This window comes from Caretta caretta, chromosome 12 (assembly GCF_965140235.1).
Source record: "Caretta caretta isolate rCarCar2 chromosome 12, rCarCar1.hap1, whole genome shotgun sequence".
Taxonomy (NCBI): domain Eukaryota; kingdom Metazoa; phylum Chordata; order Testudines; family Cheloniidae; genus Caretta; species Caretta caretta.
In genome coordinates this window covers 4081234-4133273 of record NC_134217.1, presented here as the reverse complement: position 1 = coordinate 4133273, position 52040 = coordinate 4081234, and the positions used below count along the sequence as shown (strand labels likewise).

Genomic DNA, 52040 nt, shown 5'->3' with positions numbered 1-52040 from the left:
AGGAGTTAGAATCCTCAACAAGAGGATATAATGGGGTTTCTGTGGAGCGGGAGGCATGTATTTTGTATATGAGTGCTTTACAACAGGCAAGCAAGAGGAGAATGATAATACACAACACGGCACCTGTGACCAGGAGACGAACAACGCCTCCCCCCAGGTCGGGCAGCCATCCCCAGAGTGAGTCAAAAATAGTGGGCTCTCTTTCTGGGCTTTCCACTGGTTAAGAGCTTGTTCGGCTGACATGATGTGCTTGTTAATATCCTGTGCATTTTCTGGGACATACGTACAGCATTCTTCCCCAATCTGGGCACACACCCCACCCTGCGCAGCCAAAAGGTAATCTAGGGCCTGACGGTTTTGCAGGGACAACAACCAGAGCTGGTAAAGCTCTGAATTAAGGCTTTTTTCTATGGCTAAGGTATCATTGGCAAACTTAGTGAGGAATACAGAAAGCTGACGATAGAGGTTGGCCAATCTACCTACCCTGTAGCCTGGGATAAGAATCATACCGAATCTATCTTCCTCGCTAATGGGTTCGGGGGTGGCATACAGGGACCGCTGACGCCGGGGACGGCCCGATGGGAGTTGGGTCATGACCCGAAGGGGAGGGATAAGGTATCCCACATAACAGGTTCCTTGCCAGTGGTGGGGTAGCCATTTATAGGCTGAGTTACCACAGACATAAAAGGACTGTCCATTGCTCCCTTGCCATTGTGCCCCGCTTTGTCAGCTGCGGCTTCTAAGGGGGTGTAATATTGAAGCCCTTCACCTGTATCTTGGCCAGCACTATTACGTAAAGGAATAGAGGTATTTGCGGCTGGGGACAAATGTATGTATATACACATATATGTATGTATATACCCCGTGCTTATGTCTTTTTAAACAATAATTTGAGTCCAAGATCATCGAAGGGTGAGGTGGTGATGGGCTGGACGGTCCACTGTTCTGCCGGTGGAAGAGCAGGCACCGCCTTCAGGCGAGAGTGATGGATCCAGTTTTTGTGTCCCTTGACCTTTGCCGCCGTGTGGGAAACCAGCAGGACGGTGTGGGGTCCCTTCCACTTCTCTTGGAGAGGCTCATCCTTCCAGGTACAAACAAGCACGGAGTCACCTGGCTGCAAGGAGAGGACAGGGGCATCCAATGGAAGAGGCTGGAAGTCTTTGGTATACCTGTGGAGAGAAGAGAGAACAGCAGACAGAAAGCACATGTACTGAGACAAAAAACCAAACCCCATTTCCCACTCCCCTGCCAGAACCTGTCTCTGCCATTCATAGGCCATGCCCTTCCAAACATAATTTTAAAGGGACTAAGCCCTAATCTACCTTTCGGGAGCGCACAGACACGGAGCAGGACAAGGGGCAGAGCATCGGGCCATCGCAGGGAGGCTTCTTGGCACACTTTTGAGAGGTGTCGCTTAAGGGTTTGATTGGTACGCTCCACTACACCACTGGCTTGCGGTCTCCAGAGCGTATGGAGTTCCCAGGGGATCTGTAAGGCATCTGAGATGTTTTGAACAATCTTTGATGTGAAGAGCGTCCTATTGTCAGATTCCATCCACTGGGGGAGTCCAAAGCAGGGAATAATTTCCCTAACGAACTTGAGGGCCACTGTTTTGGCAGTGCAATTAAGGCTTGGGAAGGCTTCAGGCCATCTGCTGAATTGGTCCACCAAGACAAGGAGACATCTGAACACTTGAGTTCGGGGAAACTCAGTAAAATCTATTTGCCACACCAGTCTGGGGCCTGGAGTGGGTTCCAGGGTAGCTGGTGTTACTGGATGTCCTGGCCGGGGGTTATTCTTTTGGCAGACTAAACAGTCAGCCTGTATCTGGGTAGCCAGGGGTTGGAGTCCAGAAGTCAAGAAGTATTTTCCCATTAGCTGGATAAGGGCCTCTCTGCCGGTGTGAGTGGTTTGGTGTAACTGCTGCAGTACTGGCCGAATCAGGCCCTTCGGTAGGAGGATCTTCCCTTCTGGGGAATGAAGCCATCCCTCTTTTTCCTGAAGACCGAGTTTGTCAGCTAGCTTCCTCTCTTCCCTAGAGTACTGAGGGGTCGGAAGCTCCCCCACTGATGGGATGAGGGTATGCATGTGGGCATCCTCAGCTCCCGGTGGAGTTAAGGTGGCGGCATGCTTGGCTTCTCTGTCCGCCCTGGCATTGCCCCGGCCACGTCTTGATTTTCCCTTTGATGGGCTCTACAGTGCACCACCGCTACTTCCGAGGGGAGTTGTACGGCTTCTAGGAGCCGGAGAATTTGGGGCCCATACTTGACTGGGGAGCCTTGGGCCGTTAGCATTCCCCTTTGCTTCCACAGGCCAGCATGAGCATGTAGCATCCCAAAAGCATACTCTGAATCGGTAAAAATATTGACCCGCTTTCCCTTTGACAGTTTGAGTGCACGGGGCAGGGCTACTAGCTCAGCCAGCTGGGCAGAGGTCCCGGTGGGCAACCTCTCGGCCTCTACGGTATCATGGAGGGTCACAACAGCATAACCCGCCCTCCTTTGCCCCTCCATGACAATGCTGCTACCATCAGTGTACCACTCATAATCCGCATTTGGGAGCGGCTGATCCTTTAAGTCCTGGTGGCTGGAGTATTGGGCATCTATGATCTCTAAACAGTCGTGTTCCTGTTCCTCTGTTTCTGGCAAGAGGGTGGCTGGGTTAAGGGAGGGGCAAGGGTGACCTCGGGGTTCTCTAACAGCTTAGCCTGACACCAAGCAATCTGAGCCTGGGTGAGCCAGAGCCCACCCTTGGTGTCTAGCAGGGCTCGGACCATATGGGGAGTATATATTTGCATAACCCCTCCCAATGTTAGCTTCTCGGCTTCCTCAAGTACTAGGGCAGTAGCTGCACCCGCCCGTAAACATGCCAGCCAACCCTTTGCAACCTGATCCAGTTGTTTGGAAAAATAAGCCACCGGACGTTTCCAGGTCCCCAGAACTGGGTTAGCACTCCCAGGGCCACCCCTTTTCGTTCATGTATATACAATTGAAATGGCTTAGAGAGATCCGGCAGATCCATGGCTTTCGTGTCTCTGCCTTGCCTCCTCCCTTGCCTTAGCTGTAACCTGATTCCGCTCTACCCCAGACAACAGGGTTCTCAGGAGGATATTACAGTCGTCCTAATCCAGCTGTGACTACTGAGGCACCCCTCAAAGACTGAAATAAACCGGCTTGGGTTCGTGGAGAATTCCCCAGCCTGTGTTTTAAAAGCTGCTAAGTCTATTGGATTGAATGGCACATGGGTGTAAACTTGCATGGTGGTGGCCTGGCGTCCGTCTGCCTCTGGGCGAGCCACAACAGTCTCGGTAATCAAAGGATAGAGTCCCACTGAGGGGGCAATCTCTGTAACCCGAGGCATCCTACCCTTATAAGGTGGGGGTGTGGGGGCCAAAGGGGACACCGAATCTGCTATTACAACATTGGGGGGGTTCTGGGGGCTAACATTAGCCACTACTGGTCCTGTTGGAGTCAAATTACAGCTCTGCAGAATGTCTGTTCTATCTCTTAAAGCCATAAACGCTTGCGCATACAGATGTTCATTCCATTTACCCGTTCGCTGACAAAACAGAACCAATTGGAGGATTGTGTTATAATTGATGGACCCTCCTGGGGGCCACCATTCCTGGTCCTCTCGCCGATAGTGAGGCCAGTCTACTGTACAAAATCTTTTCCATTTGCTCTTTGTCATTGGATCCGAGCCAAACACGTTCCAGCTTGCGTGCACTGCGGCCTGCCTGCAGTACTGCGCCCGTCCCGCATTCCCGGACGACTCTGGGTGCCCCAGGCCTTCGCAGCACCCGGCTGATACCTTTGCCTACTTCACTGCACAAGCTTAGGCAACCAGTTCCCGGCTGCCCCCTACAATACCGTAGCCAAGCAGCTGAAGCAGCCAGTTGTGTTTTTCCTCAGCAGCGCTGCCCGAGCCTTGCCTCATTCGGGTCTATTTGTCACTGGTTTTTGCTGAACGCTTCTGCCTCATCTCTACGTTTCCCAGGCCGAAGCTGGCCGCGGCCGGCGAGCCCTGTGCGAACCTGCCTGTTTGCGTGCTAGCTTCCCCGGGGCCGGGCAGGGTCACAGAAAGCTCCGGGAGCAGGGGGGCTGCAGTTTGTCCGGGCCTAGAGCAAGAGGGCTTCATCGGCCCCCCTGCTCTTCCACCCTCCCGATTACCCAGCGTGGTGCCCAGGATTGAACTCGCAGCCCTGGGCTTCGCAGGCCGACGCTGGAGCCACTGAGCTACCCTCCCCCCAGCTCTCCCTCGTTACGCCAGCAGGGGGCGCCGGCCCGCCCCGCCCCGCCCCCAGGGGCCTCAGGGCCCGCGCTCCCCTCTGGCCCCGCCCCGCCCCCAGGGGCCTCAGGGCCCGCGCTCCCCTCTGGCCCCGCCCCGTGCGAAGCGACGATGGCAGCCCCCCCTCCCCCACGAGAGGCCATTTCGTGGCCGTTGCATCAGCCGCCCCCCCGCCCCTTCCCCGTGACGTCACCACGCACCGCCCCAGGGCCCGCGGGTGGCTGTCAGCGGCAGAGACCAATCAGTGGCCGGCGCCCGCGCCCGCGCCCGGCGGGGCGGGGCGGGGCGGAGGGCGCAGCGGGTTCGGTTGCGCGGTGAGGCGCGGAGTGCGGTGGCGGCGCTGCCGGGCGGAGGTAAGGGCGGGCAGGCCCGGGGGCGCTGGCAGCGGAGGGGGGACCGGACCGAGCCGTGCCGTGCCGGCAGGGAGCGGGAGCGGGATCCCCCCCCCCCATTACCGCGGTGCCCCCGCTTCCCGAGCCGCTCGCTCCAGGCCCGCGGCCGCGGGGGATGCTGGGAGTCTGGCGCGGGCTGGGGGCCGGGGCGCGCGGGCTGGGGGCCGGGGCGCGCGGGCGAGGGGCGGGGCCCGGGTCGGAGGGGCGGGGCCGTGGGACCTGCCGGCGCCCCGGGAGCGGGCACGTGGCGGGGCTCTGGCAGTCCCGGGGCCTTCTGGGCGAAGGTCTGGGGGCAGTCTTTGGGCTCTAGTGTTTTCAGCGAGATCTCCCGAATGTCAGGCCCCCTGGGCCGCATTTTAAATGTACTTTAAGAATGTGAAAAGAACAGGAGGACTTGGGGCACCTTTGAGGCTAACACGTTGGTTTGAGCGTAAGCTTTCGAGGGCTACAGCCCACTTCATCGGATGCATGCCGTGGGCAACGTAATGGCCATACTGGGTCTGACCCATGGTCTGTCTAGCTCGGTATCCACCGTTGCCAATGCCAGGTGCATTGGGGTTGTTCCCTATCTGTAAATGTTTGGAGTCTTGTTGCATCATCTTAGCCCTGCTTAAAATGGCATAGCCTGTTTTCCATCCGCATATGCTGCGAGGGGTATTGGTTTGAACTGGGGACTGGAAGTCAGGATTCCTGGGTTCAGTTCTTTGCTCTGCGTATGACCTTTGGCCAGTTCGCTAAAGGGGTGGTTCTTGCCAAAATCCTCGCTCTGGGAGAAGTGAAAACGCCTTACAGCTAAAATGTCACCAGGCGTTTTAATACACTTTAAAAACGATGTTGTGGTTTTTTACATTTAGATTTTTTTCCCCTTGCTTCCAACCCCAGCTTCTTCTCCCTTGCTCAGAGAGAGGCAGCTGCTCTAATGACTTGGGTGGTGGACAGGCAGAGTCTCTGCTCGGGACACTTCTTTCTCTCTAAATTCCTCTGGAGGGTTCCAGAATGGACTCCAAGACTCAGATCCTCTAAGATATTTAGACACTTAGTTCCCATTGATTTCAATGGGAGCTAGGTGCTTAAATGCTTTTGTGAATCTGGGCCTGGGTGACTGGGAACTGAAATACATGTGGGCTGCTGAAGGAGTGTTGCACTGACACTGCACTGCTGGTTCCTCTGCTACTCCTGTGGCTCTGGAGAAGCAGACAGAAAGAAACCATTCAGACCCCTTTCTTACTTCTGCCTGCTGTCCCCCTGGCAGCTGGAGAAGACCTTGCTTACCAGTTCTCCCATACACACTTTCAGGGACTGCAGCATGTCCCCAGTCCTCTTTTCCGTCTTGAGAGGAAGCGGGAAGCAGCCAGTGTTCTCTGGGGAGAAGGGCTGGTAATTAATTTGCTGTAGGATAGTGATGATTGGTGCTGGATCCTTAAGTCTCGATTTCCTTGCATCCTGATGTTTAGGGTTTTTTTAAACTATATCAATCTGTTCCCTTTTTTTTCCTGCTAAGTGAATTATTGAATTGCCAGCCCTAACTCGTGGTTTGTAGAGCATGCAATGATCACTTAAAACCCATTTTCTGTCTATTGTATTTGCAAGGCAATGTGTTCCTTGTTGGATGGCATTCATGAGCCACAGCATAGAGTCATCAGTACTGTAGGCCTTTGTATCTGTGGCTCAGGGCCCCTCCCCAGAGGAGCCATGCTCAATCTGACTTAATGGTTTGGTATCCACACACAAGTGTTGAGGGGATACTTTGCCTTAAAGCTGTAGAATCTGTGATCCTTTAGCCAAATACCATTTATGGCAGAGTGAGACACTCTCATTACTCCTGGAAACAAGTGAGACTAGAAATTAACATCTGAAAATCCTAACTTTCATGAGACCCAGACAAAAGAATTAGGTGAATTACATCCCAGTTGCCCCTTCCCCGGGATCCTTATTCATTACTGTCCCATTAAACTAAGCAGAATGTGTCCTTCACCCATCTGCTTTCTCTTTTTAATTTTGCCAGCTTTGCGTGGTGATCTCAGGATGGAAACTACACTGTCAGCTAGGCAGATCCGGCAAAAGTTCCTTGATTTCTTCAAGGAGCGCCAGCACACCTACGTCCACTCTTCTGCGACTATCCCCTTGGATGATCCTACTCTGCTCTTTGCCAATGCTGGCATGAATCAGGTAGGACTCTCCCCTAGGACTGTGTGATTTTGGTACCTGTCCTGTGCTTTCTACAGGAGCAAAGAACTAAGGAGTGCTTGGCCGTGTATATTGTGGCTAGTATTTATCGTTCTGAAATTCATTCTGGTGAGATATAACGGGCTTGAATTGCTCCAGCAGTTCCCCGTCAGACCCCTGGCTGTGGGCTCCCAGTGCTGTGTTGTGATGATGTTAGAGAAGATGTCCGTGTACGCTGGAGGGCCCAGAGCAGGGCAGCCCTGGCTGGGAATGGAGTCTGGCCATGTCACCTGGGGGATGTGCTGACTTAGCACAGCTTTTCTCAACAATGATTCTGCTAAACCGTGGTTGGTGTTTAAAGCCTCCCTCCCTCCCCATATGGAATCCTTGGTGGAGGTGCAGACTGCTCCCTGCTCCTTGGGGGAACCCTGCTCAGACACGGGGGGCTTTCCAGAGACCTCTCCGTTCTGTGTACCAGGCATCATTTCCCTCATTCCCATACTGTCATTCCGCCACTGGGGCCTGGTCCAAGTACCCAGGCAGCCAGTGACAGGACTACAGTGGGGTTTGGATTAGGCCCTTAGCACCAAGCAAACAAATCCTGTTTTTAAAAAAACTTTGGTAGTCTTTTATTTGAATTGGGGCAGAGGGCATAATTGCCTTCCTCCTGGGCACAGACAGGTGGATGCCGCACCCCTGGGAGTACACCAGTACTGCTCCTGGTTTGGTAGGAGTGATGGAAAGGTTCCCTAGTCTGGTGGAGTGGCAACCTCAGCATTTCTAAATACATGCATTGGGCATGTTCTTATTGGCCCACACATACTGACCCACAGAGTGCTCGCTGCCTAGGTGAGTTCTTAAGTTTAAATCATCTTGTTTCTATTTCCTCCCAGTTCAAACCCATCTTCCTCAATACCCTTGACCCCTCCCACCCCATGGCTAAACTGACCAGAGCCGTCAATACCCAGAAGTGCATCCGAGCTGGGGGCAAACACAATGACCTGGATGATGTGGGGAAAGACGTCTATCACCACACCTTCTTTGAGATGCTGGGGTCCTGGTCATTTGGAGATTACTTCAAGGTAAGCGGGGATCTGTAATCTAAGCGGAGCTTTCATGAAGTTTAAGGCCAGAGGGGACCATCAGATCATCTAGTCTGACCTCCAGGCCACTAAACTTCAACCAAATACCTCTACATTGAGCCTGATGACCTCGGTTAAACCAGTCTTTGGGAGGCTAACACAAGGACTGTTGTGTATGGCAGGCAGAGAATGGGAGTAACTGAGATGCCACTAATGCCCAAGTTTCCTGTGATGGCAGGGAATGATTAGGTTGGTTATGCCTGTTAGAGGGCTTTCCCTTCACCCTCTCCTCTGGTTCTTGTCACGCAGACAGAAAGCAAAAGTCTGAAGAGCAGGCAATGTGATGTTTATTGGGGTTAGTTCCAAGCAAGCATATCCAGAGCTCTACACGCCAGCAGTGTCTATTTCCCAGTGGTCTGTTCCCAGCTCTGACACTGCAGAGCATTTATCCCACATCCCCCTTCCCAGCTCTGATGCCGCAGAGCATTTACCCCATGTCCCCCTTCCCAGTTCTAACACCACAGAGCCTTGTCTGTGTCCCTGTTCCCCATGCCCTCCTTCTTAGCAGGTCCAAATATACCTGCAACGGATGCCCACAGTCCCACCCCTTACAACTTAGGGTCATGTTCCGTTTTGGGTTGGGGGTCTTCGTCCCACCTCTTTTGTACCCCATGGGAGGGGTAAGGAGTGAGGTTGTGCTCTGGTCAGGGATGGGCATTTCTTTGGTTTTTTAGTGTTTTATACCTTCCACCCAGTCCCCCCTTGCCCTTCCTGACTGGTTGCTTGACTTTGCCTTGAGATAGGGGTTGAGGCAGACTTAAAATGTGCTCATATATTACACTCCCACCATGCCCTGTAACACTTTAACTGATCTTATCTGTTCTCCTTGTACTGACAAAACCATCTGACTAGGCAGAAGAAACATACACAGTCTTTGTCCTTTGTTTACACATATTAGTATGAGATATGAGTATCAAAGGTCAAACCCAAAATTCTATCTCAGGCTGACAAATAAGCCTATATACTAACAATGCCCAGATGATCCTGGCAGGTGATCTATGCCCCATGCTGCAGAGGAATGTGAAAAGCCCCAAAGGTCGCAGGCAATCTGACCTTTGGGAAGATTCCTTCCAGACCCCAAATCTGGCGATCAGTTAGACCCTGAGCATGGTAGTAAGATTCATAAGTTAGTCGCCTAAGACAGAAAATTCTGTATACCATCTCACAACAGTGGGACCATCGATAGAAACTAAGAATGTATCTGTGCATCGGATAATAAAGCACTTGGGACCCTTCTGGATGGAAAAAGGCCATAGCTGCCTCCCTGCCTCCCAGGGATGTTGTGAGGATTAATTAGCTAATGTTTGTAAAGCCTTCAAATGTGAAAAGCTCTCTGTAGAATTGTGTTCTTGTTTGTCTAATCTCAGTGCAGTGTAAGAAGTACAATCTGAACATCTTGTTAGCACTACAGCAGTGTGACCAACATTCATTCTTATAACAATAGGGGATCAATAAATAAATACAAATAAACCAGTACTTTTAAATTGGATTAAAGTCTCCTGGTCCAGGGGGCTACGAAAGGCAAAGCAATTCCTTGTGTCAGGCTTTTAGCGTCTAAGCAGGCTATCATCCAGAATGGTCATTTTCCAGTGCACTTTCTGCAGCCCTTCATTTGTAAGTGGCTCAGATTGCAGGCTTTAGGACTTTGGAGGCAGGGTTCCAGCAGATGTTCTGGATGCAAGCCGGAGATAGTGAGGAGGACTTGCTGAGGAGATAGGAGCATAAAATGAGGAAGCGTGATGTCCTTGCAAGTGGCTTAGTTCAAGAGTTAATACTGTGCCACTGAACTTCATGAAGCTGATCAAAGTGCAGCAAGGTAATTAAAATAACAGTAGAACCAAAAATCAATGAGGAAAGAGAGAATCACAGTGGAACCTGCTAAGTGTTAATTTTTTATTCTTTGGCTGCTTGTATGAAGCCATCCAGGGAACCCTAAGTTTATTGATGTATGGGGATTTCCTGCCCCCTGCAAATATAGGCCTGCCTGTTTCAGCTGTCGTTGGCTAAAGCACTCTGGTTCTTGGCCTTATTTGCTATCTAAAAGTCTAAGACTTCCGCTCATTTCAGGTTCTGAGGGGCAGGTGTTTTGAGCCGCCAGCTCTGCCAAGGGGTACCTGCAGTGGGCCTAGAGAGAGGGGCAATCCATTGTGTAGGTTCCAGGCCTCAATTCTTTTGCATGCAGTGGAGTCAGTGAGAGGATGTTTCATGTGTTCTGTGTTCCCTGTGCTTCCTATTCAGTTTACTTTAGACTTGGTGATGTGCAGAGCCTATTCTGAGGCATTACAGTTTGTGCCTTCAACTCCTGCCTGTTCTGGGTTGGGCTGTGTTGTATGGGTATGAAGATCTGTTTGCTTTTCCTCACTAACCTTGTCTGTCTTGGTGCAGGAACTGGCTTGTAAACTGGCTCTGGAGCTTCTCACCAACGAGTTCGGCATCCCCATTGAAAGACTCTATGTCACTTACTTTGGTGGCAACAAGGCAGCTGGATTAGAGCCAGACCTTGAGTGCAAACAGATCTGGCAGGATTTGGGGTAAGGGCATTTAAAAATATAACTTTTCTTATGAAAACCGTGCTGGTGATAGGTGCAGGCCTGACAGCCTTGGAGCCTGGAGTCCCTTGATTGCCCGTGCCATGGTTGAGGTGGAATAAGCTTCATGTTGTCTCACCAGTGAGCCAAACCACACCCTAAAGGGATAGCTTGATGGGGTGAGAAATAATTCACTCCCCACAGCCCAGTCAGTCTTTGACCTCTCTGCTGAGAAGCTCCTTGTGAGTCATAAGTGCAGTGAGCACATGACACTTATGTTCTGTGGTCTGCACTGGCTGCCTGTTGGTTTCCAGATGGAGTTAAAGATGTAGGCTTTGATCTGTAAAGCCCTAAATGGCCTGGGATGGGTCTGCCTGACAGAGCACTCCTGCGCTATCCTGCTGCAGCAGTGCTCAGCAAAAACATTCAAAGTGGAACTGTTTTGGCTTGCTTGAATGGGAGCTGCTGATGTCGTGTTCTCCACAAGGAGCCTGTGACTTTGGGATTGCTTTCTTCTTGGCTTGAAATAGTCTGGATCTGCTGATTTCCAGGGCATACTGCAAAGTCTGTCTTTTCAAATGGGTGTTTGGAGTGGGAGAGGGGCTGGGGAAATTTGAGGGGAAGGGAAGTTTCCATTTAGTGATTATTTAATTTAATTTACTGCCATTTACAAGACCTGGGATCTGCTGCTGCGTTGTTCTGTAGTCACAGATTGGATTTCCAGTGGCACCTGACCCTGGGAGATTACATAGACTGAAATAAGTAAAACATTGACCCAGCCTAACCAGGCAACCCTTGCCAGCTAGGAAATGGGATCTTTGAGATGCACCTGTGAAGGCTGAATCCCTTCAGCACAGGATTACTGGACAGACTCAGGACGTGCAAATTCTCTTCCATCAGCAAGAGTGGGCCATTGCTGTGAAAGAATTAACCTTATACCACTGAAATGGAATCAGAAACCGCATGGAAACCCATTTATGACCATGCTGAAGATACACTGCTGGCTGAAATCCTATATGCTTTGCAGTGGGAACAGAGAAAGTAGGTGGTATTTACTTCACACAGCATTTTATTTTAAGGAAATGCAGCATGTCTTATTTGGCAATGGACACACATCAGTGGGTCTTCACCGTGGCAGCATATCACAGATCACATTCTCTGAGTGGAAGAGCCATAAAGCCAAGGGCTTTGAGGTGACACTCGTAATTAAAAGGGAGAGATTGAGATGCATCCTGTTGTATCGTTGTTTAAATAAAGCCTGGGCTTTCTGCACAAAAGAAATCCCCTAATGAAGCCTAACCAAGGCCAGACTTGTCCCTGAGGACAGAAGATTGTAAAAAATGGATCACTTTCAGTTCTAAAAGCACATGGTGGCATTTTAAAAATATTCTATGTACAACAGGCCTCTCACCAGGAGAGATGAGCTTCTTGTGAATGTGTCAGTTTTGAAGTGGGGGAGCGGGGCACTTGTTTGGTCCTGCTAGAATGGGAAGTCCAAATGGTAGGTGTTAGAAAGCAGGATCTCAGCTGGGTCTCTCTCGAAAGCCTGTGGGCTCTTCCAACCCATTCAATGAGTTTTAACAAGTAAAAGGTGGTTTCTTTATTTGCCCCTGAATTGGGAGAGGTCCCTGTCTTGCTCTCACCTCTCTGATTTAATGGGCACTTTCATGGTACAGACTGGCTGAGAGCAAGATCCTGCCTGGCAGCATGAAGGATAACTTCTGGGAAATGGGAGAGACAGGCCCCTGTGGCCCCTGCAGTGAGATTCATTATGACCGGATTGGGGACAGGGATGCCTCACACCTCGTCAATCAAGATGACCCCAATGTCTTGGAGATCTGGAACCTGGTGTTTATACAGTTTAACAGGTGAGCCAAGAGCCTGCCCCCTCCAGGCATTTCTTGTTTAATGGAGAAGGAGAGCTTCACTCTGGTAAAAAGACAGCTCTGTAAAGCCGCAGCACCGGGAGGCTGTAGGCTTGGGAGCCTCCGCCCTCCAGTGTGAACTGTTCTCGCCAGCCCCACAGCTGGCTTCTGAGCTGCCCCTGATGGGTGTTGGGGGAATATGGTTAAATTGTGAAATCTGGGATTTAGGAGGAGGGAGGTTGTAGTTCACCTGTAGTTACCTCCCACTGTTTTTCCCTGTGTAACACCTCTGCCCCGTGACTAGCCTCTAGCACCGCTGATCGGGCTCCTTCTAGTGACCCGCCACTGCCGTTCTTCATCAGACACGGGGGGGGGCCCATTAAGACGCCTCTCTCTTCACCCTCCACACCCCAGCAGCTAAGCTGCACTCCCAGCACCCCATGTCACTCAGTACAAGGTATTTCGTGTGTGTTAACCATCTTCCCTAAGCAGCTATTGGGAGCAAATAATCAAGCCCAGCTGCTGAGCGGAAAGGACTGTCGTCATGCTTGGAGGCTCTGCAAGCTGTAATTCAGTGGGAGTCCTTCAGGCCAAACGCTTGGCTCCACTCCCCACTGAGCTGACTTCTGCGCCATCTCCCATCACAGCCTTGATCAGTGGGGTTGAGGTGGCTGACCTTTCTCTCGTTATAGCTCTGGAAGAAGGGCCGTTCCGTCACTGGCCTGTGACTTTGCAATGCTCCCCCCCTACTCCCATATATATGAGTTAGTCTGTGGCTGCCTCCTGGGCCAGGCTGGGGACACTTATTCAGCCCATTTCTCTGGGGTGAGGGAGGATTTGTTTATGCTGGTTCTAGTTTGCTCTTGAGTGTCTTGTTACTTACCCTCTTATTAAGGCTCCTGGGGGCCCATGTGTCTGCCTGCCTTATAAGACCAGGGGGATCATTTAAAGTCTTGTGGGGATGAGAGAAGAGATGGCAGCCCTGCTGCAGCAACCCATTCAACGACTGTTTGTCTTTTTCCCTGGGGTTGGGCAGAGAGGCTGACGGGACCCTGAAACCTCTTCCCAAGAAGAACATTGATACTGGGTTGGGTCTGGAAAGGTTGGTGTCTGTGCTGCAGAACAAGATGTCCAACTATGACACTGATCTCTTCATCCCCTACTTTGAAGCCATCCAGAAGGTACAGAACCATGACTGGGCCATTGAACCTGATCAAAATTTGTCTGCTTACCCTGTTATGCATAGCCTCATATTGCGCATGGCACTGTACACTCAGGGAAGCTGTCCCAGAGGAGGGGACCATGGTGACTTCCTAGTGGCTGTGAGAACCTAAAAATGTCAACCTAAAAACGCTTGGCTTGCAGATTTGTACCTTGGCAAGGGTAGAAGGCTAGACTATTCTGTAGCTGCTGCTTTAGGAGTGAATCTGGGGAGAGCATGTGGCATCTGATCAGAGCAGCTCACGGGGATGTTTCCCTGTGAGCTGTGCTGACCATGAACCGTTTGGTCATCTTTGAAAGTAGGAGACACCGCCCTCCCCTCTATATAGCGGCCTTCCTTTTGCAAGCTTCCTACCTGCACTAAGAGCTTTTCAGAGCCCTAAAAAGCCTGACTCAAGGAGACTTTGTTTTAAACAAATGGACCTGATCAGTAGGCTTGAGATGGCACAGCTCTGTGTTCAGGGCCAAGCTCCATTTGTCATGCTCTGGGCCAGCAGAGGCTGGGAACTCTGCAGAAGCAGCATGTACCTCCTTTGGGAGTCTTGGTGGAGAGGGTCCTCTCCTCCTCCTCTTGATTACCCACCGCCACCCTGTCCAAGCACTGGGGGAAGTCTCATTGTGCCCTGAAGGGTGCCATGTCCAGCTCTCCTCAACTGGAAAGATGGGTGGGACCCAGTGTGGGGATCTTGGTGGTGAAACTGGGTCCAAAGCCAAACTTCAGCAGCTGGTCACCTGCCTTAAAACCCCCCTGCTCCAAGGCTTTCAGGACTACATAGCTTGACTTGTATAATCCATCTCTGTTATCTAATCAGAAATTAGATGAAGGTTTGTAACCATCAGAGGAGTGAAGTTCTGGAACAGCCTTCCAAGGGAAGCAGTGGGGGCAAAAGACATATCTGGCTTCAAGACTAAGCTTGATAAATTAGCCTAATTTTGGCAATTAATTGATCTTCAACTATTAGCGGTAGATATGCCCAATGGCCTGTGATGGGATGTTAGATGGGATGGGATCTGAGTTACTACAGAGAATTCTTTCCTGGGTAGCCGGCTGGTGAGTCTTGCCCACATGCTCAGGGTTCTGCTGATCGCCATATTTGGGGTCAGGAAGGAATTTTCCTCCAGGGCAGATTGGCAGAGGCCCTGGGGATTTTTCGCCTTCCTCTGCAGCGTGGGGCACGGGTCACTTGCTGGAGGATTCTCTGCACCTCAAAGTCTTTAAACCATGATTTGAGGACTTCAATAGCTCAGACATAGGTTAGAGGTTTGTTACGGTTACAGGAATTGGTGGGTGAGATTCTGTGGCCTGCGTTGTGCAGGTCAGACTAGATGATCATAATGGTCCCTTCTGACCTTAAAGTCTATGATTCTATGTGAGTGGCATATGCTGTCCTGTGGGGTGGTGTCTGAAAGATGCGCAGCAGAAGTGGGTGGATTTATGCTCCTTTTTGGTTCTTTACGATAAAAAAAAAGTTGTTTTTCTGCTTGCTTTTCTCATTTGGAATATCCCATGTGATCATCTTGATTTTGCTGGAAGACTCTGAAATGTGGATTGTGAGCAATCTGAGCCCTTGGGGAGGGGGTTGAATCTTTAAGAAAGACATCCTTTCTCCTGAACGTTTCTTAGACATTGGAATTGATTAGATGTTAACACATGGGTTTCACAGTCTGACTAAAAATCCCTTCCCCTGTCTGTCAGTAGACTTTCCCTTACTGGGGGTTTCTGATATTCTCATCCTACCAGTCTCCCAGTCATCCTCATTTCTACAAATGAGTTGACAGGATCAATATTTCAAATATAAAAAAACAGGCAGAAAAGCTGCATTCTGGGGGCTTGTTTGTGAAAAGCCTTCCCAGGCCATCTCCATCGACCATAAAGGAACAAAGAAAAGGCCACAAACACCTGTTTCTCTTTGAGGGTCGCCTTTAAGGCGGCTTTCCCTGAACACTGGTGTTGTCAGTGAAGGAAGAAGCCAGGCCCTGAAAGCAGCAATAGAGCGTGGTAAATAGAATGGGGACTGCAGTGAAACTGCTTGGGGGAAAGAGTTGTTGGCTGTATTGGTTATGCCTGGCTGGAGTCTGTGACCCAGCATAGCAAAACCAGCCGCAGCTGTCACTCCAAATCTTGTTGGATTCTCCATCTCAGTCACTGCCTTTGCTGACCTGGGCTCTGTCTGAGCCAAGCAGTTTCACTTTGCTTGCTCCCTTCTGATCAGGGAGAGCTGAGCTTGGCTCCTTCCAGAGCCACTCGGCCTCTATTCCAGAGGGTGCGGGGGATAGTGAGGTACCCTTCTCCTATCCAGAGAAGTGTGCTGCCTCCATAACATTCCCAGCCTCCATTGGCCCTGAGCAAGGAGAGCAAGGCCAGCCCTGGACTTGGGTCATCCAGGCCATGCTGCCGAGCAGAGCCATGTATCTAACCATCTTTGTGTGTCCCTCTATAAGCAGACAAGACAGCAAGGTTCTCCATACCCACTGTGTCCTCTCTCTGCATAGGGCACTGGGGCCAGGGCGTACACAGGGAAGGTTGGTGCTGAGGATGTAGACGGTATAGACATGGCATACAGAGTCCTGGCAGACCATGCCCGAACTATCACTGTGGCCCTTGCTGATGGAGGGAGACCTGACAACACTGGCAGAGGGTAAGAGTGCATGTGGCACAACTGTGCATTACTGAACCGGGGAGGAAGCAGGAGTGGTGTTACTGCAGGTTATATGTGTGTCCAGAGGCTGCAGGTCAGTCCTGGCGGTGGTGAAATTCCACCATTTAGAGGCAGGTGAAACTTACAGCCATTGACATCTTGATCTGGGAAACAGAGGTGGTGTGGTGTCCCCCACTACTCTGGGTGCAGTTAGGGTCTTCTCACTCCTTTGGACATCTGGAGATCCCTCATTTGAACCACCTGCACATGCAAGGCACTATTTTCCTTGTAGTTGAGAAGGCTGGAAGGGATCAATAGCAGGGCTTGGAGCCAGGCTTATTGTGGTTTGGGTAAGTGCTGTGCAAATGTTCCACCCAGTGCTGTCCATGCATCTCAGTCCTGAGTGTCAGCTCTGCCCCTGCTATTCCAGCTCTGGGCTTCTCACACACACGCTTCAGCCAGTGTCCCTCAATGCTGATGTGCAGCTGCTCCACAGGGAGGTAGTTCCCAAGCTGTAAGAGTGTAAATCTATGACTAGGGCTGTACTGCAGGCCTGTGTAAAGTAAAGGAGATTGAGCGAGTGCACAGTGTTGGAGAGCAGAGGTAGCAAAATCGAACAACGTGGTAGTAATTGGAGACCCCCACTAACCGTATAAACTGATCAAATGACCCAATGGGACCAAGTTTAAAAAGACAGCTTTTAAAAGTGGCTGCTTCGTAGAACAGCTAGTTCTAGAGCACAAGAAGAGAGGCTGTTCGTAACTCAGCTTTAAGTGAACACACAGACACCAGTTCAAGAAGGGAGAGTAGTTAAGCCACTCTAACAGTGACCATAATATAATTAGTGTTGATATCCAGGGGGTGAGTAGGCTACAGAAAGTGACACAGCATCATTAACCTTTAGAAAGGGAGATTTCAGTAAAATGTGAAGATTAGTCAAAAAGGTCCTGAAGCTAAAAATAAAGGAGGTAAACTCCATAGATGGATCAACCCTAGAAAGGGACCTGGGTGTCAAAGCAATGAGATTTAGGATGTGTCAGGAATGGGGTGGAGAATAACACTGAAAGTATTAAAATGCCTTGATATAAGTGAAAGGTGTGGCCTTGTCTGTTACTGGTCACCCCAGCTTATTGCAGAACTAGAGGTGTGGTCAGAGAAGACTGATGAGAATGATCAATGGCCTGGAAAAACTCTCATGTGATGAATGACTGAAAAACGGGGATTTTTACCTGAGCAAAGAGAGATAAAAGGGGACACGGTAGAAGTATGGAAAATACTGACTTGTAGAGAAGGTAGATCCGGAAGTTCTGGTGTCTGTGTCTCATTAACACAAGAACAAGGGGACATTGAATAAAATTAAAAGGAGGAAAATTCAAAACTAATAGAAGGAAATATTTTTCTGCACAATGTATAATTAGACTATGGAACTCACAAACACAGGAAGACTGTGAGGCCAAGAATTTAGCAAGATTCAAAAAGGCATTGGTCACTTATACAGATATCAAGAATAGCCAGAGCAATCATAATTACTGATCACAACATTTTGGGAAGTGATGTGAAGCCTTATGCTGCTGGGTGTAAGCTAGGCTCTAACAGTTAGAGGTCAGTGTGAGACCTAATCTGCAGGCAGATTATCTCACATCTATAACTGTAGGGTTTTTACAGCTTCCTCTGATGGACCTTGGGTCTGATGCAGCCTGGCATATGTTCGTCTCTCACACAGCTGTGCTGATGCCCCTCAGTCCTGACACGCAGCCCCTCTGCTGTTCTAGTCCTGCTCCCCACACCCTGCACTCTGCCAGCACACCTCATCTCCCACCCACAGGTGTTGAGGGCGTGGATTCCAAAACTAGGTGAGAGTAGCTGAGGAAGAGGCTCTCAGTATTTGCATTGCCCATGTTTAGCTGCTGGCGGATCCCACTGGCAGGAGGGGAGAGGGGCGTAATGTCCGAGTGAGGATCCCCTTTCTGTGCTGTTCCCGCAGGTATGTTCTGAGAAGGATTCTCCGGCGGGCCGTGCGCTACTCCCACGAAAAGCTCAATGCCCCCAAGGGCTTCTTCGCCTCGCTGGTCGACGTTGTGGTGCAGTTGCTGGTAGGTCCCTTTGCTGCACAGTGACTGCATGAGAATCCAAGGTTGTGCATGGTAGGAGACTCCATCTGCTGTCTGATGCTGATCTCTGCTCTTAATGGCTGCTACTCCTGCGTCTGCAGGGCGACGCGTTCCCCGAGCTAAAGAAGGACCCGTTCATGGTGAAGGATATTATCAATGAAGAAGAGGTTCAGTTCCTGAAAACGCTCAGTAGAGGGCGCCGCATCCTGGACCGGAAGATCCAGAGCTTGGGAGACAGTAAAACGATCCCTGGTAAGGTTTGTTTAACTCCTTTCATGCTGAATGAGGCTTCCAGGGATTCCTCCTGCCCCGACACACCAGCTGTGTCCTGTGGAAATCTGCTGCGGAACAGCATTTTCCACCTGGGAGTCAGTCAGGGCTCAGCTGGGCTGCCTGTGAATTGAGCAGGGTGAAAGGTGTCAGATTGATGGTACTGGAGACTGAAGCCCTCTATCACAGCAGGGGCAGCTGCGGAGTGAGCCCCCCATGCACCGTCCTGCCTCGGCTCACCTGTGACCTACAAGATGATCCCATCTCCATGGCCTATTCAGTCCTTGGGCTCTCTGATGAGGCTGCTAACAATTGGTTCTTCTTCGAGAGATGTCCCTATGGGTGGCTCCACTCCAGGTGTTGGTGTGTCCCTGCGCCTTTGATCGGAGGTTTTTACAGCAGTACTCATACCGGTCAAGCACGTGCAGAGGCTGGCCCCCCTCCCCCCCCGGACCTTAATAGTACGCATGCGCAACTGGTCTCCTCAGTTCCCTCTCTACCGTCCCGGCCTGAGATGGAGCTCAGCAGACTTGCTAGAAAACTTTTTCTCCCTTGTTACTTTTACCCTTTTAGTTAGTTTGTTACCCAGAGTGTTCGTTATTAGTGTTACCTGGAGCGTGCGTTTATTTTTTTTCTTAAAAAAATAAAAATAAAATTCTCTTTGTTCCTGTCAGCGCAGCCGCTTCCGACATGCCTGGCTCTCCAGGCTTTAAGTGCTGCTCGAATTGTAAGGGTGCTATCCCCTGTCAGCTGGCCATTCCAGATGCATAAAATGTTTGGGGGAGTCCCACATTCCCCAAAAATGTGCCCACTGCAGCAAACTTTAGTCTAGGGCACGGAAGGACAAGGAGCTGAGGCTAAAGCTTCTCCTGCTTCAAAAATCCTTAGGGTCCGCTTCAGACCCGGGCGCTGATTCTGGCTCCGCTGCACGCCACAGCCCCCCCGCCTCAAAGAAGCTAAAGAAAACTTCCATAAACCATCACCTTCTGTCACCCGCAAAGGGAACTTCGAAGGAGAAGGCTTCTCTGGCCAGGTCTCCTGCCTCCCTCCCAGCGCTTCCCCGGCTGAGCTGTTTTGATGCGCCGGGCTCCTCCGGCGCCATGCGAAACCCGGCTGCGACGGTAGCACACCGCTCCAGTGCCGAGGCTTCAGGCTTCCAATTGCCTGCCTCTCACATGGCACCGCTTCTGTTGCAGCGCTGACGCGGGCTGGTATGCCTGACCCCCCGCAAGTTGTCACCGCTCTCCCGGCACCAGCACCCGCTGAGCTGGCCGGCAGCCAAACGACTTTTAAAGACACCGGTGCAGAGGAACTTTTCATCGCAGCAGATTCCTCTCGCACCGCCCTCGCCACACGGGGGCTCCAGCACCGCAATTTACACAGTCATCAAGTGACCTCCTGCAGTCACCCCTACTGAACACCTGCTTCTCTCCAAATTCTCAGCCAGGGTCCGAACAGCCTTCCTCCAGTGAGGAGGAAGCTGGACTGCAGGAGGATTTTTCACCATACCAAGTCTCTCATTCTCAGACCCCAATTAATAGAGGTCATAGAAACATCAGCTCGTCCTACTCTCAGGATCCTGCCCCATGGTGTGTAGACCCCTGCATGGCATCACCTATGCCCTTCCCACCACAGTGGCAATATTGTGCCCCGTGGGCACCCTATCCCTGAGACCACACTCGCTATGCCACCTCAACCAGGCCCGACACCTGCCCATTAACACAAGCTCACAAACCTGCCACGGATGCCAGACACCAGACAGCACCATCACAAGTGCAGGATCAGGCAAGACCTATCTCTAACCCAGTAGACCCAGTTGTAACGCCTGACGAAGCCCTGCTTCCTCCTCCCCCGTCATCTTCAGATGACTTTTCTAAATTTCAAGACCTTTTCAAGAGAGTGGCCAGGGAATTAAGAATTAATCTGGAGGAGGTTCCTGAACAGCAGCATGAGTTAACGGACATCCTGCAGCCGCTGCCTTCTTCCAGGATTGCATTGCCAATCAACCCAGCCCTTCTGGAACCAGCCAAAGCCATCTGGCAGACTCCTGCTGCAAACCTACCTACCTGTAAATGAGCAGACTGCAAGTATTTCATCCCTTCCAAGGGCTCTGAATTCCTTTTCACTCATCCAGCACCTAATTCGCTGGTGGTAGATGCAGTCAACCAAAAGAACAAACACTAGTATCCCCGCTCCACCCCAGCCGACAAAGACAATAAGCGTTTAGATCTGATCAGATGTAAAGTATACGCATCTTGCATGCTACAATTTCGAATTGCTAATTATACTGCCGTGCTGGCAAAATATGATCACAAAAATTACAACAAATTCATGGACTTCATTGAGGACATTCCAGAAGAAAAGAAACAACAATTCACTGCTTTAGTCTTTGAGGGACAAATCATATCACGTACTGCTCTTCAAGTGGTCCTCGATGCGGCCAATACTGCAGCAAGATCCACCGCTACAGCAGTAGTCATGTGCCGAGGTTAGAATCATAGAATCATAGAATATCAGGGTTGGAAGGGACCCCAGAAGGTCATCTAGTCCAACTCCCTGCTCGAAGCAGGACCAATTCCCAGTTAAATCATCCCAGCCAGGGCTTTGTCAAGCCTGACCTTAAAAACCTCTAAGGAAGGAGATTCTACCACCTCCCTAGGTAACGCATTCCAGTGTTTCACCACCCTCTTAGTGAAAAAGTTTTTCCTAATATCCAATCTAAACCTCCCCCACTGCAACTTGAGACCATTACTCCTCGTTCTGTCATCTGCTACCATTGAGAACAGTCTAGAGCCATCCTCTTTGGAACCCCCTTTCAGGTAGTTGAAAGCAGCTATCAAATCCCCCCTCATTCTTCTCTTCTGCAGGCTAAACAATCCCAGCTCCCTCAGCCTCTCCTCATAACTCATGTGTTCCAGACCCCTAATCATTTTTGTTGCCCTTCGCTGGACTCTCTCCAATTTATCCACATCCTTCTTGAAGTGTGGGGCCCAAAACTGGACACAGTACTCCAGATGAGGCCTCACCAATGTCGATCCGATCACTAAATGTTTTCTCAAAGGACTCCAATCCCTATACCCAGACGTTAGACCTCCTACCCCTCTGTGGGACCTTCACTTAGTTTTACCTTGCTTAACTAAACAACCATTCAAACCCCTAGCCACTTGCTTCCTCTTACACCTTTCTATGAAAACAGCATTCTTAGTGGCAATCACTTCTGCCAGACGGGCAGGAGAAATAGGAGCTCTCGTGGCAGACCCACCATATACACTATTTTTTAAGGACAAAGTTACCCTTCGATTATACCCCAAATTTCTTCCAAAGGGCCATTCGTCATTCCACATCAATGAACCAATACACCTGCCGATCTTCTTTCCTAGACAACATGCAAACTCTTTTTTTGAATCCACAATGCATGCCCTAGACGATGCAGGGCTTTGTCCTTCTATTTGAATAGAACCAAACCCTTTAGGAATTCTTCTAGACTCTTTGTCTCCATTGCGGAGTGTTCCAGAGGGACACCTATTTCTACCCAGAGACTTTCAAAATGGATTTCTGACTGTATCTGACTCAGTTATTAGATACGGAAAGTTACGCTTCCAGCAGACATCAGAACTCACTCCACTAGATCGATGGCTACCTCCGTGGCTTTTCTACGCAAAGTTCCCCTGACTGACATCTGTAAACTAACCACTTGGTCTTCTGAACGCACTTTTGTTAAACACTATGACCTTACTTAGGGCCCTCTCTCGGATACATGATTAGGCAGAGCTGTATTATCTACTGCATTTCTACCCAATCCGAAGTCCATACCTCCTTGAGATAGACTGCTTTTAAGTCACTTGGAGTGCAGCACCCACAGGTACACCTCTTGAAGAAGAGGAGGAGGTTACTCACCTTGTGGGTTCTCCACTACCCACCCTCCTTCCCTCTACTTCGGAGTTGGGGTAGCTTCCATTGTAGAGAAGGAACTGAAGAGACCGGTCGCGCATGCGTACTATTAAGGTACACTCGGAGTGTGTGTGTGTGTGTGGGGCGGGGGGGCAGGCTCTACGTGTGCACGACCGGTATGAGTACTGCTGTAAAAATCTCCGAGCGAAGGCACAGGGACGCACCAACACCTGGAGTGCAGCACCCACAGGGACACTCATCTTGAACGTCAGTTACCGCACAGGGTGAGTAACCTCTTCCTGTTCTGGTTGAGTGGCAACATCTTACTGCAGACAGCTGTCCACTAGCGACTGGACTGAGATCCACCCACAGGTGTCCTGCAGACTGTGACCCCGGCACTGTGACCACCGACTGCCAGTGCCCATTAGCCAGGCAAATCTCTGAGGTCCACTGCCGAGTCTCATAGGCCTCCCCGTTTGCTGAGGGAAGTGTCCCAGGCCCTTTGGGAGCTGGTTTGCTCCAGGCGGGAGGGTTCTGATGGAGGAGTAGTGGGTATCTTAGTGGGTGACCTGACTGATCCGTTTCTTCTCCCAAGGGGACACTGCCTGGCTGTTGTACGACACCTATGGTTTCCCTGTGGATCTCACTGGACTCATTGCCGAGGAGAAGGGCCTCACTGTGGACATGGAAGGCTTCGAGGAAGAGCGGAAGATGGCTCAGGTAAAGACCAGCCCCTCTGCTTTGACCCTACTACAAGGAATAGGCAGGGGGCACAGGTGTGGGAGGACTCCTTTGTTATTGGTTTAAAGGGACAACACTCTGCTCCTTTACAACAGGGTGTCTCCTAGGAAATCTGACACTGAGCACCCTGGGCCATGTTGCTGGGTCCTGGGGCAGGCTGGGGCAAAGCACAATAAATCTGGTTGGAGGGCAGATCCTGAGGGTGCAGGCCGCCTCTGCATGGTGAAACACTGGGAACCTCTGCCTTCTAGCAGGGTGCCTAGCTCCTTGCCAGGTCTCATGGAGCTTTTTTCCCTATTGCCCTCTTGAAGGCTGAATTCCCAGAAGCAAACAGTGAGCAAGTTGCATGAGAATCAGCCCTGCTATCTCCCATGTATGTTCATGGGGGCTGTGCAGATATCGTGTTGCTTTTCTTCCTTCCTTTCTCGTAATCTGAACAATCGGGAGCACCACGTTGTCCACAGAGACATGGGATGTCCACAGAGACTCCAAACATCTCATGCAAAGATTCACACCTCTGTGTGATGGTGGGTAACCTGCCTTTGCATCTGCCCTGGCATGTGTGCCCCCCCGTGTTCTGTCTGTGCCACTTCACAGGCTCTGAAAATATGGCCTCTTGTGTTCATCCCACGGCTCCCTGAAGCAGACTCACTGTATTTCTTTAGGCTGGGCTAAGACTTCTTCAACAGATGAATAACAGTGGGGGTGTAGCCAACAGCAATCTCTGTGTAGATGGTTCTCTACGTCGGGGTTCTCAAACTTTTACTGTCTGAGGCCCCCCAACATGCTATAAAAACTCCAGGCCCAGCAGAAGGGGGCGGGGCCTCCAGGCTTCTGCCCTGCAGGGTACTGGGGCTCAGGGCTTCTTCCTTGCAGGGTGCTGGTGTTCGGGAACCCCCTGAAACTAGCTCGTGGCCCCACCGTTGAGAACCACTGCTCTATATGGATCTGGGACTCATGCCACGTAATGCTGCATTTGTGGGACCGGGAAGACACCTGGCTCATCATGCTGGAGCCTGTCTCTGCATGAAGGGGGGGAAAAGCAGGAATTTACTGCACCTCAGTTCTACAGTGACCAGTACAACAGTGCTCCATGCACCTTCATCCTGAGAATAGATCCAAGATGCCATGTTTTTAATCTACCCTATAGTAATAGGCCTTATTTACAGGAGAGTTTCTAAGAGACTCTCCCCCTCCCCCGTTACTGTAGGATGGTGCAGCCTTGCTTGTGGGAGCACTGGTGTAGTCAGGCTTCAGGCCTTGCTGCGTGATCTAGGCATACTCTGAATGCAGCTGAGCTATCTGATGGTTAGAACCCTAGTGCTCCGCCTAGACCTGTGGTCCCATCATTGGAATCAGCATGGAAGTTGCACCAGGGCCAGGGAAGCTGCACCAGGGCCAGAAACTGGGAGCCCTCCCGCCCCCAATCACTAGTGTAGACACAGCCCCTACAAATCCAGCTGTGTCCTTCATGCTACCCACTCAGCACCTTGGGGGCACTTCAGTAGTGCAGAGCTAGGCACTGTGGGGTCAGACACATCCAGTGCAGGGTTAGATTCACAGCTTGGCTACTTTGCATTGCAGCTGAATTGTTGTAGAGCAGGCACAGTATGAGCAGAAGCCTCGCTAGCCCTGACCTTTAGCAGTAGCTAAATAGCGGTGCAGGGAGTGCCCCACAGTGGGTGGATGGGATTGCTACCAAAGTGCTGTTGTGCTGCCAGTCACCCTGCTTCAGAGCATTCTTCACCCGGCAGCCTTCAAAGAGTGCTAAAGGGGGATAGAACATGGATCCCTGCCATCCCATTGGATTCTTGCCTCCTAGATTTCTTGGCAGACTCGCTGTGAATGAGAGGAAAGCTGTGAATATCGGTGTGTTTGATGCAGGTCTACAGCATAGACTAGACTTGGTCCAGAATGTCGGGTGTCCATTCTGCCCCAGTCATGCCTCCAGCCCTGCATGTGCTGCTAAAGCCCAACCAGCCGATGCACAAGGATTGGATCCCTATGGCAGTATTAAGGGATCCTCTCCCTGCCCCTAACACTTCCATCTGTTGCCATTCTCAGCTGAAGTCTCAGGGCAAGGGAGACGGTGCGGAAGACCGCATCATGCTGGACATCTATGCTATTGAAGAGCTCCGCACCCGGGGACTGGAGGTAACCGATGACTCGCCTAAGTACAACTACACGTCGGATCCTAGTGGTGCCTACGGTATGTGATAAAGGGTCCTCCAAATGGTTCCCCTGCCCCTAGCCTCGCTTCGTGGGTCTTGCATGGGGTCAGGCCTGGAGGCTAGTCTGCGGACTCTGCTGCACCTCGCAGCATAGCTGAGCGAGGGGGCCTTTGTGTCTTCCTGAATCTCACCCCTTTCCCCTGCCTGGTGATCGTCTGGCAACCTTTAGGGATGAGGGAGGGGAGAGAACCATGACAGGGGCTGACAGCTGCCAACAAAGGTAGGTGGAGGATAGTGCAAATCAGAGGGGCAAATCCACTGCCTGGCAGAAGTTACTGACCATTTGGAGCCAGGGAAAACTTTTAAAGGGAACCGATTTGTCTGGCTGCTCTAGGAACTGTCCAGCTCATTCACTCCCTGCCTGACAAGTGGGACCCTCTAGTGGTTCCTTTTTCCCTGGATTTCCTTTTCCCTGGAAATTCCTTTTCCCTGGATTTCCCGGTATCTTGGTCCATTACTGAGCCCTTGGCCTGCTCCCTGAGTATTCTGATTTATTTGGAGCCCTGGTCATGGATCGGGGCCTCATTGTGCTCCATGCTGTATGGACACAACAAAAGGCAGCCCCTGCCCCAAAGAGCTGACTAGCTCCGTGATTTCCCCACCCAGGCTAAAGGTCCCCCTGCAGGTACCATTGACACTGTTCTTTCTTCACTTCTTGTCTTAAACTGTTAAGCAACTGCTCGAGCACTCCAGAGGTGGCTGCTGGGCATGTATGTCTATGGCTATGTGTAAATGGCTGGGATTGTTGTCTCACTGACCTTGCCTCTCCCACTGGCGACAGAATTTGAGAGCCCAACAGCCACTGTGCAAGCAATCCGCAGAGAGAAGAGGTTTGTGGAGGAAGTGTCCACGGGCCAGGAGTGTGGCATAGTGCTGGACAAGAGCTGCTTCTACGCCGAGCAGGGCGGGCAGATCTACGACGAGGGCTACCTGGTCAAGGACGATGACAGCAGTGAGGATGTAAGTGGACCAGGCACCTGTGTGCTGACATACAAACAGAACCATCCCCTGAGTGCCATTCTTGGGGAAAAGGGGTGAAAAGACAGTGGGGCTGGGACAGGAAGGGAGAGGAAGAGTGGTGCAGTGAATAGTGTTTTGGCCTAGGCTCTGGGAGACCCAGTTTCAATTCCTTGCTTGACCACAAACAAGTCACTTAGGCCATGAGTTCCCCATCTGTACAATCATAGAAGCCTAGAAATGTCAAACTGGAAGGGACCTCAAGAGGTCATCTGATCCCACCCCCTGTGCTGAGGCAGGACCATTAAACATAGACCTGTTTAATAGACGTTTTGTCCAACCTGTTCCTCAAAACCTCCAGTGATGGGGATTCCACCACCAACCTTAGACACCTGTTCCAGAGCTTAGCCACCCTTAGAGTTAGAAAGTTTTTCCTAATACTAGCACTGACCCCCCGCTTTGTAAGGCAACTCCCATCTTTTCATGAGCTGTGTATTTATACCTGCCTGCTGTATTTTCCACTCCCTGCATCTGACGAAGTGGGTTTTACCCCACGAAAGCTTATGCCCAAATAAATTTGTTAGTCTCTAAGGTGCCACAAGAACTCCTTGATGTTTTTCCTAATACAGTAACTCCTCGCTTAACATTGTAGTTACGTTCCTAAAAATGCTACTTTAAGCAAAACAATGTTAAGCGAATCCAATTTCCCCATAAGAATGAATGTAAATGGGGGAATTAGGTTCCAGGGAAATTTTTTTTCGCCAATGATTGTGAAGCTTGGTTGAGGAGGTGGAGTCAGAGGGTGGGATACCTTGCTGCTAAATGACGAACTAACACTTGGCTGAGCCCTCAAGGGTTAACACGTTGTTAATGTATGGAGGGAGGAGACAGAATTAGACGCATGGCAGTGGCTGCAAACATTCCCTGTGGACACTGAACGTGATGATGAACCCACGCTATCCCACTGGAGTGCACCACTCCCTCTGCTTTCGTGTCGCACGCACCCCCTCTCCCCCCCCACTCTGTGGAGATGGGGTACAGGAGGAGGGGGACACCCTGACATCAGCACACACCCCCCCCCGCCCCCACAGCTAGCAGGAGGCTCCCAGAGCAGCTCCAAGGCAGAGGGCAGGAGCAGCACAGGGCAGTGGGGGGAGGGACAGCTGAACTGCTGGCAACTGATAGCCTGTTGGGCGGCTGCCGCACAGGGAACTTAAGGGAGCGGGGGGCTGCCAGCCCACCCTGGTTCCAAGCCCCCCGCAGCTAGTTCCAATGTGCTGGTCCTTCCTGCAAGCAGTGGACAAAGGAGGCAGCTGCCAAACAACATTATAAGGGAGCATTGCGCAACTTTAAATGAGCATGTTCCCTAATTGATCCGTAACATAACAACGTTAACTGGGACAACGTTAAGTGGGGAATTACTGTATCGAACCTACGTCTCCCTTGCTGCACATTAAGCCCTGTACTACTTGTCCTGCTTCCAGGGAAGATGGACCACAATTGATCACCATTCTCTTTGTACCAGCCTTTAACATAACTTGAAGACTGTTATCAAGTCCCCCCCCCCCCCCCCCGTCCCCTCCCCCCCCCCCCCCCCGCCCCCAGCTTTCCTTTTGGCCCAGTTCCTTTAACCTTTTCTCATAGGTCAGGCTTTCTAAACCTTTGATCACTTTTGTTGCTCCCCTCTGGACTCTCTTCAATTTGTCCACGTCTTTCTTAAAGCATGGTGCCCAGAATGGGAACAGTACTCCAGCTGGGGCCTCACCAGAGCTGAGTACAGGAGAACTATTTCCCACGTTTTACATACCACACTCTTGCTAATACACCCCAGAATGATATTTGCCTTTTTTTTTGCAAGTGCATCATGTTGCTGATTCAGATTCAATTTGTGATCCACTAGAACCCCCGCCCCCCGAGGCTTTCCAGCAGTATGACTGCCTGGCCAGGTGTCCCCATTCGCTTTTTTTTTTTTTTTTTCCCTGCCAAAGTGAAGTAGTTTACACTATTGAATTTCATCCTGTTGATGACAATGGGGAGAATAGCCCTGACCTGCCTCCCAGGGGTGTGTGCAGGTAAATGGTACAGATGATCGAGTGCTCACATGTGATGGAGGCCAAATAACTATCGTGGCCCTGACTGGAGCCAAGCATTCTGCAGGCCCCCTCTTTGGCTCTTTGTCCGTGATCCTGACCTGTCGAGTGATTCAACTGAGCTCTGCACTGCACTCCCCAGAGCCACCATTCCTCCTTGGTCTTAATTTAATCTTCTAGTTCACTGTTTGTCCCCCGCTCCCACTGCAACTGTCAGTCCCCAGAGAGAGTTGGCTGACCCACTCGTGCTACCAGAGAGGCCTGTGTTCCTGGGACTTACTCTTCTGGGGACTTTTTAGTTGCCATCCAGGATGCTGGGTGGAATAATAACTCCCCTGGTGTCTGTGCTCTCCTCCATCTGGTACAGAAAACGGAGTTCACGGTGAAGAATGTGCAGATCCGGGGGGGCTATGTGCTTCACATAGGAATGGTCTACGGGAGCCTGAAAGTAGGAGACCAAGTCCGTCTGTATATTGATGAGGTGAGTCAGAGTAATCATAGAATACCACGGTTGGAAGGGACCTCGGGAGGTCATCTAGTCCAACCCCCTGCTCAAAGCAGGACGAATCCCCAATTTTTGCCCCAGATCCCAAATGGCCCCCTCAAGGATTGAACTCACAACCCTGGGTTTAGCAGGCCAAAGCTCAAACCACTGAACTATCCCTCCCCCCATGCTACGGTGGGTGACGCCATCTCTCTTTCCCGTGAGAGATTGCTGTCTCCTTTTCTTCCACCATTCTGAGGCCGCTGCCTGCTCCCACCAGGGCATCCCAGTAGATCTGGGTCTTTCTCTGCCCAGTGTGCAATGGTCCCATGCTGTGTGACTGGGAACTCCTGCCTCCCAGAGAGCTTTGGATCACAGTCATGGACTTGCAGATGTCATTTAGCAGAGCTAGGGTTGAGCCACGAGTCCCCCAGGAGCTGGCAGTTGGAATTTGTGTTCTCCCCTAAAGGGTTAATGCGATGTGGGTTAAACTGGGGCACTAGTGGAATCCTGGCTTGGAAGGGATTGTCCAGCTGCCCTGGTCTCTACAAGGTTTCAATTACATAAAAACATAAGAACGGCCATACTGGGTCAGACCAAAGGTCCATCTAGCCCAGTATCCTGTCTTCCGACAGTGACCAATGCCAGGTGCACCGGAGGGAATGAACAGAACAGGTCATCATCAAGTGATCCATCTCTCATCGCCCATTCCCAGCTTCTGGCAAACAGAGGCTAGGGACACCATCCCTGCCCATTCTGGCTAATAGCCATTGATGGACCTGTCCTCCATGAACTTATCTAGTTCTTTTTTGAAGACCTTTTTCTTTCGGGTGACTTCAGTGTAGATAGAAAATACTTGGTTGAACCCTGTCGTGTAAAATCTTCTTCTCTCCTGTACGCAGGCAGCCTGCTGCTCCCTGTGTACTTCCCCCTCGCTGGCCCTAGCCATTGTTCCTCACCCGCTCCTGAGGGCAGTCCAGCATCCACTGCCTCTCGCCAAACACTGCCAACCAGCAGTTGGGGAGATGGTCTCTATGACAGGGGTCCTGGGAGCTGAATTGAGACTAACTATTTTCCTTGGTGCTTGCCCCAGAGGACAGAAGCTGCTTTTGGTCTCTCCATCCTGCATTGACCTAGATTTCTCCTGAAGCAGAACTGATTTGTGGCTGTAACCTCCTGCTTCTCTGTCCCATGAATAGTCAGGTCTCACTGGGCTAGGCCAACGGTGTGTAAGCAGGAGGCACGTGGCAGCTCCTCCAACACAGAGCCCTTTAATAATTACTTTCCCTCTGCTCCCTGCAGCCAAGGCGGAGACCCATCATGAGCAACCACACTGCCACCCACATCCTCAACTTTGCCCTGCGCTTGGTGCTGGGGGATGCTGACCAGAGAGGGTCCTTGGTTGCCCCAGACAGGCTGCGATTTGACTTCACTGCCAGGGGGGCCATGTCCACCCAGGAGATCAAGAAAACAGAAGAGATTGCCAACCAAATGATAAAGGAAGCCAAGGTGCGCCTGAGCAGGGGTGCCAGCTCTGGGACCTGGGGAGAGGGTGCTTGCTGGAGGACTCTGATGGTGGGAGCCGCAGGCTCAGCTTGCCAACGTGCTAGATTCATTGAGTTAACCCTCTGCCTCGCTCCCCTGTGGTGGTGGTGATGCGACACATGCACACCTTCTCCACCTCCTAAACCTGGGCCAAGTGGACCATCAGGGCATTCATTTGCAGAAAAAATGTGGAGCTGATGTTGAGAGGGGCAGGCAGAAGGACGCATGCTGCCTAGGCAGACCAGGTCCTTATCATCCCACCCTCTTGATTGTCAGCAGTGCAGTGTGAGCAAGTGTGGAACTGGCTGACCAGAGCAGATCAAGGATCCCCCTTATCTCCTCACAGCAGCAGCAGATCACCCTGCGTGGCTCTGCTGATGTTTCATGGGTAGAGGTTTCATCTCAGACATGTCCTGAATATATTCTGCTGTGGGAGCTGGCTCTCTGTCTTCTAGCTGCATGCCCTTTGTGTTAGATTGGGTCTGGAGGTGGCCAGCGTTGATCTGTAATGTGGCGCAGTCCTGAGGGGGATGCAATGATACTGCAAAGCTGAGAGCGTGCGGAGTTCCTCAAGTGTGTCAGTGTGCATCCCATCCTAGGGGTACCTGCACCTCATGTTTCAGAGCGGATTCTTTCTCATAGCACTGCTATTGAGTGAGATCCACCCTGAGTACAGCATCTCAAAGAACCACAGTCACTAGTATGGAGCTGTTCTTTGTTGGCCTCTTCTGTGTAAACTCAGATTTCCTGGTAAGATGTGGGCCCATATTCACTGGAAAATATAGGTTTAAACTGAACTCTGTGAACCTCATCAGTATTTCCCAGAATATAAACTGGCTGTTCTGTATTCACTGCACCTGTTGTCAGTGTACATGACATCTCTTTGGTGCAGGGGTGGGCAAACTTTTTGGCCCGAGGGCCACATCGTGGTATGGAAATTGTATGGCAGGCCATGAATGCTCACAAAATTGGGGGTTGGGGTGCGGGCTCCGGCTGGGGGTGCAGACTCTGGGGTGGGGCTGGGGATGAAGGTTTGGGGGTGCAGGAGGGTGCTCTGGGCTGGGACCAAGGGGTTCAGAGGGTAGGAGGGGGATCAGGGTTGGGGGAGGGGGTTGGCACGCAGGAGAGGGTTGGGGTGCAGGCTCCAGGCAGCGCTTACTTCAAGTATGTCCCTCATCCAGCTCCTACATGGAGGCGCGGCCAGGCAGGTCTGCGCGCTTCCCCATCCATAGGCGCCACCCCTGCAGCTCCCATTGGCTGCGGTTCCCGGCCAATGGGAGCTGCGGGGGCGGCACCTGGGGTGGGGCAGCGTGCAGAGACCCCTGGCTGCCCCTATATGTAGGAGCCAGAGGGAGGACATGCTCCTGCTTCCAGGAGCTGTGCAGAGCGGGGCAAGTCTCCGACCCTGCTCCTTGGCTGGAGCAGGGCAAGCCCCAGACCCCGCTCCTCGGTGGGAGTTCGAGGGCCAGATTAAAACCTCTGGAGGGTCGGATGCGGCCCCTGGGCCATAGTTTTCCCACCCCTGCTTTGGTGGGATGGCCAGTACTCATGATTACTGTTCTCCAGGTTTGGAAAATCACACTGGTGTCAGCATGGAAGCTGCACCAGGGCCAGAGAAACTGGGAGCCCCCCGCCTCCAATCACTAGTGTGGACACAGTCCCCTACAAATCCAGCTGTGTCCTTCATGCTACCCACTCAGCACCTTGATGAGCCATTAGCCATAGGCTAATTTGGATGCTGAAATCTGTTAGGCTATGAATCTAACTCTCTAAGCAGTGGTTAGCACAGAACAGGTGTATGTCTCAGAGGAGAAGGTGTGAGAGTTGAGGCTGCTCACCCAGAGACAAATACAACTCTTGCTTGCTGAAAGTGAGATAAAAAGTTCTGATGCTTTGGTTACAGCGGTTAACCTGTATCTGCATTTCCGTCTGTGCTGGCAGTGCCCATCTGATCCCCCTTGTTTTGCCCTCCCCAGACTGTGTATGCCAAGGATTGCCCTCTGGCAGCAGCCAAAGCTATCCAGGGCTTGCGGGCTGTGTTTGATGAGACATACCCTGATCCTGTGCGTGTCGTCTCCATCGGCATCCCTGTGGAGAACATGCTGGCCGATCCCTCCAGCGCCGCTGGCTCCATCACTTCTGTCGAGTTCTGTGGAGGGACGTGAGTATCTGAACAGAAGGAGGATGGAGTGGGAGGAGGGTAGTGATAGGATTTTTAGCCATCTCATCTTGGGGGCCCATGTCTGTTCTTTCCAAAGACACCTGCAGAACTCAAGCCATGCTGGCCCTTTTGTGATTACCTCTGAAGAAGCGATTGCTAAAGGCATCCGAAGGATAGTTGCGATCACTGGTGCTGAAGCACTGAAGGTAAGTTGAGAGAGAAGGGGGATCATTTTGAAATCCAAGTCCTGTGAGTAGCCCCCTGGAGCATGTGCGTGTGGCAACCCCATTGTGGACAAGAGATTTTAATCTGTATTAAAGATTAAGAGCCAGATCCTCCACTGGGTTTAAATGGTTCTTGCACCACTGACTCCACTGGGGTGATACCACTGAGCACTTGACCCCAGGTCCCTGCAGCATTTACAGCTTCTAACTTTAGCTTCAGAGCTGCAGGTCCGATGGGTGAAGTGAGCGATTCCCTTGCAGATCTAGGAGAACTGTGCGGGAGGTTCCCTGGCCAGGCCTCCTGGGGAGCCTTCCATGTAACACTGTTGCACACCCTCCAGCTGTCTGTCAGACTGGCAGTGTAGCGGGAGACTATGAAGAGTGATTACAGTGTCTGATTTCCTGCCAGGCCATGCCAAGCCATGTTGGTGGGAGGAAGTATGGCAAAGGATGGTGACAGGGGTGAGAGAAATGGAGGAGAAATGCTTCCTGCTAGCCTTGTAGCAGCTGTACTTCCATTCTTGGGCTGGTGTCTTATGGGACAATGCTTTCCCAGGGAAGTAGTTCAACTCTTGGTACGATAGATCTGTAAGTGTTCTCTGCACTTACTGAGCAAATGGCACAAAGAACACGGCCCTGGAGCAGAGCTGTGGAGAGAGAGCTCTTGGGACAACCACTGTATTGTCAGCCGCAATTAATTATGTGAACAAAGACTAAACATCACAAGAGTTCCAGTCCTCATGCTGTGGGGTGTAAACTGGTCCCATGCTGGTGTCAAGAGGGCATTTTTCCCCCAGGGTCAGTGAGGTGCATCTATGTGGGGTGTAATGGCTTTCTCTGAAGCATCTGACATAGGCCAGTACTAGGAGGGGAGTGGCAGGTTCTGGGCATGAGATTGGCTAATAGACAAGCACTGCCTTGAACTCTGCTGCTGAGATATCTTTATTGTAGCTCCCTGTGGGAACATCTCTCGTGGGTTGTAGTATTTCTGTCCTTTGTCACATGGTGTTGGACAGCCCAGCGCTCGGTAGCCCTCATATGAAGCTAAGACCTGAATTCTGCTCTCTCAGGCACTACGAAATGCAGACAGCCTCATGAAATCACTCTCTGCCTTGGATGCCAAAGTGAAGGTCCAGACCGCTCCCAACAAGGATGTGCAGAAGGAGATTGCAGACCTCAGTGAGGTAGGGTGGGCACCCCAGCCACACTGGGAGCATTGCATCAGACTGGCAGGAGCAGAGAAGAGTGAGATGCCTTAGCCTGGGTTCTTAAATAAAAGCAAGTCACTTAGCTGTCATAGAACCAAGGGCGCATGGGACCTGTGTCCAGTGCCTAAAGTGCTGATTGGGGAACCTGGGTTCAATTCCCTGCTCTGCCAAGGTCTCGTGTGGCCTTGGGCAAGTCCCTGGATCTCTCTGTGCCTCAGTCCCCATTATTCCAATAGCAGTAATAGCCCTGTCCTGCCTCACCTGGGTGTTGAGGGGCTAAATCCGTTAGAGGTTGGGAGGCACTCGGACACTATGGTGATGGAGGCCACAGAAGTATTCTAGGTGGACCGTGCATTGCAGATTGAGCAACTGCCACCTTGTTCTCTGTCTCATGTGTGACGCTGGGAAGGAAGTTTCGTGCTGGGTGCTCTGCTTGAGTGGCTTTTTCATCAGTTCATTAGGGTGGGGAGCACAGAAACCTCAGCCTCCTGTTATGGTAGGCCTAGAGCCTGAACCCCTCTCTTCTGCTTCCAGACACTGGCTACCGCAGTTATCCCACAGTGGCGGAAGGATGAGCTGAGAGAGGCGCTTAGAGCACTGAAGAAAGTTATGGATGACCTAGACCGCACAAGCAAAACAGACATCCAGAAACGAGTGAGCCACTAGCCCAGCTGGATAACACTGGTGGGATGGGGGGTCCTGTGGACATCCGTGTGGGCTCTGCTTCCTGCTCCCAACCCAAATAAATATATGCTCCCTGAGGAAGGGGCCTGCGCTGCCTAAATGCAGCGGTCTAGCTGACACCCACCTTTTCTAGTCATGGTCTCTGTTTTCCCCTTCGCAATCTCCTCTTTCTTTCCCCCACCTCCGCAGCTACCTGGGGGGAGTGAGGTTGGACAGTCCTCTGTAGCAGTAATAAATGTTTTCAGCTGATCACCAAGGGTGCTGTTGGACAAATGGTCTGCCCCTCTGAAACTCAGCCGCCCCTTCTGCTGGCCAGAAAGGTGGGTGAGCCATGTTAGCGCTGGGAAAATGCTTCAGGGCCAGCCCAGGGCCTGATGTGGGATATTTATGGGTTGCAGCTGAAGGGACTGGTACTTATTGCTTCTGACTCCATATGGTAACTGATGACTGTGTTTGGGAGGCTGTACAGCACAATCTTCTCTTGGGTCACATACACAGATCTTCCGCTGTACACACTCAAGGGTTATATTGCTCTCCTGGCGGGCCCAGTGTTTGGGTCCGTGCAGGACTGGGGAGTTCCAGTTGGCAGAGGTTTGAAATCTTTCCCTTACACTAATGGACCTCCCGTGTCCCGGCGACACGCACCAATTTACAGTCTGACTGTCCGCTTGTTCTCGCAGGTACTGGAGAAGACCAAGCAGCTCATTGACAGTCATCCTAACCAGCCACTGGTGGTCCTGGAATTGGAGAGTGGAGCTTCAGCAAAGGTAATGCAGCTACCAAGGCAGAACAGCCTGTCCAGGCCCCCTCCATACACATGGCTGGGGAGCTTGGAACCTAGCCTCTGAATCTCTGCTCTGGGCAGACACAGTTCCGCAGTGTACTCATTACACAGCCTGTTTGAGAGCCTCCATCCGGGGGCACAGACTAGGGTGGGGAGTGGTGTGTGCTGCTGCTCATGTGCTGGGTCTCTGCACCCCTCCTTCTGATTTAACTAAGCCCACCCTAAACATAAACAGAACAGTGAGGATCTCTGTTATTTGTCGTCCTAGCTCTCCTCTCCTTCCACATCCCAGCTTCCAGACACTGGCTGAGGATGGGGATCCCTTCAAAAATCTCTCAATGACTTTCCTAAGTGACCCAAGTAAGGGTAGCCCAAGGAGATAGCTAGAATAAGAGGGAAATACAGGCTAGAAACATTCTGACCAGGAAGGTTTGCAGAGAAGCAGCGGAAGTTCTGTCACATGGGACGCTGAAAGCTAGCCAGGTGAGTGCAGTGTGTCCTGTGCTGGCCCCTTGCGCTTGTCCTAGGCTCCACCTAGTCCCTGCCTTGGGAAGAGTGGTGTGTCATTCTCCAGCTCTGATTTCTTGGATTCTGTAGCGTGTCCAGCTGGTTTTGTTACAGGCAGGGACAAGCTTGTTTCCCATCCCCCTCCACCTCCAGTAGCCACGAGTTGAATCCATTCTTTCGTCTTTGCAGTGCTTGTTTGGCTGTGCTGGTTGAGCTCTACCACTGCCAAGCACCAGTTGTAAATGGACAGTCATGGTAAATGAGGCTGCAGCCATCCACTTTGAATGCCCCTATTAAACTTCTCCATGGACAGCCTCCCAGCTGATCTCGTTCTAGCCATCCCTCCTGTCAGTTTCAGGGCAACTGCACCTCTTTCCCCCCCTTCTGGTCCCTGGAGGCCACTCACTCTAGACTTCCATCTCCCAGACCTCACCTCTCCTGAGCAGAGACCTGCATTGTACTCCCTCCTGACGAGGGGACCTTTAAGGCTGCTCTCCCTGCCTGCCTGCACTGTGATATCTCCAGCAAACCAGACTGCCTACAAGGCCAGTGTATGCACTTTGCCTTCTCTGCAGAGGATATGCCCAGTGCATTGCCTGCAGTTGTAAGTTATCAGGCAGCCCTTTCTGAGCAAGTGCCTTTATTTTTAAGAGAGCATTACAGAGAAATCTTTTTTTTTTTTTTTAAAAAGAACCCACAGGCATGCTAAAAAGCTCATCAGAGGTCACCCCAACTCCAGCCTCAGGCTCTGGTAGGTGTTAGTCCTTCAGAACCCACAAATGGGTTTTCCCTGTAGTGACAAGTTCATAACTGTCTCTGACTCAAACCAGACCCAGGCTGGCAGTTCAGAGGCCTGAGCTATATAAAGAAATGGCTGATCTCCAGTCTCTGGGTGATCAGCAGGTGACCCTGCCTTAGACAATGACCCATGCCTTAGATCCTAGCTTCCAAAGGCTGGGATTTTGCATAACTGGAGATGGAGGAAATTGTAATAACCTTGCATTGGGAGTCTGCAGGAAATCTACTGAAGACTTCTTGTCCCCAGAGTCCATTGTTTGGTACATTTTCAGTATAGTTCTTGGAGCTCCCAGGCCTCCCCACCGATCTAGAGAGCCATACAATCTGGTCCACAATAATACATCGAGTTAATATAATAAGGCTTTCAAAGATATTGCTGGAAATTGCCCTATCTGTCACAATTCCAGACACCCACTTACACAGCCCTTGTCTCCACAGTATCTGCAGGCCTGTTGGCTTCTGTGCAGAAGGAGAACATTGTTCTGGATCTAGAATTCTTTTTTGGGGCCATTACTGCGATCTACACAGATGTTGCATCTCCCTTGCTGTGTTCCATCACCAGAGTCCAGGAGCCTTTCTCCATTGTGCTGGTGGCATGTCCCTTGTGTAGTAATATGCTGGCGGTGCCCGCTGGGGGATGGCGCACACAGTGGGATTACAGCCATCACATCCTGACAGCGCCTCCTGGGCTGGCAGCATCTAACAGTACAGTTGGAGTTGTGTGCATCAGCTTATCCACACACACAGCCTGTTCTGGGAGTTCTGTAAGTACACCAGATCTTTCTCTGAGTGAGGGAGCTCCATCTCCTTTGGAAAGACTTGGTGCCTGGTGCTCAGGGACTTATATCTTGCCAGTCCATGCAGCCTCTCTGCTCCCACCCTCCATGCAGCCCACTTCTGCTGACTAATAGAATCATAGGAATGGAAGGGACCTCGAGAGGTCATCTAGTCCAGTTACCTGCTCTCATGGCAGGACTAAGTATTATCTAGACCTTTCCTGACAGGTATTTCTCTAACCTGCTCTTAAAAATCTCCAATGATGGAGATTCCACAACCTCCCTAGGCAATTTATTTCAGTGCTTAGCCACCTTGACAGGAAGTTTTTTACTAATGTCCAACCTAAACCACCCTTGCTGCAATTGAAGCTCGTTGTTCCTTGTCCTATCCTCAGAGGTTAAGGAGAACAATTTTTCTCCCTATTCTTTGTAACAACCTTCTATGATTCTATGATAACAGTTTTCAAGTACATAAAATATCAGGGTTGGAAGGGACCTCAGGTCATCTAGTCCAACCCCCTGCTCAAAGCAGGACCAATCCCCAACTAAATCATCCCAGCCAGGGCTTTGTCAAGCCTGATCTTAAAAACTTCAAAGGAAGGAGATTCCACCACCTCCCTAGGTAACGCTTTCCAGTGCTTCACCACCCTCCCAGTGAAAAAGGTTTTCCTAATATCCAACCTAAACCTCCCCCACTGCAACTTGAGACCATTACTCCTTGTTCTGTCATCTGCTACCACTGAGAACAGTCTAGATCCACCCTCTTTGGAACCCCCTTTCAGGTAGCTGAAAGCAGCTCACAAACCCCTCCACCCCCATTCTTCTCTTCCGCAGACTAAACAAGCCCAGTTTCCTCAGCCTCTCCTCATAAGTCATGTGTTCCAGTCCCCTAATCATTTTTGTTGCCCTCCGCTGGATGTTTTCCAATTTTTCCACATCTTTCTTGTAGTGTGGGGCCCAAAACTGGACACAATACTTCAGATGAGGCCTCACCAATGTCGAATAGAGGGGAACGATCACATCCCTTGATCTGCTGGCAATGCCCCTACTTATACAGCCCAAAATGCCATTGGCCTTCGTGGCAACAGTGGCACACTGTTGACTCCTATCCTGCTTCTCGTCCACTGTAATCCCCAGGTCCTTTTCTGCAGAACTGCTGCGAAGCCATTCGGTCCCTAGTCTGTAGTGGTGCACTGGATTCTTCCATCCTAAGTGCAGGACTCTGCACTTGTCCTTGTTGAACCTCATCAGATTTCTTTTGGCCCAATCCTCTAATTTGTCTAGGTCCCTTTGTATCCTATCCCTACCCTCCAGCGTAGCTACCTCTCCTCCCAGTTTAGTGTCATCTAAAAACTTGCTCAGGGTGCAATCCCCACCATCCTCCAGATCATTAATGAAGATATTGAACAAAACCGGCCCAAGGACCGACCCTTGGGGCACTCCACTTGATACTGGCTGCCAACTAGACATGGAGCCATTGATCACTACCCGTTGAGCCCGACAATCTAGCCGCTTTCTATCCACCTTATAGGCCATTCATCCAGCCCATACTTCTTAAACTTGCTAGCAAGAATACTGTGGGAGACGGTGTCAAAAGCTTTGCTAAAGTCAAGGAACAACACGTCCACTGTTCTCCCCTCATGAGCCAGTTATCTTGTCATAGAAGGCAATTAGATTAGTCAGGCATGAATCCATGTTGACTGTTCCTGATCACTTTCCTCTCCTCTAAGTGCTTCAGAATTGATTCCTTGAGGACCTGCTCCATGATTTTTCCAGGGACTGAGGTGAGGCTGACTGGCCTGTAGTTCCCGGGATCCTCCTTCCCTTTTTTAAAGATGGGCACTACATTAGCCTTCTTTCAGTCGTCCGGAACCTCCCCCGATCGTCATGAGTTTTCAAAGATAATGGCCAATAACTCTGCAATCACATCTGTCAACTCCTTTAGCACTCTCGGATGCAGCACATCCGGCCCCATGGACTTGTGCTCATCCAGCTTTTCTAAATAGTCCCGAACCACTTCCTTCTCCACAGAGGGCTGGTCACCTCCTTCCCATGCTGTGCTGCCCAGTGCAGCAGTCTAGGAGCTGACCTTGTTCGTGAAGACAGAGGCAAAAAAAGCATTGAGTACATTAGCTTTTTCCACATCCTCTGTCACTAGGTTGCCTCTCTCATTCAGTAAGGGGCCCACACTTTCCTTGACTTTCTTCTTGTTGCTAACATACCTGAAGAAACCCTTCTGGTTACTCTTAACATCTCTTGCTAGCTGCAACTCCAAGTGTGATTTGGCCTTCCTGATTTCACTCCTGCATGCCTGAGCAATATTTTTATACTCTTCCCTGGTCATCTGTGCAATCTTCCACTTCTTGTAAGCTTCTTTTTTGTGTTTAAGATCAGCAAGGATTTCACTGTTAAGACAAGCTGGTCGCCTGCCATATTTACTGTTCTTTCTACACATCGGGACGGTTTGTCTCTGTAACCTCAATAAGGATTCTTTAAAATACAGCCAGCTCTCCTGGACTCCTTTCCCCCTCATGTTATTCTCCCAGAGGATCCTGCCCATCAGTTCCCTGAGATTGTCAAAGTCTGCTTTTCTGAAGTCCAGGGTCCGTATTCTGCTGCTCTCCTTTCTTCCTTTTGTCAGGATCCTGAACTCGACCATCTCATGGTCACTGCCTCCCAGATTCCCATCCACTTTTGCTTCCCCATCTAATTCTTCCCGGTTTGTGAGCAGCAGGTCAAGAAGAGCTCTGCCCCTCTTTGGTTCCTCCAGCACTTGCACCAGGAAATTGTCCCCTACACTTTCCAAAAACGTCCTGGATTGTCTGTGCACTGCTGTATTGCTCTCCCAGCAGATATTGGTGATTGAAGTCTCCCATGAGAACCAGGGCCTGCGATCTAGTAACTTCCGTTAGTTGCCGGAAGAAAGCCCTGTCCACCTCATCCCCCTGGTCTGGTGGTCTGTAGCAGACTCCCACCACGACATCACCCTTGTTACTCACACTTCTAAACTTAATCCAGAGACTCTCAGGTTTTTCTGCAGTTTCATACTGGAGCTCTGAGCAGTCATACTGCTCTCTTACATACAGTGCAACTCCCCCACCTTTTCTGCCCTGCCTGTCCTTCCTGAACAGTTTATATCCATCCATGACAGTACTCCAGTCATGTGAGTTATCCCACCAAGTCTCTGTCCCCTCTTTCTTCTTTTCTCAGACTAAACAAACTCAATTTTTTCAATCTTCCCTCATAGCTAGTTTCTAGACCTTTAATCATTTTTGTCACTATTCTCTGCTCTTTCTCCAGTTTGACCACATCTTTCCTGAAATGTGGTGCCCAGAACTGGACACAGTACTCCAGCTGAGGCCTAATCAACACAGAGTAGAGCAGAAGAATTACTTCTTGTGTTTTGCTTACAACACTCCTGCTGATATAGCCCAGAATGTTTGCTTTTTTCCCAACAGTGTTACACTGTTAGCTCATATTTAGCTTGTGGTCCACTATGACCTCCAGATCCCATCCCGCAGTACTCCTTCCTAGGCAGTCATTTCCCATTTTGTACGTGTGCAACTGATTGTTCCTTCCTAAGTGGAGTACTTTGCATTTGTCCTTGAATTTCATCCAGTTTATTTCAGGCCATTTCTCCAGTTTATGCAGATCATTTTGAATTTTAATCCTATCCTCCAAAGCACTTACAACCCCTCCCAGCTTGGTATCATCCACAAATTTTATAAGTGTGCTCTTTCTGCCATTATCTAAATCATTGATGAAGATATTGAACAGAACTGGACCAAGAACTGATCCCTGTGGAACCGCATTTGGTATGCCCTTCCAGCTTGACTGTGAACCACCGACAACTATTCTCTGGGAATGGTTTTCCAACCAGTTATTCACCCACCTTTATAGTAGCTCCATCCAGGTTATATTTCCCTAGTTTGTGAGACAGTATCAAAAGCCTTACTTAGATATACCACATTTACGCTTCCCTCTATTCACAAGGCCTGTTACCATGTCAAAGAAAGCTGTTAGCTTGGTTTGACACGATTTTGTTCTTGACAAATCCATGCTGTTACTTACCACCTTATTATCTGCTCGGTGTTTATAAAATGATTGCTTAGTTATTTGTTCCATTATCTTTCCGAGTACTGAAGTTAAGCTGATTGGTCTGTAATTCCCCGGGTTTTCCTTAGTCACCATTTTTTAGTGTGGCGCTATATTTGCCCTTTTCAGTCCTCTGGAATCTATCCCATCTTCCATGACTTTTCAAAGATAACCAGTAATGGCTCAGACATCTCCTCAGTCAGCTCCTTGAGTATTCTAGGTATCACTTTTTATCACTTTTCAGGTCTTGCAGGCCACAACAGAGGGTCTCAGTCTCCCTGTGCAGGTTCCCCATCACCCACCCCAAGCTGTATGCATGCTAAGAAGGTGGTCATTTCCTCACTTTGTTCTGAGCAGCTCTCCCCTCTCCTCGCTTATACCCACTTGCAAACCATGGTTTCACTGGTTTTGTGGCTGAAGAGCTGCAGATTTATGAGGCCTCAAGTGACCAAAGACAGGGAACTGAATGAGGCTGGGAGTTCGGTATGGACTGGGGAGCTGGTGCAGCTCGGGGGTAGAGTCTGTGTGGGCTTCAGAAGCACAGTACTCCAAGCGGTGGCCTGGGGTGACTGGGACAACAAGCCACTGTTGCTGATGGAAACATGGAAGGCCATGTCAACTCTAGAGGATCCATGCAGCCTACGCTGCACTCCTGGGAATCTGAGTGCTGCAAAGGTGCTCCTCGCTGCTTCAAGGCAAAATGCATGAGGAAGGTCTTGATCCAGGATCTCGGCCTGGCAATGGCTTGTGTCAAGTTATTTTCAGGGCCACAGGGGACCGTCCTGGCTGGGACTGCAGAATAACCTGTGTGGGAGCCTGCAATGTGCAGTGTGTTCCTAGGCCAGGTGGAAGGTATGCTGGGATGGACTGGCTCTTGCCATTTCTCTGTGTATGTATGTGTCACTCCACAGGCCCTGAATGAATCTCTGAAGCTATTCAAGGCTTATTCCCCTCAGACTGCAGCCATGCTCTTCTCAGTGGATAATGAAGCTGGAAAGATTACCTGCTTATGCCAAGTACCTCAGGTAGTACCGTGTGTGTGTGCCCATCCATGTGCCCACCCTGCAGCCATTCAAATGCAGTGTTAGAGCACTCACCACCAGCTGGGGGCCACTACAGGATTTCTGCACCCCTCATGCACAGGGAGTGTCTGTAATGGGGACTGCACCATGTAAGACAGTGGTCCCCAAACTGTGGGGTGCACCCCACTGGGAGGGCACAGAGGAAGGTTTGGCGGGGCCTGGGCTAGCCCCCTTGGGGAGTGGGGAGGCAGTGCCACCCAACCCCGCCACACCCCCAGCTGTGACCACAGCTTTGGCCCCTTTCCCCCTGGGTGGGTGGGGCAACCCTGAAAAGTTTTTGGGGACCACTGTTGTAAGACAAGAGATCAAAAAATGGGAACAGACACTGCCCTTGAATTAGGATCCTATAAAATGGGCAGCTGCTACTGAGGAAAGAGGCTCTGAAGGAGTATTACCTGGTGTTTCCTCTCATTCTTGTCCTCTTGCTCTGACTGCGCCCCTTCAGCCTTGCACTGGCATCCAATGGCATATTCCAGTTTTTTGTTCTGTTACTGGTGCAAGTGCAGGGCTTTGTCCTGCTAGAAAGAGCAAACCAAGAGTCTGAGCTTCCTGAGGTGACACGAGCTGTAGATGCTGGAGCCAGGTTTGGGCATTGCAGAGTGGCAGGTGCGAACTATATGCAGTGAAGATTCCATGAGTGAGAGCTCCCTGCTCCAGTAAGGAACGTGTGTCGGCTGCTTTGCTTGGTACTTTAATTGTGTGTCAGTGGTCCCAAGATCTGCTTGAGAGGGAACTGGGTCAGGCACAAGGTGCGAAAGGGATGCCATACTGAAGAATAACTTCAGTAATTCAGTCCAATTTAAGGACAAACCTCCTGGGTAGTTTCAGGGCTATACAACGGGGGTTATTCAGAAACAGCTATTCTGGCATAATGCCACATGCAGACATTCTTCATCTGGAATAAGAGTACCTTGTTGCTAGTGTAGTGTAACCTACTTTGAAAGCTGTTCCTGAAACACACTGTGTAGACAAGCCTTCAGACTGAAATCTCTGGATCAGGCTCATGGCCATTCATTAGATGAATTCCACTCACCTCTCTTTTCCCTGTTTTCCATGATGCTCATTTTCCCCCCCTTCTGCACCTTCCCCCATGTTCAGTTGGCTTTCTCTTTCCCATCTCACTGATATACTGGGGTGGGCCCTTTCACCCTGGATGCTGTATTTATAGACCATGTGAAGTACTAGGCTTCTCGTCCCCCAGCCCCTCTTTCCTCTCTCCAGGATGCGCTTAATGTAAACCAGTGGTTCTCAACCAGGGGTACGCAGAAGTTTTTCAGGGATACAGCAACTCATCTAGAGATTTGCTTAGTTTTACGACAGGCGACATAAAAAGCACTTGTGAAGTCAGTACAAACTAAAATTCTTCTTCAAGTTGTGTCCCTGTGGGTGTCAGTGAGTCCTTGTGCCGCAGATCAGAGATTTTAGGTAACAGTGCTCGTTCGGGTCGTGCATGCGCAGTAGTCTCGTGATGATGTTGGCACCTCATGTAGCGCGCACACGACCCAACCCTTTCAGTTCCTTCTCTACGTCCTCAGCTGCAGACAGAGCTCAGTGGCACTGCTGCCTCTTCATTTTTCTCTTTCTAGAAATAAATTTGTTTTAGATTGTAGTTGTATAGTTCTTAGCTAGTTAGTACATAGACTCTTAACTAGTCAGTTATTCAAAATTTTTCTTTTTCTTTTTGTGTGTATGTGTATATATATAAATAGAGAGAGAGAATTTTCACTCGTTTTCCAATTGGGAAACTTTAGCGGACATGATGCCCGGCTTGCCTGGATTTTAAAAATGTGAATCTTGCCATGAGGCAATGCCTATCTCCAATGCCCACGCACAGGGTGTCTGTTGTTTGAGGGAGACCCATGTCCCCCAGAAACGTGCACATTGTAGCAACCGGAAGGCTGGGGCAAGGCGTGACCGAGATCTCCGCCTCAAGATGATTTTGATGAAAAAATCTCTTCAACCTCCTCAGGAAACCAAATCCACATCGGCAGAGACTCTAAGAGCAAACCCTCTAATAACGGGAGTGCTCAGTCTTCCAAACCATCTAGGAAGTGAGTCATGACCCCCCCCCCCCCAAAAAAAAAAAAAAAAAAAGGAACACTCAGAAAAAGAAGAGGTCCCCGGTGAGGTTGATATCCTCGATGCCGAGCTCATCTACAGTGAGAACCTTTGAGGCTCCGAAGCATCATCCCCTTGTGGACGGTCCCTCTGCCAAGCCCCACTACACTAACATGGAGTTGAGATGCGCATGCCTCCTTCACGGCATTGACCACTCCAATGTGGAACTCGGCACTGACACCAGTTCCTCTGGCAATGCTGCCACCATCTGCGCCGACTCATTCGTTGGCACCGGCAGACAGACTGAGAATGGCACTGATCATCTCAACAAAGGTGGACCGCAATAATAGCGCGGCACCGGCCACATCTGCACCACCACAGTTTCTGCATCAGAAAGACACAGTGGTCTCATCGGTACTGCAGTCACCACTGCTCGGCACTGAGCAATCACCGGGCCAATGTGCCTCACAGTCTCTCCATAGTGATGAAGAGGGAGGATGCACAGGGTAGCCAGTTCTCCTCCTAGCATTCTTCGCCTACAGAGAGGAGACCTCCATGGGAAGCTGCCAGAACCAATCCATGCCAATTTCATGAGATGCAACAATGGTATGGGCAACCCTGGCTCTGCCCACTGCCACCTTTCGCTATGCAGTGGCCTCCCTAGGACTCCTGGGCGGCATATAGAGCCCACTATACAGATCCTCTACCCCAGCCTGACGGGAAATTAATTCTCCTCCACCTTCCCCAAGTAGGGAAACATCGGAGGCTCACAAAGGGGTGGCAGAAGAAGAGGAAGAAATTTCAGAACAGGAACAGAAAGGCATTTCACCAGCTCCTAACTCATCTTCCACACCTGATGCGGCCATCATACTACTGCCTCCAGCTACAACAGATGACCTGAAACAGTTTCAGGAACTCTTCAAAAGAGTAGTGGCCAGCCAGGACATTCTGCTTGAGGAGGTGCAAGAGAACCAGCACAAGCTGCTACAAATATTGCAGACATATATATGGCAGACCCCTGCAACTGTACAAGTAAAACTGTACTGCAACCAGTAAAAGGGCTGACAAAGTACTTTGTACCAGCGAAAGGGATGGACTTTCTTTTCTCCCACCCACAACCCAACTCCCTGGTGGTTGAAGCTGCCAACCATCGCAGCAAACAACCCCAATTCCGCTCCACCCCCCTCAGGATAAGGAGCACAAAATATTAGACCTTTTCCATCGTCAAGTGTACTCGTCAGCCACACTCCAATTCAGGGTTGCCAATTACTCAGCCCTCCTGGCAAAATATAACTTTGATAACTATAGCAAGCTGCAAGACTTTCTAGAAGCCCTTCCAGAGGACAAACGTCCCCTGTTCACTGCCATCATGAACAAGGGACAGATAATTGCCTATACAAGTCTATAAGCCTCAATGGATGTAGCAGACACTGCTTAAAGAACAGCGACCACAGCTGTTGTAATACGTAAAGCATCTTAGTTACAGCCATCAGGGATCCCAAAAGAGCTTCAATTGAAGGTGGAGGACCTTCCGTTTGACCAGGAAAAGCTCTTCTCTTCTGCACCAAAATGGATGAGGTTTTACATACGATGAAAGGTTCTCAGGACACCCTGTGCACATTAGGCATATACACTCTGCCTAATAAGCAACGCTTGTATACACCATACCAGAAAAGTAGACACACAGCTTTCCAACGCCCACAACAACGGCAATTCGATCACAACAGAAACAAATGTCCACAAAGATGTAGGGCTGCACAAAGCCAGTCCTCGTCTTCTCAACCATCTGCAACCAAGCCACAGTTTTGAAGCCTTGGTTGAGGGTCTGAATGACCCTTGGTTGGGGGGAGGGATAGCTCAGTGGTTTGACCATTGGCCTGCTAAACCCAGGGTTGTGAGTTCAGTCCTTGAGGGGGCCATTTAGGGATCTGGGGCAGAAATTGGGGTTTGGTCCTGCTTTGAGCAGGGGATTGGACTAGATGATCTCCTGAGGTCTCTTCCAACCCTGATATTGTATGATTCCCCACAGTACTGCACTGCTCCTACCCCAATTTTTGGCCACCGCCTGCGCCCATTTTACTATGCTTGGGCAGCAATAACAATGAACCAGTGGGTACTGGAGATCATAAGACTGGGTTATGCCATCTTCAGGGACCCTTCTCACAAGGACTTCTTACAACAGGAAGTGAACCATCTCCTACAATTGGGTGCCGTGGAGCAAGTTCTAAATCAATACAAAGGGAGGGGTTTTTACTCCCATTATTTTTTCACCAAAAAGAAAATTGGCGGATGGAGACCCATCTTAGACCTTCAGAAGTTCAACAAATTTGTGTGCAACCACAGATTCAAGATGGTCACACTGGCCACAATTATCCCCACACTAGACGGGGGGACTGGTTTTCAGCCCTCTACCTTCAAGATGCCTATTTCCATATTACCATACACCTGGCTCACAGATTATTCTTAAGATTCACTGTCGAGTCCAACCACTACCAATACCGAGTACTACCCTTTGGTACCCTTTCTACTGCCCCTCAAGTTTTTTCAAAAACCCTTGCGGTAGTGATGGCCCACTTACAAAAGAGAGGAGTGATGATCTTCCTGTACCTAGACGATTGCTTGCTGAAAGGTACGACTCGGGAAGAAGTGACGCACATAGTACAGACCACCATCGAACTGTTTCGCACACTAAGGTTGTAGATCGATATACAGAAATCTACTCTGAACCCGACACAACAACTGGAATTCATCGGGGCGTACCGCGATTCCACACAGGCCAGAGCAATGCTGCCCCACCACAGGTTCATAAATATAATTAATCTCATATTGACAGTCACCAGCAGCCCACAAAAATTTGCAAGGAAACTATTAGGTCATATGGCGGCCACGACATTCATTATGCACCATGCGAGACTATATATGTGCTGCCTTTAGGATTGGCTGAGCACTGTGTACAAGCCCAGCAAACACTCTAAACAAGAAAGTGACACTACCCTCAAAGGTTATTGCATCAGTACACTGGTGGACGAAACCAGAAAATGTCTGCACAGGGATCCCTTTCCAACAGGACCCTCCATCACTAATAAGCACGACCGACATGTCCCCTGATAGGATGTGGCGCTTACTTAGACCAACACACCATGCAAGGCAAGTGATCAGCGATGGAAACTCAGCTCCACATCAATCTTCTGGAGCTCCAAGAGGTATACAGTGCGTGCCAACACGTCCTGATTATACAGAACAAATCAATCCGCCTACTAACTGACAACATAGCATGCATGTTCTATATCAATCGACAAAGAGGAGCTTGCTCCCATTCTCTCTGCACAGAAGCCCTGAAATTGTGGAACTAGTGCATTTGCCACAACATAACCATTGTGGCATCTTACCTTCCGGGGTGTCAACACAACAGCAGATAGGTTAAGCAGACATTTCTCTGAGGAACACAAATGGTAAATACACAACTGTCCTCAAACCGATATTTCAAAAAATGGGGCTATCCATCCATAGACCTGTTTGCATCAGTAGCAAAGCACAAGTGCCAACTCTTCTGCTCCAGAGTGGGACTAGCACCCAAGTCACTAGGGAACACTTTTCTCATATCGTGGAACACATCACTCCTGTATGCAATCCCGCCGATACCTCTAATCCCATGAGTTATTCACAAGATACGGGCTGACAGAGCACACACATTCTGATTGTTCCCACTTGGCCCAGACAGACTTGGTTCCCTTACCTGTCGTGCCTAACAGTGTGTGCTCCATGACGTCTTCCATTGTGGATGGATCTCCTCTCACAGAATGGAGGCTGGACTCTCCATCCGAATCCAGCGAAACTCCACCTCAAAGCATGGCTCCTACGTGGTTCCAACATAGCTAATTGGACTGTTCAGAAAGAGTGAAACAGCTGTTGTTAAATAGCAGGAGATTTAGCACTCGACATATCTACCTCTAGAAATGGAAGAGATTCTCACTATGGTGCCAACAAAAACTAACTGCAGTCACGGCGCCTCTACTGATCATATTAGATTACATGTTAGAACTAAAAAGAATTGGATTTAGCCATAAGCTCAGTCAAAGTACACCTAGCGGCCTTTACAACCTTTCACCCTAAGGTGGAGGGAATGTCCATCTTCACTCACCCAACTACTAGATGCTTCCTTGTTGGTATACAGAATATGCACCCAGAAGTCCAACAACCGGCACCACCAGGGGACTTGAATCATGTACCAAATGCCTTACAAGAGCACTTTTTGAACCACTGGTGACCTGTTCACTCCTTCGTATGTCTATGAAAGTTGCGTTTTTGGTAGCGATCACATCAGCCAGATGAGTCAGTGAAATCGGGACACTTATGGCCGAACCTCCTTACACTGTGTTCACTAAAGACAAAATCATGTTATGACCACACCCAAAATTTTTACCGAACGTAGAAACATCCTTTCATGTAAATCAAACCATACACCTACCTACATTTTACCCTAAACTACACTTGGATACATAAGAGGCCGCCCTACATACACTAGATGTCAGATGAGCCATAGCATTCTATTTAGACAGAACCAAACCCTTCCGCAAATCCCCAAGACTGTTTATCTCCATAACAGAATGCTCCGAGGGCTGGGTAATATCGACCCAGAGACTATCTAAATGGAGCTCTACCTGTATCCAACTTTGCTACCAGTTGCACAACAAGGAAACTCCACCAGGCATCCAATCCCATTCTACCGGTGCCATGGCTACATCCATAACTTTCCTGAACAATGTCCCTCTAACAGATACACATAGGGCTGCCGCATGGGCATCAGAGCACACCTTTGCAAAATACTATGCCATCACCCAGTGCACTATGTCAGACGCTATACTAGGCCTTACTGTGCTCTCTGCTACAACATACAACTCCCAAGCCCTTATTGTCCACAATAGGGCACTGCTTTATAGACACCTAAAGTGGAGCACCTACAGGGACACTACTTGAAGAAGTAGTTACACAAGTTGTGCAATAACGATGGTTCTTCGAGATGTGTTCCCCTGTGGGTGCTCCACTACCTGCCCTTCTCCCCTCTACTTTGGAGTTTGTACCTCGAGCTCCTCAGTAAAGAAGGAACTGAAAGGGTTGGGTCATGCGCAAACTACATGGGGTGCCAACAGCACAGAGAGACTACTACTGCGCATGGGTGACCCGACCGAGCACTGCTACCTAAAATCTCCGATCTGCAGTTCAAGGATGCACCGACACCTAAAGTGGAGTACCTACAGGGGGACACATCTCGAAGAACCATCGTTACTGCACAAGGTAACTACTTCTTTCATACGGACAATGACTTGTTTATACTGCTCTATATACTATACACTGAAATGTAAGTACAAGGAAGTATTTCTTCACACAATGCACAGTCAACCTATGGAACTCTTTGCTAGAGGACGTCGTGAAGGCCAAGACTATAACAGGGTTCAAAAAAGACCTAGATAAGGTCATGGAGGACAGGTCCATCAATGGCTATTAGCCAGGATGGGCAGGGATGGTGGCCCTAGCCTGTTTTGCCAGAAGTTGGGAATGAGCGGCAGGGATGGTGGCCCTAGCCTCTGTTTTGCCAGAAGTTGGGAATGAGCGACAGGGAAAGGATCACTTGATGATTACCTGTTCTGTTCATTCCCTCTGGGGCACCTGGCATTGGCCACTGTCGGAAGACAGGATACTGGGCTAAATGGACCATTGGTCTGACCCAGTGTGGCCGTTCTTATGTTCTTAATATTTATATTCCAATTGATTTATTTTATAATTACTTTCTCATTTTGACCATATAAGCAATTTTTCAGTACTACTGTGCTGTGATGCTTTTGTATTTTTGTCTGAATTTAGAAGCAAGTAGTGAGGTGAAACTTGGGGTATGCAAAACAAATCAGACTCCTGAAAGGGGTACAGTAGTCTGAGCCACTGATGTAAACAAAGATGGGGGCTCTTGCCCGCCTACCTGGAAAAGACAGCTCCTTCAACCCCCGGCACTGTCAGTTACAGCAAAGAGCCTGGAAATCCTGCCTTCCCCCAGCAGTCACTAGAATTGACTCCAAACCTTGCTGTCTTTATAATCATCTGAACTCTTTTGCTTTTCCAGGAGGTTGCCAACAAGGGCCTGAAAGCCAACCAGTGGGTGCAGGAGGTGTCGGGGCTGATGGATGGCAAAGGTGGTGGGAAAGATGTCTCTGCCCAGGCTACAGGCAAGAATGTTGGCTGCTTAGAGGAGGCTCTGAAACTGGCCACAGACTTTGCCAAGCTCCACCTGGGCGAGTTGAAGAATTGACCTAATGCCCCTACACTGGCTTGTGGCACATAACGGAATGCTGTCGACTCCCTCCTCATTCTCATCAGCCTGGCTGATAGGTTACAGTTTAATGGGGTCTGTGGAGACAGATACTGCACATCATTCCTTCTGAATCCATCTGCTTGAGGCATTAGCAGACTAAAAGCAGAATCATGCTGTAGTGATCAAAACAAGGGATAGAGAGCCAGCAACTCGTGTCCTAATCCAGCTCTAAGGTCTCCTGCTGTAGCCTTGGTTAAGTCACTTCACTTTCATCCCTCTGTATCTGGTCCTTGTCTAAAATTGAGCTGATAATACTGACCTACTTTCCAGGGTCATTGTGAGGATTAACTAGCTAATGTAAAGTCTGCAGAGCACAGTCCAAGGTGCTAAATATTAGTAAATATTGTCAACCTTCTAAAATAAATTAAAATGCATGAAAGCCAAGAGTCTGCGAATACCAACCGTCCTTTCCTGTTACAACCACTGGAAGCATGAGCTGTAATTAGAATGGGTGTTGGAGCTGGGATCCAAGCTGCTACATTATTTTGTCCCTTACCACTGTTACCCAGCTGTAGATAATGTGGGAAGCTGTATTAATCTAAGCTGCTCTAGCTATATCTCCTACCTTTAGCTGGGAAACCTCTCTCTGCTTAGAACTGTGAGCCAAGTCAGTGTTGGGTCAGTGTTAATAAAATGACATATGCACTGAGTGCTGTGAACTTAAAAGGAGCAGGAGGATAGCTCAGTGGTTTGAGCATTGGCCTGCTAAACCCAGGGTTGTGAGCTCAATCCTTGAGGG

General features: G+C 50.2%; 1 protein-coding gene across 1 annotated transcript; it reads left to right on the top strand.

The window, feature by feature from the left end:
- The first annotated feature begins 4530 nt into the window (after nucleotides 1–4530).
- AARS1 (alanyl-tRNA synthetase 1) lies at nucleotides 4531–51685 on the top strand. The gene is made up of 21 exons (XM_048816823.2): nucleotides 4531–4640; nucleotides 6685–6848; nucleotides 7739–7927; nucleotides 10373–10518; nucleotides 12192–12383; nucleotides 13417–13561; nucleotides 16095–16240; nucleotides 18225–18333; nucleotides 18453–18603; nucleotides 23108–23232; nucleotides 25318–25462; nucleotides 26266–26444; nucleotides 28899–29012; nucleotides 30318–30524; nucleotides 32537–32721; nucleotides 32819–32927; nucleotides 34016–34129; nucleotides 34688–34807; nucleotides 35518–35604; nucleotides 42709–42822; nucleotides 51053–51685. Exons 2-21 carry the CDS (start codon nucleotides 6705–6707, stop codon nucleotides 51236–51238), a joined length of 2907 nt encoding a protein of 968 aa, XP_048672780.1. The 5' UTR covers nucleotides 4531–4640; nucleotides 6685–6704; the 3' UTR covers nucleotides 51239–51685.
- The last annotated feature ends 355 nt before the right edge of the window (nucleotides 51686–52040 follow it).

What these genes read in the sequence shown, in the direction of transcription:
- AARS1 (XM_048816823.2), top strand. Translation starts at nt 6,705, where the DNA reads ATGGAAACTACACTGTCAGCTAGGCAGATCCGGCAAAAGTTCCTTGAT. An exon ending in ACTTTGAAGCCATCCAGAAG is followed by an intron (nt 13,562 to 16,094) that starts GTACAGAACCAT and finishes CTCTCTGCATAG; the next exon opens with GGCACTGGGGCCAGGGCGTA. An exon ending in CTGGTGCTGAAGCACTGAAG is followed by an intron (nt 32,928 to 34,015) that starts GTAAGTTGAGAG and finishes CTGCTCTCTCAG; the next exon opens with GCACTACGAAATGCAGACAG.